The sequence below is a fragment of the Phalacrocorax carbo genome, chromosome 25 (assembly GCF_963921805.1).
Source record: "Phalacrocorax carbo chromosome 25, bPhaCar2.1, whole genome shotgun sequence".
In the NCBI taxonomy this organism is placed as follows: Eukaryota; Metazoa; Chordata; class Aves; order Suliformes; family Phalacrocoracidae; genus Phalacrocorax; species Phalacrocorax carbo.
Window position 1 is genome coordinate 6,631,041 of NC_087537.1, and position 67,585 is coordinate 6,698,625.

General features: G+C 56.2%; 9 protein-coding genes across 9 annotated transcripts; 5 read left to right on the forward strand and 4 right to left on the reverse strand.

Annotated features, from left to right (window-relative positions):
- Positions 1–1,415: 1,415 nt before the first annotated feature.
- Positions 1,416–1,721, reverse strand: LOC135317391 (feather keratin 1-like). The gene has a single exon (XM_064473692.1). It carries the CDS (start codon positions 1,719–1,721, stop codon positions 1,416–1,418), a length of 306 nt encoding a protein of 101 aa, XP_064329762.1.
- A 17,672-nt stretch (positions 1,722–19,393) lies between these two features.
- Positions 19,394–19,699, reverse strand: LOC135317392 (feather keratin 1-like). The gene has a single exon (XM_064473693.1). It carries the CDS (start codon positions 19,697–19,699, stop codon positions 19,394–19,396), a length of 306 nt encoding a protein of 101 aa, XP_064329763.1.
- Positions 19,700–23,429: 3,730 nt separating this feature from the next.
- LOC135317393 (feather keratin 1-like) lies at positions 23,430–23,735 on the forward strand. Its single transcript, XM_064473694.1, has one exon. It carries the CDS (start codon positions 23,430–23,432, stop codon positions 23,733–23,735), a length of 306 nt encoding a protein of 101 aa, XP_064329764.1.
- Positions 23,736–27,869: 4,134 nt separating this feature from the next.
- On the reverse strand, positions 27,870–28,175 carry LOC135317210 (feather keratin 1-like). The gene has a single exon (XM_064473085.1). It carries the CDS (start codon positions 28,173–28,175, stop codon positions 27,870–27,872), a length of 306 nt encoding a protein of 101 aa, XP_064329155.1.
- A 3,717-nt stretch (positions 28,176–31,892) lies between these two features.
- On the forward strand, positions 31,893–32,198 carry LOC135317394 (feather keratin 1-like). The gene has a single exon (XM_064473695.1). It carries the CDS (start codon positions 31,893–31,895, stop codon positions 32,196–32,198), a length of 306 nt encoding a protein of 101 aa, XP_064329765.1.
- Positions 32,199–36,464: 4,266 nt separating this feature from the next.
- Positions 36,465–36,770, reverse strand: LOC135317395 (feather keratin 1-like). The gene has a single exon (XM_064473696.1). The coding sequence runs from the start codon at positions 36,768–36,770 to the stop codon at positions 36,465–36,467; it is 306 nt and encodes a 101-aa protein (XP_064329766.1).
- Positions 36,771–40,491: 3,721 nt separating this feature from the next.
- LOC135317396 (feather keratin 1-like) lies at positions 40,492–40,797 on the forward strand. Its single transcript, XM_064473697.1, has one exon. The coding sequence runs from the start codon at positions 40,492–40,494 to the stop codon at positions 40,795–40,797; it is 306 nt and encodes a 101-aa protein (XP_064329767.1).
- A 15,755-nt stretch (positions 40,798–56,552) lies between these two features.
- On the forward strand, positions 56,553–56,858 carry LOC135317244 (feather keratin Cos1-1/Cos1-3/Cos2-1-like). The gene has a single exon (XM_064473158.1). The coding sequence runs from the start codon at positions 56,553–56,555 to the stop codon at positions 56,856–56,858; it is 306 nt and encodes a 101-aa protein (XP_064329228.1).
- A 6,910-nt stretch (positions 56,859–63,768) lies between these two features.
- LOC135317311 (feather keratin Cos1-1/Cos1-3/Cos2-1-like) lies at positions 63,769–64,074 on the forward strand. Its single transcript, XM_064473335.1, has one exon. The coding sequence runs from the start codon at positions 63,769–63,771 to the stop codon at positions 64,072–64,074; it is 306 nt and encodes a 101-aa protein (XP_064329405.1).
- The last annotated feature ends 3,511 nt before the right edge of the window (positions 64,075–67,585 follow it).

Genomic DNA, 67,585 nt, shown 5'->3' on the forward strand with positions numbered 1-67,585 from the left:
GCCCACTATTTCTTTTCCACTACTGGAGCAATTACTCGAGGTGGTGTTTGGGTCCCGATCTCAACCATGGATGTCTCAGACGTGCTTTGGGTCTCTGCCTCAACTACCGCGTTCTTAGATGTAGTTTGGATGCCCGGCTGAACCGTGACATTCTCAGAGAGGTTTGGGTCCCTCTCTTACACACTGTCCTCTGATAGTACTGAATCGTGGCTCGATAGGCACAGGTCAAGCTCCAACACAGTGCTAAAAGCAGCTGGTTTTCAGGCAGCTGCCGCCCACGGACCGGCCACCTCAGGGCATCTTTCACTGTCACCGCACCCAGAAATTGTCTCCTCGTACGCCAGCATGACACCACATTCCACAAACCCCACGTTAAGGCAACAGTGTTAGTTAGTAGTTTTAAACACCTCGCGTCAAGGAGAGGGAGGACCTCGGGAGCCTGTGTAACCAAACAACCCACATCAGTCCCGCATGGGAAGAGGGAGGTGTGTTCCCGCACCCTCTCCACAAGGCAGCTCTGCCCAGCACAGGAAGGGCATCCATGCCAGGGCAAAGCACATAGCCTTTGGTTCTAGGAACATGTGCCCAAGCTCAGGCAAGGAAAGAGATAAGCGGTGCACCAAGCGAACACCCTCCCTCCCCTGCGCAAACGCCTGCTAATTAGGAACTACTACAGCTAGAGCATGCTCAGATCAAAACTGCCAATGTCTTGAGACCCGTGTTGAACGCCAGAAAGGCTGCGGGGAGTTGGCCTCGTCTGGCCGCCAGCTGCCCACCAAGACACTCTATCCTTCCGTGTCCTCAGCGAGACACGGGGCAGAAAATAAGGAGAAAACTTTGTGGCTTGGCATAAAGGCGGTGTAATGAATAAAGGCAAGTCCCACGTGCATAAGCAAAGAAAAGCACTGCTCAGCAGAAGGCAAAACATTTCTGTGTTCCCAGGACCCTTCTAGCTACACCTACAAAGCACAGCGCTATGAAGGCTCTTATGGGGACAGTTAATTCCATCCCCGTCAGACGCAACACAATTGTGATAACAACCGTTGCACAAGCATCCCAAAGACCACCCTGCGAGAATGAGCAGGGAGCAACATCTCTCTCCCTGGGCATCATGGGAGAGATTCTACAGAGGAAAGGATGACACAGAGGCATGGACTGGGATGCAGCAGAACTTTAATGAGGCAGAAGAGGGAACTGAGGTCGTTCTGAGTGCTGGTCCCAGCGCAGGGAGCACCAGGCTCAGATCGGAGTCTTCGCCCCACGGCTGTGGCCGAGACCCTGCCAGGTGTCCATCTGCCTGACGGGCTGCCGGTGTGGCTCAGCCCTTCTGAAAGCAACCAGCCGACCCTCCATCCGCACTCCAGTGCCATCTTGTGGGTCCCTGGGGGCCTTCCCCAGGGCCATCGCCAGCAGCTTTAGCAGGGGAGGCACGTTCTCCCGCAGTAGCGGCTGCCCAAGCCGGAGAGGCCAAAGCCCCCGGAGGAGATGGGCACTCCCTGAGAGCTGAGGATGCTGCCAACGGCAGCGGAGGTGGAGGATCCCACGGCGGTGCTCTGTGGGAAGGAGCTGAGGATGGGGCCGGGCAGGGTCACCACCACGGGGGAGGGCTGGATGACGACGGTGGAGTCCTGGCACTGCCTGACACAGGGCTCATTGCAGCTGTTGGCCAGCGGGGTCGGGCCGCAGGGCGAGCAGGGCAGGCACGGGTTGTAGCAGGACATGTCTCGGGGCGGGAGGTGCACCTGTGAGAGTGGGCAGGGGGAAGCAGAGCATGAGGGGTGGGTGGGTGGGTGAGGAAACAGCCTGTCGCCCCAGGACGATGAGGAATACCATTTCCCTCAGCCCAAAAGAGCTCCAAGAAGAACGACTAAACCCACATAGCACCAGCCCAGCAGACACCTCAGCCCAGCCTCTCTCGAAGCCACACCATCCCTCTACGGTGGCATGGGGACTGAAGACACAGCAGGGGAAAAAGAGACAAGTGTGGGCTGAGAAATCCCACAGTAGGAAAAGGAGGAGGCAGCTGAGAAAGACAGGAAAGGGCTTCAGCTCACCTTGTTCCCAAGGAAATCGAGGCGAGAGGAGTGGGTGAGAGAGCGACGGGAAGGGCCTGCTTTTATACTGCTCCTGCACTGCCCCGGGCCCTCAGTCACTGCACGCGGGCAGTAATTTTCCAACAGACTCACCTCCAGAGAAAAATATCCTACCTGATGGCACAGGCTGTGTTTTGGTTTACGTCAAGCCTGCCATTTTATTTCCTCATTTCTGACATGACCATTAGGCCACGGAGGCTCTTTTGAAGGAAGGGGATGAGAGGCCCAAGGATTTCTTGCACAGAATCATGTCAACACAGGCAAAAGGTGTGTCCCCAAGAGCTGGAGAGGTCTGTGGAGAGGGAGGACATGGGTCTGGGGAAATCTGGTGAGATGTTTTCCACAGCCTGTGCAGGAAGACGGGCATATCTTCCCACCAATGCTGTCTTCTCCCTGGTGCCCGAAGGCTTCTGAGAATGGGGACACGCCGCCTCCTTCCTCCTCCTTGACTGCCCCCATGCTCGCTCCCGCAATCACTGACCGTTGCCTCTGTGGGCAGGTGGGCTGTGCTGTGGTTACAAATGTCTTCTCCCAAGGAAAGCTTCCCATTCCTGCAAACTTTGGCCAGGGTCTATGGTAAAGTCATCCCCTCTTGTGGCAGTCTCTGGGGGTCTCCTAACAATGACATCTGCAGGCTTGTGGAATGAGAACGTTGCCCTCCCAAAGCCCCAAAATAAGTTGGGCCCCTCCCTCCTCCCTACAAGGCGGGGGTGTTGTGGCTCTGGACAGAACCTTGTTCCTCCCACTCTCCTCACACCACCATGCAGTTTGGCTGCATGCTTAGGACCCTGACCAGCGGGACACACACTGGCCTGCCCTGGAGCTGTGTACTCGGGTGCAGCCAGTGCTCAAAGACGATTTTCCTGGGGCGGGGATGGAGCGGCCCTGTCCTCAGGGGAATTCAGCCCTGCGTGGGATACAAGCCTGCAGACAGCACGCACTCCTGGCTTGGCCTCACACATAAGGGCTGGCACACGGCCAATCCAACGTTAGAGTGTGACTCACCATGGGTAGGGAGAGTCTATCCCGGGAAGCTTGGCTTCTGAAGGCATTCCCTTGCCCTCCTGAGACACATCCCAGCTGCCTCCATGCCGGCAGGGCAGGGAAGTGCATCACCTCCTCAGTGCAGCCTCAGAGCTGCTTCTGTACCCAGGGCCCTGCTGAGCACGTCCCCTCGTCCCCTCAGCATCCCCAGGCACGTGGCACTGCAGGGTCCTGACAGACACCGCTCGCTGGGGAGGTGGGGGAAGTTTCCTTGCTTCCCCAACAGCGCTGGGTTATACTCCAAACTGAGGAGGCCTTTGGGGCATGGGAAAGGAGGCATGGTGAGGCACTACTGCCAGGAAAAGATGTAACGCTTGAGACCCAAGCAAGAGTCCCAACCTGTGGGGAGATATTTTCTGTGACCTTTTCTTTTCCTCCACGGAGCATTCAGGAGTGCCCCCTCCCACAGCCGGGTGTCTTGGGCCAGGAAGACGAGGCCTGTATGTCCATTGCCTTCCACCCTTCAAGCGCCTCTCCAAGGGTGACCCTGCCCCACGGCTCATGTCTACCCAGAGGAGGTTTCAGGTCTCTAAGAGCGTAGCCTGGTCCATTCCCCAGGCCATACTGATGTAAGAGGTTCTTCCTTTCCAGATGCAGCACTTGCCACGTGTCCTTCTTAACACCGTGAGGTTCCTTTGGCCCAGCGCTCCCGCTGGTCTAGGTCTTCCTTTACAGCAGCCCTGCCCTGTAGCACATCAGCTGGCTTGTACAGCTCAACTTTACTCAGGCTGGGAGGGATACCCCTCCTTCCTTCAACTCTTTCAAAGGGCAGAGCAGCCTGGGAGAACTTACAGGTGACCGCTGGGAGAGAGAAGGCCCTGACTCCCCACAGGCAGCCTGCTCTCTGTCCACTGTCAGGAAATCAGATGCTACTCAGTATCAGATGATACTCACTTTCCTCCCTGACAACAGCTCTTCAAACCTAGTGTTCCTGTGCTGTGGTAGCCAAGGCTGCCCTTGATTCCCATGTTCCCAACCACTTCTTCCTTTTTTGCAGCAGCCGTGCGTCACCTGTCTTTTGCCCATGACAGAATCGCAGGAGCCTTGAGGTTGGAGGGGACCTATGGACATCGTCTACCCCAACTGCCCCTGCTCAAAGCATGGCCAGCCTTTGGAGGATGCTCAGGGCTAAGTCCTGCCTGGCTCTGAACACCTACAAGGCCAGAGAAACCACAACTTGTCCGTGGTAACCCCAGATGGTAACCACCCTCATATTAACACACTCTTTTCTTACCTTTTCATGGAAATTCCTGTATTTCAGTATGTGCCTATTACCTGCTGCCCCTTCACTGGACAGGACTCAGGGCAGTCTGGCTCTGTGGTCCAGACTCCTTCCCATCAGCTCTTTTACCCATTGCTAAGAAGCGTGCATCGGGGCCTTCTCTCCTCCAGGGTGAACAACCCTATGTATCGCAGCGCCTCCTGCCTCACGGGCTCCAGCCACTTCATGGTCTCTGTGGCCCTTTGCTGAACTTGTGCTATTATGGCTGTGTCTCTCTTATACTGGGGAGCCATGAACGGGAAATCCTTCATAGCAGTTGTGGTGTCAGCTGTGCTGAGCCAAGAAGAGGGATCAACTTTACAAACTCAAGAAGAGGGCCCATGTGAACCTCATGAGGTTCAACAAGGCCCAGTGCAAGGTCCTGCACCTGTGTAGGTGCAATCCCCAGTATCAATACCAGCTAGGGGATGAGGGGATTCAGAGCAGTCCTGTGGAGAAGGGCTTGAGGATACTGGTGGATGAAAAGCTGGACGTGAGCCAGCAATATGTGCTCTCGGTCCAGAAAGTCAACTATATCCTGGGCTGCATCAAAAGATGCATGGCCAGCAGGTTGAGGGAGGTGATTCTGCCCCTCTGCTACGCTCTGGTGAGACCTGTTGAGGCGAGTCCTGACGACAGCTACAAAAATGGTCAGATGATGGAACACATCTATGAGGACAGGCTGAGGGAGATGGGGTTGTTTCAGCCTGGAGAAGAGTAGGCTCAGGGGAGATCTTACTGCTGCCTTTGGATACTTAAAGGGGATTATAAGGTAGATGGGGACAGACTCTTTAGTAGGTCCTGTAGTGATAGAGCAAGGTGTAATGGCTTTAAACTAGAAGAGGTCAGCTTCAGACTGGATATAAGGAAGAAATTTTTTACTATGAGGCTGAAACACTGGCACAGGTTGCCCAGCGAGGTGGTAGATGCCCCAGCCCTGGAAACATTCAAGGTCAGGTTGGACAAGACCCTGAAAAACCTGATCTAGGTGAATCAGTCGGCGAGGAGCTCAGCGGCGGCAAGGGCGAGTCCCGTGGCGCAGTGCTAGATCGGGGCAGGCAGAGCGGTTCCTCGTACCCAAGAAGCCTGGGGGTGAGCAGAGGGACCCGTCAGGAGCCGGCAGCTCTCGCGAGCAAGGCTGACGTGCAGCTGACGCAGCGTGGGGCATTGCCAGAAGCAACTGCGGGAGATTTAAACGGCCCCTAGGGAGTGCGAGCGACCAGGAGCGTGGCGAACAGGACGGGCAAACATGGCGTGGGGTGGCAGTTCGTGCAGGCAGGGCGAGCAGGGGGATGCCACAGCCCGCTTGTAGGTCTACAGCTCAGGCAAGTGCTTTGGCCTTGGGCAAAATGGTGGGCACTCGCCTCAGAGCTAAAACCACTGTTTGTTCAGCGAAAGCCCCTGAGATGTCAGACTCATCCACCCAGACGGGTCTGGTAAGACGGGACACATCAGTACAGGCAGTGGGTTGCGGCAAATGCCCGAACACCCCTCCTGATGAAAAGGTAAGTACCTGCACGAGGTGTGCGCAGGGTCAGGTGGCCAAACTGCAGGAAATGGTGAAGAGGCTGCGCAGTATTTGAGGAGCTGAGGCAGAGATAGACAGGTGGCTTCAGAATCATGTTCCTGTGGCAGACACCGCCAAGAATGAGGCACCGTGGACCCTGGTGACTCACAAGAGCAGGATTCCACATCAGCCTGCACCCTCCACCATCACAATTAGAAACAGATATGAAGCCTTAACGACTGAGGATACCCATCAGCAAAGTCTGCAAAGTCCCCTGCAAGGGGAAACTACCAGCAACACACAGTGGGTATCGTAAAAAGAAACGACGAGTGCTCGTGGTGGGTGGCTCTCTGTTGAAGGGTACTGAGGCACCCACCTGCCGGCCTGACAGGGAGTCACGAGAGGTGTGCTGCCTCCCAGGAGCCAAGGCCCGAGACGTTGCTGAGAGGGTGCCACGACTCATCAGGAAAACAGACTGCTATCCACTATTACTATTTCATGTAGGCACGAACGTCACTGAGAGCTGCAACCTGGGTAAAATCAAGGAATATTTTCGAGCCCTAGGGGAGCAAGTGAAAAGCATTGGCGCCCAAGTGATCTTCTCTTCCATTTTGCCAGTTCGAGGGAAGGGAGCAGCCAGAAACAGGCGCATAATGCATATCAACTCCTGGCTACGTGGTTGGTGCCGTCGTGAGGGGTTTGGCTTTTACGACAATGGGGTGTTCTTCAATGACGGCAACATGCAAGGGAGGGATGGAATCCATGTGTCTAAAAAGGGGTAAGGGAATCTTCAGCAGTAGGCTGGCTAATTTGGTGAGGCAGGCTTTAAACTGAAGGACCTGGGGGGTGGGATCCGTGGAGAAAACGCTCACACCAGCACATCCAATGGGGGAGTAAGTCAGGCCAAGCAGTGTGGTGACAAAGGTTCCTTAGCTGTCTCCCAAGAGGTGAAACACAGGAGTAAACCCCTCAAGTGTATGTACATGAATGCATGCAGTCTAGGTAACAAACAGGAGGAGCTGGAGCTCCATGCCCTCTCAGAAGGGTACGACATCATAGGAGTACCTGAAACACAGTGGGACACCTCAAATGACTGGGGGATCGCAATGGATGGTTACAAGCTCTTTCGTGAAGACAGGCAAGGTAGAAGAGGTGGAGGAGTTGCACTCTACATCAAGGAACACCTTGAATGTATCGAAGTCAACTATGGTGATTGCGACTGCTCTATCGAATGCCTCTGGATTAAAGTCAAAGGGGTCATCTCCAAGCAGGACCTCACAGTGGGCATCTGCTATCGACCTCCTAACCATGGTGACAAAGCCGGCGAAGCGATATTTGGGGCACTAAAGCAAGCTTCTGGCCAACAGAATCTGGTCCTGATGGGTGACTTCAACTACCCAGACATCTGCTGGAAGAACAATACGGCAGCTGGCGTGTCAAGTTCCTGGAATGCACAGAGGACTGTTTCCTGATACAAATGTTAGATGTGCCAACCAGGAAGGAGGCGCTGCTGGACTTGCTATTCCCAAACCGAGAAAGCCTGCTTTGTAATATCTAGGTTAGCGATAGCCTTGGCTGCAGTGACCACAACATTGTGGACTTCGGGATCCTGCTGAGTGTGCTGAAGGTCACCTCTAAGACAAGGATTCTTGATTTTAGAAGAGCAAACTTCAGTGCACTCAGGGCTCAGCTGGGACAGATTCGATGGGAGGCTTCCATGGAATACAAAGGAGCTAGTGAGAGCTGGGAATTCTTCAAGAACTCTCTATTGGAAGCACAAAGCCAACTTATCCCCTACAAAGGAAAAGGAAGTAAGCGGAGCAAGAGGCCCCCATGGCTCAACCATGACCTCCTGGGTCTACTCAGATCCAAAAGGGAAGCACACCAGAAATGGAGGAGTGGAGGATTGTCCACCGAGAACTACAAGGGCATAGCCAGCGAGTGCAGAGACGCAGTCAGAAAAGCAAAAGCCCAATTTGAATTGAAACTGGCTGTAGACATAAAAAATAACAAGAAAGGGTTCTTCAGACACGTCAACCACAAGCAGAAAAAGAAGGAAAACACAGGCCCACTGTTAAACAGAAAAGGTGAATCAATCACGAATTATGCAGAAACGGCAGAGGTCCTCAACACCTTCTTCACCTTGGTCTTTACCAGCACTGTAGGGTCCCAGGCTTTGGGAACAAAATTGCCCATCGAACCAAACACCAACCCACCATCGGAGAAGGAAGAGTTAGTATATGAACTACTACAGGAGCTTGGCCCCCACAGATCAATGGGCCCTGACACCATCCACCCGAGGGTGTTGAGAGAGCTGGCTGACATCATCGCAAGGCCGCTCTCCATAATCTTTGAGAAGTCATGGAGAATGGGGGATGTCCCAGAGGACTGGAGGAAGGCAAATGTTACCCCTATCTACAAGAAGGGCTCGAGGGAGGATCCGGGTAACTATAGCCCATCAGCCTTACTTCAATCCCTGGGAAAGTTATGGAATGAATCCTCCTGGGGGCCATCACAAGTCAATTGAAGCACGTGATTGGGAAAAAGCCAACATGGCTTCACTAAAGGCAGATCGTGCTTGACTAACCTGGTGGCCTTCTGTGACAAAGTGACTTGCCTGGTTGACATGGGGCAGGCGGTGGACATTGTTTACCTGGACTTCTCCAAGGCCTTTGATACAGTGCCCCATAGTCTCCTCCTGGAGAAACTGATGTGTTATGGCCTAGACAAGTGGTCTGTGCAGTGGGTGGGGAACTGGCTGACAGCCCGCACCCAAAGGGGGGGTGGTAAATAGCTCTTTCTCACACTGGCAACCTGTCACAAGTGGAGTCCCCCAGGGATTGATATTGGGCCCAATGTTATTCAACATCTTTATAAGTGATCTGGATAACGGCATCAAGTGTGGCCTGATGGAGTTTGCTGATGACACCAAGTTGAGTGGGGAAGTAGACACTCCGGAAGGGAGAGCTGCTCTGCAGGAAGATCTGGATAGGCTGGAGGAGTGGGCCAGCAAGAACCTTATGAAGTTCAACAAGGTCAAGTGTAAGGTCATGCACCTGAGAAACTGCACCAGGAGTGCAGTACAGACTGGGATCCACCTGGCAGGAGAGCAGCTCTGTGGAAAGGGACCTGGGGGTCCTGGTGGACAGAAAGCTCAACATGAGCGAACAGTGGCTGCTGCGGCCAAGAAGGCCAACAGGATGCTGGGCTGCACCAAAAAGGGCATCGCCAGCAGAGAGAAAGACATCATTAGCCCACTCTACTCAGCACTTGTCAGGCCACACCTGGAGCGCTGTGTGCAGTTCTGGTCCCCTCTGTACAAAAATTATGTGGACAGGCTGGAAGGGGTCCAGAGAAGGGCCACCAAGATGATCAAAGGACTGCGAAGCCTGCCATACGAGGATAGGCTGGGAGTGCTGGGTTTGTTCAGCCTTGAGAAAAGGGCGTTCAGAGGGGATCTCATCGCCGTGTACCAGTACTTAAGGGGTAGTTACAAAGAAGATGGAGACTCCCTTTTTACATGGAGTCCCATGGAGAGGACAAGGTGGAATGGACACAAGTTGCTCTTGGGAAGACTCCAATTGGACACCAGAGGGAAATTTTTCACAGTGAGGACAGTCAACCATTGGAATAATCTCCCCAGGGAAGTGGTTGACTCGGCCACGTTGGACACCTTCAGGAGTCGTCTGGACAGGGTGCTGGGCCATCTTGTTTAGCCTCTGCTCTTCCCGGAAAGGTTGGACTAGATGATCCCTGAGGTCCCTTCCAACCTGTGTGATTCTGTGAAGATATCCCTGTTCATTGCAGGGGTGTTGACTAGATGACCTTTAAAGGTCTCTTCCAGTCCAAACTATTCTGTGATTTGATGCCTCTAACTTTTGCAATCTGATAGTAAAGTCCTTCCTACCCCAGACCAGAATGATGTCGGATGCCATTTCTGCATGGGTGCGGGCTACCTCATGGTGTCCACAAGGACCCACGTTCCCTGCTGCAAAGCTCTTTCACAGCCCATTGGCCCCGGACTGTAGTGGTGCAGGAGGTTCTTCTTCCCCCACTGCAGGACTTTGCATATAGAGGTTAAAAACTATTGGCCCCAGCCTAGACCCCTACAACGCACCAGAAGGGAGTGGTTACCAGCTGTCCTTCATGCCACTCACCACAACATATGGAGACCAGCAGCCATGCCAGGTTTCAATCCCCTCCACTGCCCTCTTCCCCAGACTGTATTTTGTTAGTCAGTCTGTAAGGATTATTACAGCAGACAGCATCAAAAGCCTTGGTTAGATGAGATTAACAGCATTTGCTGCACTTCCCTCACCCACTGGAGCCAGGCACGTCATCAAAGAAGGCCATGAGGGTGGTCAGGTGGTCAGACCTGCTTTCCCCTCCAGGAAGCCATGCTGACCACTCACAATCACCTTCTTGCCCTTTCACCTTGGGAAAGGGCTTCCAGCACGATTTGCTCCATCACTTTTGCAGGGATCAAGATGAGGATGGCCGGCCTGCCGTTCCCCCCAGCTCCTCCTTTCTGCCCGTCCTGAAGACAGGAGGTCCATTGGCTTTCTTCCAGTCCTCAGCTGCATTCCCTGACTGGGGTCACTTTCCATGGGAGTGGAGCACAGCCTCGTAGTGACACCAAGCAACTCCCTTGGGTGCATGGCATCAGGTCGCTTGCACTCAGGTCAGTCCAACCTCTTTAAATGTTTTCCACACCTGATCCTCTTCTACTGCAGGTAAGTCTTCCCTGCTCCAGACTTTCCAAGGAATCACAGAATCGCAGAATGCTAGGGGTTGGAAGGGACCTCTGGAGACATTCCTGTCTTCTTGTCTTCAGCCCCCCTGCTCGAGCAAGTATACCCTAGAGCAGGGTGCACAGGACCACGTGATGGCAGGTTTTGAATGTCTCCAGGGAAGGAGGCTCTGCAACTGCTCTGGGCAGCCTGTTCCACTGCTCTGTCACCCTCACAGTAAAGAAGTTTTTCCTCATATTCAGGTGGAACTTCCTGTGTTCCAACTTGTGCCCATTGCCCCTTGTCCTGTCATTGGGCACCACTGAAAAGAGTCTGGGCCCATCCTCTTGATGCCCACCCTTCAGAGATATATAAGTATTGATAAGATCCCCCCTCAGTCTTCTCTTCTGCAGGCTGAACAAACCCTGGTCTCTCATCCTTTCCTCATAAGAGAAATGTTCCGGTCCCCTAATCACCTTGGTAGCTCTCCACTGGACTTGTTCAAGCTGCTCCCTGTCCTTAAACTGGAGGGCCCAGAATTGGACACAGTACTCCAAATTCGGTCTCACTAGGGCGCAGTAGAGGGGGAGGACAACCTCCCTCGCCCTGCTGGCCACACTCCTTTTAATGCAGCCCAGGATACCATTGGCCTTCTTGGCCCCAAGGGCACAGCGCTGGCTCAGTGTCACCTTGCTGTCCACCAGCACTCCCAGGGCCTTCTCAGCAGAGCTGCTTTCCTGCGGGTCAACCCTCCCCCAACCTGTACCAGTGGATGGGGTTGTTCCTCCCCAGGGGCAGGACCCTACACTTCCTTTTGTTGAATTTCATGAGGTTCCCCTCAGCCCAGCTCTCCATCTGTCCAGGACTCGCTGGATGGCAGCACAGCCTTCTGGTGTATCAGCCACTCCTCCCAGCTTGGTATCGTCAGCAAACTTGCTGCGGTTATGCTCTGTCCCTTCATCCAGGTCACTGATGAATATGTTGAACAGGACTGTACCCAGCACAGACCCCTGGGGAACACCGCTAGTGACAGGCCTCCAACCAGACTCTGCCCCATTGATCATGACCCTCTGAGTTCTGTTGTTGAGACAGTTCTCAATCCACCTCACTGTCCACTCATCCAACCCACGCTTCCTTAGCTTGTCTGTGAGGAGGCTGTGGGAGACAGTGTCAAATGCCTTACTGAAGTTGTGATAGGCAGCATCCACTGCCCTCCCTTCGTTGACCCAGCCAGTCACGCCATCGTAGAAGGCTACCTGGTTGGTCAGGCGTGATCTCCCCTTGTGAATCCATGTTGACTACTTCTGATAACCTTCTTGTCCTCTACGTGCCTGGAGATGACCTCCAGGATGAGCTGCTCCACCACCTTTCCAGGGATGGAGGTGAGGCTGACTGGCCTATCGATCCCCAGGTCCTCCTTCTCGCCCTTTTTGAAGATTGGAGTGACATTTGCTGTCCTCCAGTCCTTGGGCACCTCTCCTGTCCTCTACGACACTTCAGAGATGACGGAGAGTGGCTCAGCAAGAACATCCGCCAGCTCCCTCAGCACTCGTGGGTGCATCCCATCGGGGCCCATGGATTTGCGAGGATCCAGTTGGCATAGGTGATCTCTGACCCAGTCTTTCTCAACCGATAGTAAGTCTGCCTTTGTCCCAGTTTGTCCTCTCTTCTCTGGGGGCTGGGATGCCCGAGGGCCAGCCTTAGCAAGTAAAGACCGAGGCAAAGGAGGCATTCAGTAACTCCGCCTTCTCTGCATCCTGTGTCACCGTGGTCCCTTCCTTGTTCAGCAGCGGGCTCGCTGTATCCCCAGTCTTCCTTTTACTGCTGATGTATTTAAAGAAGCCCTTCTTGTTATCTTTGACATGCATTGCCAGATTGAATTCCAAGTGGGCCTTGGCCTTCCTCGTCACATCTCTGCACACCCTGAAAACATTCCTATATTCCTCCCAAGTGGCCAGTCCTTTTTTCCACATGCTGTGAACCTCCTTCTTCCTTTTGAGTTTCTCTAGAAGCTCTTTGGTCATCCATGCAGGTCTCCTGGCTCCTCTACCTGACTTCTTCCTCCTGGGGAAGCACTGATCTTGAGCTTGGAGGAATTGGTCCTTGAATACTGTCCAGCTCTCTTGGATCCGCCTGCCTTCCAGAGCCCTAGCCCGTGGGATTCCTCCTAGCAGGTCTTTGAAGAGGCCAAAGTTGGCTCTCTTGAAGTCCAAGGCTGTAACCCGACTTACAGCCCTGCTTCTGTCTCGCAGTATCCTAAACTCAACCATCTCATGGTCACTGCAGCCAAGGCTACCCGCAATTCTCACATCCTCAACCAGCCCTTCCTTGTTCGTTAGTATAAGGTCCAGCAGCACATCTTGCCTCATTGGCTCCTCTACTACCTGCACCAAAAAGTTATCCTCGTTGCTCTGCAGGAACCTCTTGGCTTGCGCGTGCCTTGCCATGTTGCTTTTCTAGCAAATATCAGGGTGGCTGACGTCCCCCACGAGGCCCAGGGCCTGCGATTGTGAGGCTGGAATTCCAGCTGTCTGTAGAATGCTTCATTGACTTCCTCTTCCTGATCAATGGTGGCCTGCAGCAAATGCCCACAACAGTGTCACCCATATTTGCCTGTCCCTTAATTTTTAACAGCAAGCTCGCAACATGTTCTCCTTCCACTCCAAGGCAGAGCTCAATGCATTCCAGTTGCTCTCTCACATAAAGAGCAACTCCTCCACCTCACCTTGCTGGCCTGTCTTTCCTAAAAAGCCTGTAGGCGTCCACAACCGCATTCCAGTCATGCGAGCTATCCCAGCATGTCTCTGTAATTTCAATCAGATTGTGGCCCTGTGACCACACACAGATCTCTAGTTCCTCCTGTTTATTCCCCATGCTGCGTGCGTTGGTGTACAGGCATTTCAGAAAGGTGCCTGAGCATGCAGGTTTCCCTGGGGGGGGTGCATGAGGATCCACTATAGCCATGCACGCCCTTGAGGTGGTTGGTGAATGTCAGGTGCCTGATGTATCGATAGCAAATCCTGCCAGTAAAGACCAAGGCCAACAGTCCTTGAAGTACCTCCACCTTTCCTGTACCACCTGTGCCCAGAGAAACTGTCCCATTCAGCCTTTGCCCAGGCCTTTCTTTTGCTGCTGACCTACCTGGGAGAAAACTTTCTTGTTACCCTCCACATGCTTTGCCTGACTGAACACCAGGTGGGCTCTGGCTTTCCTAACCACAACGCTGCATACTTAGCCTGGCAAATGTTCTCCCCAGAGCAAAGGGCATTGAGAGGAAGACAGGTGAAACTGTTGGTACAGCCTGGCTGCCTGGAGATGCCATTGCTAGTGACCATTGGAGAGAGCTGAGAGAGGAAAGAGGGAGAAGCATGTGGCACCTCCCTAAAAGGAGGAGCCTTTGAGAGCTCTGCTGGCATCTGTCGCGCAAAGCAGGGCTAGCCCTTTTCCAGCAACAGGAGTTGCAACTGATCACAATTCACTGCCTCAAACCAACACCCCCTGAACTTTGGAGGTATCTGCTGCCTGTACAGACATGACCTTATTCGGGATATCCATGAGCCTCTTATCCCAGCACATGAAAGGAGCCAGCATGGTAGAGCAGGCATGTCAGAAATGAGGAAATGAAATGACAGTGTTGAGAGAAACCAAAACACAGCCTGTGCCATCAGGTAGGATATTTTTCTTTGGAGGTGAATCTGTTGGAAAATTACTGCCCGCGTGCAGTGACTGAGGGCCTGGGGCAGTGCAGGAGCAGTATAAAAGCAGGCCCTTCCCGTCACTCTCCCATCCACTCCTCTCGCATCCATCTCCCTGGGAACGAGGTGAGTTTGAAGCCCTTTCTCCTAATCCTTCTCTTCCTTTGGGATATCTCAGAGCATACTTGCTGCTTTGTCCTACACTGGCTCATTGGGCTACTTATCATGGGAGAGGGAAGGTGCCAGAGCTGTGACACAGTGAGAGGCTGGGGCCTTGCTGAAGCGAGCTATGGGTAGAAGGGACCTCCATGGGCTTAGTTCCACTTAGCAGGGCTCTCCTGAACTGCTGGAAAAAAAACCCCAGTAGACCCCGTACAACAGCTCTAGATCTTGTCTCCAGCTGATGGTGGGGTGAGAGACTGCTCACCAAACACGCCTCAGGACCTGCTTCCCCCTGCCCACTCTCACAGGTGCACCTCCCGCCCCGAGACATGTCCTGCTACAACCCGTGCCTGCCCTGCTCGCCCTGCGGCCCGACCCCGCTGGCCAACAGCTGCAATGAGCCCTGTGTCAGGCAGTGCCAGGACTCCACCGTCGTCATCCAGCCCTCCCCCGTGGTGGTGACCCTGCCCGGCCCCATCCTCAGCTCCTTCCCACAGAGCACCGCCGTGGGATCCTCCACCTCCGCTGCCGTTGGCAGCATCCTCAGCTCTCAGGGAGTGCCCATCTCCTCCGGGGGCTTTGGCCTCTCCGGCTTGGGCAGCGGCTACTGCGGCAGGAGCTGCCTCCCCTGCTAAAGCTGCTGGCGATGGCCCTGGGGAAGGCCCCCAGGGACCCACAAGATGGCACTGGAGTGCGGATGGAGGGTCGGCTGGTTGCTTTCAGAAGGGCTGAGCCACACCGGCAGCCCGTCAGGCAGATGGACACCTGGCAGGGTCTCGGCCACAGCCGTGGGGCGAAGACTCCGATCTGAGCCTGGTGCTCCCTGCGCTGGGACCAGCACTCAGAACGACCTCAGTTCCCTCTTCTGCCTCATTAAAGTTCTGCTGCATCCCAGTCCATGCCTCTGTGTCATCCTTTCCTCTGTAGAATCTCTCCCATGATGCCCAGGGAGAGAGATGTTGCTCCCTGCTCATTCTCGCAGGGTGGTCTTTGGGATGCTTGTGCAACGGTTGTTATCACAATTGTGTTGCGTCTGACGGGGATGGAATTAACTTTCCCCATAAGAGCCTTCATAGTGCTGTGCTTTGTAGGTGTAGCTAGAAGGGTCCTGGGAACACAGAAATGTTTTGCCTTCTGCTGAGCAGTGCTTTTCTTTGCTTATGCACGTGGGACTTGCCTTTATTCATTACACCGCCTTTATGCCAAGCCACAAAGTTTTCTCCTTATTTTCTGCCCCGTGTCTCGCTGAGGACACGGAAGGATAGAGTGTCTTGGTGGGCAGCTGGTGGCCAGACGAGGCCAACTCCCCGCAGCCTTTCTGGCGTTCAACACGGGTCTCAAGACATTGGCAGTTTTGATCTGAGCATGCTCTAGCTGTAGTAGTTCCTAATTAGCAGGCGTTTGCGCAGGGGAGGGAGGGTGTTCGCTTGGTGCACCGCTTCTCTCTTTCCTTGCCTGAGCTTGGGCACATGTTCCTAGAACCAAAGGCTATGTGCTTTGCCCTGGCATGGATGCCCTTCCTGTGCTGGGCAGAGCTGCCTTGTGGAGAGGGTGCGGGAACACACCTCCCTCTTCCCATGCGGGACTGATGTGGGTTGTTTGGTTACACAGGCTCCCGAGGTCCTCCCTCTCCTTGACGCGAGGTGTTTAAAACTACTAACTAACACTGTTGCCTTAACGTGGGGTTTGTGGAATGTGGTGTCATGCTGGCGTACGAGGAGACAATTTCTGGGTGCGGTGACAGTGAAAGATGCCCTGAGGTGGCCGGGCCGTGGGCGGCAGCTGCCTGAAAACCAGCTGCTTTTAGCACTGTGTTGGAGCTTGACCTGTGCCTATCGAGCCACGATTCAGTACTATCAGAGGACAGTGTGTAAGAGAGGGACCCAAACCTCTCTGAGAATGTCACGGTTCAGCCGGGCATCCAAACTACATCTAAGAACGCGGTAGTTGAGGCAGAGACCCAAAGCACATCTGAGACATCCATGGTTGAGATCGGGACCCAAACACCACCTCGAGTAATTGCTCCAGTAGTGGAAAAGAAATAGTGGGCAGGGAGGTGAACCGGACCATATCGTCCATTAGTAAGGGAGTGAGGGGGACAAAGAGTCTGATGGGTAAGCTGGTCCTTCAGCAAAGAAGTGGGAGGGAGAAGTGAGAGAAATCACTCAAGAGACGGGAAGTACCCGGTCCCTGACCTCAAGGGAACTTTGGGAGATGTGGAAAGATTACAGGCAGCAGCCAGGAAAGCGGATCACTGCCTGGCAACTCTGATGCTGGAAGAGCAGGGCCAACAGTCAGGAACTGGAAGGTAAGGAAGCCCAACAGGCTGAGCGCCTCGCTAGGGAGTGGGGGGTTGACAGCAGAATTGGAAAAGAGGCGGTGAATTGCAGTGCCCGGGGGCGTCTCCTGTCAAGTACGAGGACAGGATTTCCGCTGAGGGAAGATCTTGTGCTTTGGCCAGGAAGGTGGACTACCACTTTGGATGGCATCCAATACCCGAGAGAATTAGCGGTGCTGGTCATCGTCTACGGTGACCTGGATGACAAGGAGGTCTCCAAAGGTCTGGAGAATGCCCCGTGTATACGGGCCATGTGAAAAAGGTGGTCCGCAATGCACCAGTGGCATATTCTAACAGCTTGGCAACACTGCACTGCCCCGGTTTGGATACACCAACTGTGGAGAGAGCAGCTTGCTGCCTCTGAAATGTTGAAGAAAATCTCTCTCCCTCCTTGTCCCCACAGGCCGGCACCTCAGCTGTGAGGGGTGCCCCACAGAGCCAGTCTGCTCCTGCTGTGGTCAGGGGGGAAAGGAAGACCCCGCGCCGGGTCACGTGGCCCTCTCTGGATCTTCCTGCATGACCAGGGGAAGTGGGATGCTGAGCCCACCTTTGAGCCGGAAACCTGCGTGCGCACACAGCGGGGAAGGCCGCTGCTAATAAGGGGCCGTGCAAGAAGGCTGTCAGTTGAGCTGCAGCTCAGTTACCCCATTATCTGGGGGCAAGAAAGCAGAAGAAGGGTTAGGGAAGGGCAAAAGAATAATGCTGATTCTTCTTAGAGGTGGATTGGCCATGAAACGAAGCAAGGGCAACGGACCTGCCCAGGAGAGGTGTTTGTTGGGAGTACGATGGCAGGGTGGCTGTCATCACATCTTTATGGATGTGATTAATGAGGTAACACCTGTATCCCCGTCACCTGGCAGCCAGACAAGGTCAACCCGCCACAAGAACGATTGCTAACTGCCGCAGCGTGGTCCTCCCGTCTACGGACACCGCAGCACCAAGGGTGAGGAGAGCGTTGCGCTGGAGGTGCGTAGGGCAGATGGGGAGCCTTTGCTCTTTGCAAAAGGCGGGGAGGGTGGGACCCAGGGCAGCGGGCCCCTTCGGGCCACCGTCACTGTCATGGAGAGGAAGTCATCCATGAGTCCTCCAGAGCCCCTGGCCATCAGGCCCTGCTTTGCTGGACCTCTGCGCAGCCGTGCCTTCTGGGCCTCAGTGCACTTGCTGAGGAAGGGACGCGTGGCCACTGCTGATGTCGCTTGAGGAGCCTGGGCTGCGGGAAGCCCTGGGAGGGCAGCAGCCCCACAAGCTGCTGGGAAGTGGCCAGGTGGGGAGGGGAGGAGTCAGGTGGGAAGGGGTAGCAATCGCTCGTGCCCTGGCTGCTGCTGTGCTGGGGGAGGAGGCTCAAGCAGGAAATGACCCCCAAACGGCTGACCAGAATTGACAAAAGAGCTGTGGCATGCTGTATGACATCATGGCCAACAATAGCACTGTGGGTAGAGCCGCGATCAGCATCTGTCTTGGTAGTAACCAGCCATGTCACCTCACATCTCCTTCGCCCTCTGACAAGCAACAGCCCAAGAGCAGGGCCAGGAAGAGGTGCTTTTTTGGTAACCCCATTAAAACAGGTGAAACTCAACTCTCAGGACTGTTCCCAGACATGAAGGGCGGCTGACATCAACATCCTGGACTGCGTGAGTAGGCGTGTAGCCAGGAGATCGTTAGGAGTGATGACCCCACTCGGCTCAGCACCAGCCCGACAGTATCTAGAACATTAGTTCAAGTTTTGGGCTGCAAGATAAGAAGGACGTGACCAAACGGAATGGGTTCAGCGGAGGGTGGGCAGGAGAGTGAGAGGGTTGGAGCCCTTGCTTGGGGATGAGAGGCAGAGGGTGTGGGGTTTGCTGAGCGTGGAGAAGAGAATGCTTTGGTGAGAGACCTAAGATCGTCTCTGAAGCAGCTACGGTCATTAAAGTGTGTCAGGTAACTCTTCCCGCCCCAGATAGGCGGAGAAGTTTAGAAAGCAGAGGGTCACCCTACGTGTGCCAAACAATACTCAAAGCAAGCCTGTGTTAGCAATCACTGCATTACCATCCCCAACAACCCCCTCCCAGAACCAGCCCCGAGCAACATATCTGCCCTTGGGCATCTTGGGAGAGCATCTGCAGGGAGAAGAATGACACAGAGACAAAGGCGGGGATGCAGCAGAACTTTAATGAGGCAGGAGAGGGAACTGAGGTCGTTCTGAGTGCTGGTCCTGGTGCAGGGAGCACCAGGGGCAGATGGCAGCCTGCGCCCCACAGCTGCAGCAGAGATCCTGCCAGGAGTCCATCTGCCTGCCCCACGGAGGGAGCAGAGCCAGCAGGAATTCCCTAGGCTGGCTTTGTGGGGCTCAGAGCCACGGGGAGCACGGGAGATCAAGGACCCGGGAGGGAAAAGAGAGAGTGGAAGAGGGGAAAGGCAGGCATGCACTATGCTTTCCGAGAGCCCATGCTGACCCTGTACTTCTGCAAGGGGTGTTGGCATGGCTCAGCCCCTCTGAAAGCAAGAAGCGGGTGCTCCGTTGCCAGTCCGGTCCCATCTTGTGGGTCCCTGGGGACCTTCCCCAGGGCCATCGCCAGCAGCTTTAGCAGGGGAGGCACGTTCTCCCACAGTAGCGGCTGCCCAAGCCGGAGAGGCCAAAGCCCCCGGAGGAGATGGGCACTCCCTGAGAGCTGAGGATGCTGCCAACGGCAGCGGAGGTGGAGGATCCCACGGCGGTGCTCTGTGGGAAGGAGCTGAGGATGGGGCCGGGCAGGGTCACCACCACGGGGGAGGGCTGGATGACGACGGTGGAGTCCTGGCACTGCCTGACACAGGGCTCATTGCAGCTGTTGGCCAGCGGGGTCGGGCCGCAGGGCGAGCAGGGCAGGCACGGGTTGTAGCAGGACATGTCTCGGGGCGGGAGGTGCACCTGTGAGAGTGGGCAGGGGGAAGCAGAGCATGAGGGGTGGGTGGGTGGGTGAGGTGCAGCCTGTCACCCCAGGACGAGGGAAAGAGCCACGAGCTGGAGCCAAGAGGTGGAGGCACTGTAGGCAGACCTAGTGGTTCTCCTTCCCCTCTGCCCAAAAGAGCCCTGAAAAGAGCACCCAGACCCAGGGAGGTCCCTTCCTGGCCCATAGCTCAGCAGACACCTCAGCCAAGCCCAGCTTCTGCCCACGACACACCTTCCGTCCCCTCCATCTCCCATGACAAGCAGTTCCAAGACCCAACAAAAGCAGAAAAAGACAATTTTGTGCTGAGAAATCCTAGAGGAGGATGAGGCAAAGGAGGACGAGCAGGCAGAGGAGAAAGGGCTTCAGAGTTACCTTGTTCTCAAGGAGACGGAGGCGAGAGGAGTGGTTGAGAGAGTGAGGAGAAGGGCCCGCTTTTATAGTGCTCCTGCACTGCCCCAGGCCCTCAGTCACTGCACGCGGGCAGTAATTTTCCAACAGACTCACCTCCAGAGCAAACTATCCTCCCTACTGGCACAGGTTGTGTTTTGGTTTCCCCTCAACGCTGCCGCTTCATTTCCTCGTTTCCATCATGCTTGATTTGCCATGCAGTCTCCTTTCATGTGCTGGGATGAAAGGCCCAAGGATATCCCGAATAAAGTCATGTCTGCACAGTCAGCAGATACCTCCAGATACCCAGCGCTTGGGTTAGGAAAGCTGAAGCCCACCTGGTGTGGGCTTGCCACACCTCCTTCCCCTCCTTTCCACACCTCCTTTCCCTCCTGGGTCCTTGTTCTCCTGCACTCCCCTGGGCTGTGAGCACCACAAAGACCTTTCCAACCTCAAGGCTCCTGCGATTCTGTCATGGGCAAAAGGCAGGTGACGCACGGCCGCTGCGAAGAAGGAAGAAGTGGTTGGGAACATTGGAATCAAGGGCAGCCTTGGCTACCACAGCACAGGAACACTAGGTTTGAAGAGCTGTTGTCAGGGAGGGAAGTGAGTAGCAGGGTACAGCCCCTGGACTTCAGGCAGGCCAACTCTGGCCTAGTCAGGCAGCGGGTAGGCACCTCATGGTCCAAGAGCAAGAAGGGTCCAGCCAATAGTGAGGAAAACAATCAGAAATCTCAGCAGCCTGGCTTTGGCTGAGCGGCGTAGCCACGGCGGAGCACCAACGTCAAAAGGCAGCATCCTGGAGTTGGAAGGAGGAATGAGCTGCAGAGAAGGAATGTGGGAATAATCCCTGGGCACGTTGGGATGCTGTTAGGAAAGCCAAAGCTCAGCCTGCCTTGAGTCTTGCAAGGGGCCTCAAGAGCAACAGGCAACAAGCATCAAGAGCAACATCCAACCCCTACAGGGGTAGCCAAAGAGTGATGGGAGAAAAATGTGGGCCCTCTGCTGACTGGGGCGCCTCGTTTCCTGACAGTGGACAGAGAGCAGGCTGCCTGTGGGGAGTCAGGGCCTTCTCTCTCCCAGCGGTCACCTGTAAGTTCTCCCAGGCTGCTCTGCCCTTTGAAAGAGTTGAAGGAAGGAGGGGTATCCCTCCCAGCCTGAGTAAAGTTGAGCTGTACAAGCCAGCTGATGTGCTACAGGGCAGGGCTGCTGTAAAGGAAGACCTAGACCAGCGGGAGCGCTGGGCCAAAGGAACCTCACGGTGTTAAGAAGGACACGTGGCAAGTGCTGCATCTGGAAAGGAAGAACCTCTTACATCAGTATGGCCTGGGGAATGGACCAGGCTACGCTCTTAGAGACCTGAAACCTCCTCTGGGTAGACGTGAGCCGTGGGGCAGGGTCACCCTTGGAGAGGCGCTTGAAGGGTGGAAGGCAATGGACATACAGGCCTCGTCTTCCTGGCCCAAGACACCCGGCTGTGGGAGGGGGCACTCCTGAATGCTCCGTGGAGGAAAAGAAAAGGTCACAGAAAATATCTCCCCACAGGTTGGGACTCTTGCTTGGGTCTCAAGCGTTACATCTTTTCCTGGCAGTAGTGCCTCACCATGCCTCCTTTCCCATGCCCCAAAGGCCTCCTCAGTTTGGAGTATAACCCAGCGCTGTTGGGGAAGCAAGGAAACTTCCCCCACCTCCCCAGCGAGCGGTGTCTGTCAGGACCCTGCAGTGCCACGTGCCTGGGGATGCTGAGGGGACGAGGGGACGTGCTCAGCAGGGCCCTGGGTACAGAAGCAGCTCTGAGGCTGCACTGAGGAGGTGATGCACTTCCCTGCCCTGCAGGCATGGAGGCAGCTGGGATGTGTCTCAGGAGGGCAAGGGAATGCCTTCAGAAGCCAAGCTTCCCGGGATAGACTCTCCCTACCCATGGTGAATCACACTCTAACGTTGGATTGGCCGTGTGCCAGCCTTTATGTGTGAGGCCAAGCCAGGAGTGCGTGCTGTCTGCAGGCTTGTATCCCACGCAGGGCTGAATTCCCCTGAGGACAGGGCCGCTCCATCCCCGCCCCAGGAAAATCGTCTTTGAGCACTGGCTGCACCCGAGTACACAGCTCCAGGGCAGGCCATTGTGTGTCCCGCTGGTCAGGGTCCTAAGCATGCAGCCAAGCTGCATGGTGGTGTGAGGAGAGTGGGAGGAACAAGGTTCTGTCCAGAGCCACAACACCCCCGCCTTGTAGGGAGGACGGAGGGGCCCAACTTATTTTGGGGCTTTGGGAGGGCAACGTTCTCATTCCACAAGCCTGCAGATGTCATTGTTAGGAGACCCCCAGAGACTGCCACAAGAGGGGATGACTTTACCATAGACCCTGGCCAAAGTTTGCAGGAATGGGAAGCTTTCCTTGGGAGAAGACATTTGTAACCACAGCACAGCCCACCTGCCCACAGAGGCAACGGTCAGTGATTGCGGGAGCGAGCATGGGGGCAGTCAAGGAGGAGGAAGGAGGCGGCGTGTCCCCATTCTCAGAAGCCTTCGGGCACCAGGGAGAAGACAGCATTGGTGGGAAGATATGCCCGTCTTCCTGCACAGGCTGTGGAAAACATCTCACCAGATTTCCCCAGACCCATGTCCTCCCTCTCCACAGACCTCTCCAGCTCTTGGGGACACACCTTTTGCCTGTGTTGACATGATTCTGTGCAAGAAATCCTTGGGCCTCTCATCCCCTTCCTTCAAAAGAGCCTCCGTGGCCTAATGGTCATGTCAGAAATGAGGAAATAAAATGGCAGGCTTGACGTAAACCAAAACACAGCCTGTGCCATCAGGTAGGATATTTTTCTCTGGAGGTGAGTCTGTTGGAAAATTACTGCCCGCGTGCAGTGACTGAGGGCCCGGGGCAGTGCAGGAGCAGTATAAAAGCAGGCCCTTCCCGTCGCTCTCTCACCCACTCCTCTCGCCTCGATTTCCTTGGGAACAAGGTGAGCTGAAGCCCTTTCCTGTCTTTCTCAGCTGCCTCCTCCTTTTCCTACTGTGGGATTTCTCAGCCCACACTTGTCTCTTTTTCCCCTGCTGTGTCTTCAGTCCCCATGCCACCGTAGAGGGATGGTGTGGCTTCGAGAGAGGCTGGGCTGAGGTGTCTGCTGGGCTGGTGCTATGTGGGTTTAGTCGTTCTTCTTGGAGCTCTTTTGGGCTGAGGGAAATGGTATTCCTCATCGTCCTGGGGCGACAGGCTGTTTCCTCACCCACCCACCCACCCCTCATGCTCTGCTTCCCCCTGCCCACTCTCACAGGTGCACCTCCCGCCCCGAGACATGTCCTGCTACAACCCGTGCCTGCCCTGCTCGCCCTGCGGCCCGACCCCGCTGGCCAACAGCTGCAATGAGCCCTGTGTCAGGCAGTGCCAGGACTCCACCGTCGTCATCCAGCCCTCCCCCGTGGTGGTGACCCTGCCCGGCCCCATCCTCAGCTCCTTCCCACAGAGCACCGCCGTGGGATCCTCCACCTCCGCTGCCGTTGGCAGCATCCTCAGCTCTCAGGGAGTGCCCATCTCCTCCGGGGGCTTTGGCCTCTCTGGCTTGGGCAGCGGCTACTGCGGCAGGAGCTGCCTCCCCTGCTAAAGCTGCTGGCGATGGCCCTGGGGAAGGCCCCCAGGGACCCACAAGATGGCACTGGAGTGCGGATGGAGGGTCGGCTGGTTGCTTTCAGAAGGGCTGAGCCACACCGGCAGCCCGTCAGGCAGATGGACACCTGGCAGGGTCTCGGCCACAGCCGTGGGGCGAAGACTCCGATCTGAGCCTGGTGCTCCCTGCGCTGGGACCAGCACTCAGAACGACCTCAGTTCCCTCTTCTGCCTCATTAAAGTTCTGCTGCATCCCAGTCCATGCCTCTGTGTCATCCTTTCCTCTGTAGAATCTCTCCCATGATGCCCAGGGAGAGAGATGTTGCTCCCTGCTCATTCTCGCAGGGTGGTCTTTGGGATGCTTGTGCAACGGTTGTTATCACAATTGTGTTGCGTCTGACGGGGATGGAATTAACTGTCCCCATAAGAGCCTTCATAGCGCTGTGCTTTGTAGGTGTAGCTAGAAGGGTCCTGGGAACACAGAAATGTTTTGCCTTCTGCTGAGCAGTGCTTTTCTTTGCTTATGCACATGGGACTTGCCTTTATTCATTACACTGCCTTTATGCCAAGCCACAAAGTTTTCTCCTTATTTTCTGCCCCGTGTCTCGCTGAGGACACGGAAGGATAGAGTGTCTTGGTGGGCAGCTGGCGGCCAGACGAGGCCAACTCCCCGCAGCCTTTCTGGCGTTCAACACGGGTCTCAAGACATTGGCAGTTTTGATCTGAGCATGCTCTAGCTGTAGTAGTTCCTAATTAGCAGGCGTTTGCGCAGGGGAGGGAGGGTGTTCGCTTGGTGCACCGCTTATCTCTTTCCTTGCCTGAGCTTGGGCACATGTTCCTAGAACCAAAGGCTATGTGCTTTGCCCTGGCATGGATGCCCTTCCTGTGCTGGGCAGAGCTGCCTTGTGGAGAGGGTGCGGGAACACACCTCCCTCTTCCCATGCGGGACTGATGTGGGTTGTTTGGTTACACAGGCTCCCGAGGTCCTCCCTCTCCTTGACGCGAGGTGTTTAAAACTACTAACTAACACTGTTGCCTTAACGTGGGGTTTGTGGAATGTGGTGTCATGCTGGCGTACGAGGAGACAATTTCTGGGTGCGGTGACAGTGAAAGATGCCCTGAGGTGGCCGGTCCGTGGGCGGCAGCTGCCTGAAAACCAGCTGCTTTTAGCACTGTGTTGGAGCTTGACCTGTGCCTATCGAGCCACGATTCAGTACTATCAGAGGACAGTGTGTAAGAGAGGGACCCAAACCTCTCTGAGAATGTCACGGTTCAGCCGGGCATCCAAACTACATCTAAGAACGCGGTAGTTGAGGCAGAGACCCAAAGCACGTCTGAGACATCCATGGTTGAGATCGGGACCCAAACACCACCTCGAGTAATTGCTCCAGTAGTGGAAAAGAAATAGTGGGCAGGGAGGTGAACCGGACCATATCGTCCATTAGGAAGGGAGTGAGGGGGACAAAGAGTCTGATGGGTAAGCTGGTCCTTCAGCAAAGAAGTGGGAGGGAGAAGTGAGAGAAATCACTCAAGAGACGGGAAGTACCCGGTCCCTGACCTCAAGGGAACTTTGGGAGATGTGGAAAGATTACAGGCAGCAGCCAGGAAAGCGGATCACTGCCTGGCAACTCCGATGCTGGAAGAGCAGGGCCAACAGTCAGGAACTGGAAGGTAAGGAAGCCCAACAGGCTGAGCGCCTCGCTAGGGAGTGGGGGGTTGACAGCGGAATTGGAAAAGAGGCGGTGCTGGTCATCGTCTACGGTGACCTGGATGACAAGGAGGTCTCCAAAGGTCTGGAGAATGCCCCGTGTATACGGGCCATGTGAAAAAGGTGGTCCGCAATGCACCAGTGGCATATTCTAACAGCTTGGCAACACTGCACTGCCCCGGTTTGGATACACCAACTGTGGAGAGAGCAGCTTGCTGCCTCTGAAATGTTGAAGAAAATCTCTCTCCCTCCTTGTCCCCACAGGCCGGCACCTCAGCTGTGAGGGGTGCCCCACAGAGCCAGTCTGCTCCTGCTGTGGTCAGGGGGGAAAGGAAGACCCCGCACCGGGTCACGTGGCCCTCTCTGGATCTTCCTGCATGACCAGGGGAAGTGGGATGCTGAGCCCACCTTTGAGCCGGAAACCTGCGTGCGCACACAGCGGGGAAGGCCGCCGCTAATAACGGGCCGTGCAAGAAGGCTGTCAGTTGAGCTGCAGCTCAGTTACCCCATTATCCGGGGGCAAGAAAGCAGAAGAAGGGTTAGGGAAGGGCAAAAGAATAATGCTGATTCTTCTTAGAGGTGGATTGGCCATGAAACGAAGCAAGGGCAACGGACCTGCCCAGGAGAGGTGTTTGTTGGGAGTACGATGGCAGGGTGGCTGTCATCACATCTTTATGGATGTGATTAATGAGGTAACACCTGTATCCCCGTCACCTGGCAGCCAGACAAGGTCAACCCGCCACAAGAACGATTGCTAACTGCCGCAGCGTGGTCCTCCCGTCTACGGACACCGCAGCACCAAGGGTGAGGAGAGCGTTGCGCTGGAGGTGCGTAGGGCAGATGGGGAGCCTTTGCTCTTTGCAAAAGGCGGGGAGGGTGGGACCCAGGGCAGCGGGCCCCTTCGGGCCACCGTCACTGTCATGGAGAGGAAGTCATCCATGAGTCCTCCAGAGCCCCTGGCCATCAGGCCCTGCTTTGCTGGACCTCTGCGCAGCCGTGCCTTCTGGGCCTCAGTGCACTTGCTGAGGAAGGGACGCGTGGCCACTGCTGATGTCGCTTGAGGAGCCTGGGCTGCGGGAAGCCCTGGGAGGGCAGCAGCCCCACAAGCTGCTGGGAAGTGGCCAGGTGGGGAGGGGAGGAGTCAGGTGGGAAGGGGTAGCAATCGCTCGTGCCCTGGCTGCTGCTGTGCTGGGGGAGGAGGCTCAAGCAGGAAATGACCCCCAAACGGCTGACCAGAATTGACAAAAGAGCTGTGGCATGCTGTATGACATCATGGCCAACAATAGCACTGTGGGTAGAGCCGCGATCAGCATCTGTCTTGGTAGTAACCAGCCATGTCACCTCACATCTCCTTCGCCCTCTGACAAGCAACAGCCCAAGAGCAGGGCCAGGAAGAGGTGCTTTTTTGGTAACCCCATTAAAACAGGTGAAACTCAACTCTCAGGACTGTTCCCAGACATGAAGGGCGGCTGACATCAACATCCTGGACTGCGTGAGTAGGCGTGTAGCCAGGAGATCGTTAGGAGTGATGACCCCACTCGGCTCAGCACCAGCCCGACAGTATCTAGAACATTAGTTCAAGTTTTGGGCTGCAAGATAAGAAGGACGTGACTAAACGGAATGGGTTCAGCGGAGGGTGGGCAGGAGAGTGAGAGGGTTGGAGCCCTTGCTTGGGGATGAGAGGCAGAGGGTGTGGGGTTTGCTGAGCGTGGAGAAGAGAATGCTTTGGTGAGAGACCTAAGATCGTCTCTGAAGCAGCTACGGTCCTTAAAGTGTGTCAGGTAACTCTTCCCGCCCCAGATAGGCGGAGAAGTTTAGAAAGCAGAGGGTCACCCTACGTGTGCCAAACAATACTCAAAGCAAGCCTGTGTTAGCAATCACTGCATTACCATCCCCAACAACCCCCTCCCAGAACCAGCCCCGAGCAACATATCTGCCCTTGGGCATCTTGGGAGAGCATCTGCAGGGGGAAGAATGACACAGAGACAAAGGCAGGGATGCAGCAGAACTTTAATGAGGCAGGAGAGGGAACTGAGGTCGTTCTGAGTGCTGGTCCTGGTGCAGGGAGCACCAGGGGCAGATGGCAGCCTGCGCCCCACAGCTGCAGCAGAGATCCTGCCAGGAGTCCATCTGCCTGCCCCACGGAGGGAGCAGAGCCAGCAGGAATTCCCTAGGCTGGCTTTGTGGGGCTCAGAGCCACGGGGAGCACGGGAGATCAAGGACCCGGGAGGGAAAGGAGAGAGTGGAAGAGAGGAAAGGCAGGCATGCACTATGCTTTCCGAGAGCCCATGCTGACCCTGAACTTCTGCAAGGGGTGTTGGCATGGCTCAGCCCCTCTGAAAGCAAGAAGCGGGTGCTCCGTTGCCAGTCCGGTCCCATCTTGTGGGTCCCTGGGGGCCTTCCCCAGGGCCATCGCCAGCAGCTTTAGCAGGGGAGGCACGTTCTCCCACAGTAGCGGCTGCCAAAGCCGGAGAGGCCAAAGCCCCCGGAGGAGATGGGCACTCCCTGAGAGCTGAGGATGCTGCCAACGGCAGCGGAGGTGGAGGATCCCACGGCGGTGTTCTGTGGGAAGGAGCTGAGGATGGGGCCGGGCAGGGTCACCACCACGGGGGAGGGCTGGATGACGACGGTGGAGTCCTGGCACTGCCTGACACAGGGCTCATTGCAGCTGTTGGCCAGCGGGGTCGGGCCGCAGGGCGAGCAGGGCAGGCACGGGTTGTAGCAGGACATGTCTCGGGGCGGGAGGTGCACCTGTGAGAGTGGGCAGGGGGAAGCAGAGCATGAGGGGTGGGTGGGTGAGGTGCAGCCTGTCACCCCAGCACGAGGGAAAGAGCCACGAGCTGGAGCCAAGAGGTGGAGGCACTGTAGGCAGACCTAGTGGTTCTCCTTCCCCTCTGCCCAAAAGAGCCCTGAAAAGAGCACCCAGACCCAGGGAGGTCCCTTCCTGGCCCATAGCTCAGCAGACACCTCAGCCAAGCCCAGCTTCTGCCCACGACACACCTTCCGTCCCCTCCATCTCCCATGACAAGCAGTTCCAAGACCCAACAAAAGCAGAAAAAGACAATTTTGTGCTGAGAAATCCTAGAGGAGGATGAGGCAAAGGAGGACGAGCAGGCAGAGGAGAAAGGGCTTCAGAGTTACCTTGTTCTCAAGGAGATGGAGGCGAGAGGAGTGGTTGAGAGAGTGAGGAGAAGGGCCCGCTTTTATAGTGCTCCTGCACTGCCCCAGGCCCTCAGTCACTGCACGCGGGCAGTAATTTTCCAACAGACTCACCTCCAGAGCAAACTATCCTCCCTACTGGCACAGGTTGTGTTTTGGTTTCCCTCAACGCTGCCGCTTCATTTCCTCGTTTCCATCATGCTTGATTTGCCATGCAGTCTCCTTTCATGTGCTGGGATGAAAGGCCCAAGGATATCCCGAATAAGGTCATGTCTGCACAGGCAGCAGATACCTCCAGATACCCAGCGCTTGGGTTAGGAAAGCTGAAGCCCACCTGGTGTGGGCTTTCCACACCTCCTTCCCCTCCTTTCCACACCTCCTTTCCCTCCTGGGTCCTTGTTCTCCTGCACTCCCCTGGGCTGTGAGCACCACAAAGACCTTTCCAACCTCAAGGCTCCTGCGATTCTGTCATGGGCAAAAGGCAGGTGACGCACGGCCGCTGCGAAGAAGGAAGAAGTGGTTGGGAACATTGGAATCAAGGGCAGCCTTGGCTACCACAGCACAGGAACACTAGGTTTGAAGAGCTGTTGTCAGGGAGGGAAGTGAGTAGCAGGGTACAGCCCCTGGACTTCAGGCAGGCCAACTCTGGCCTAGTCAGGCAGCGGGTAGGCACCTCATGGTCCAAGAGCAAGAAGGGTCCAGCCAATAGTGAGGAAAACAATCAGAAATCTCAGCAGCCTGGCTTTGGCTGAGCGGCGTAGCCACGGCGGAGCACCAACGTCAAAAGGCAGCATCCTGGAGTTGGAAGGAGGAATGAGCTGCAGAGAAGGAATGTGGGAATAATCCCTGGGCATGTTGGGATGCTGTTAGGAAAGCCAAAGCTCAGCCTGCCTTGAGTCTTGCAAGGGGCCTCAAGAGCAACAGGCAACAAGCATCAAGAGCAACATCCAACCCCTACAGGGGTAGCCAAAGAGTGATGGGAGAAAAATGTGGGCCCTCTGCTGACTGGGGCGCCTCGTTTCCTGACAGTGGACAGAGAGCAGGCTGCCTGTGGGGAGTCAGGGCCTTCTCTCTCCCAGCGGTCACCTGTAAGTTCTCCCAGGCTGCTCTGCCCTTTGAAAGAGTTGAAGGAAGGAGGGGTATCCCTCCCAGCCTGAGTAAAGTTGAGCTGTACAAGCCAGCTGATGTGCTACAGGGCAGGGCTGCTGTAAAGGAAGACCTAGACCAGCGGGAGCGCTGGGCCAAAGGAACCTCACGGTGTTAAGAAGGACACGTGGCAAGTGCTGCATCTGGAAAGGAAGAACCTCTTACATCAGTATGGCCTGGGGAATGGACCAGGCTACGCTCTTAGAGACCTGAAACCTCCTCTGGGTAGACGTGAGCCGTGGGGCAGGGTCACCCTTGGAGAGGCGCTTGAAGGGTGGAAGGCAATGGACATACAGGCCTCGTCTTCCTGGCCCAAGACACCCGGCTGTGGGAGGGGGCACTCCTGAATGCTCCGTGGAGGAAAAGAAAAGGTCACAGAAGATATCTCCCCACAGGTTGGGACTCTTGCTTGGGTCTCAAGCGTTACATCTTTTCCTGGCAGTAGTGCCTCACCATGCCTCCTTTCCCATGCCCCAAAGGCCTCCTCAGTTTGGAGTATAACCCAGCGCTGTTGGGGAAGCAAGGAAACTTCCCCCACCTCCCCAGCGAGCGGTGTCTGTCAGGACCCTGCAGTGCCACGTGCCTGGGGATGCTGAGGGGACGAGGGGACGTGCTCAGCAGGGCCCTGGGTACAGAAGCAGCTCTGAGGCTGCACTGAGGAGGTGATGCACTTCCCTGCCCTGCAGGCATGGAGGCAGCTGGGATGTGTCTCAGGAGGGCAAGGGAATGCCTTCAGAAGCCAAGCTTCCCGGGATAGACTCTCCCTACCCATGGTGAGTCACACTCTAACGTTGGATTGGCCGTGTGCCAGCCCTTATGTGTGAGGCCAAGCCAGGAGTGCGTGCTGTCTGCAGGCTTGTATCCCACGCAGGGCTGAATTCCCCTGAGGACAGGGCCGCTCCATCCCTGCCCCAGGAAAATCGTCTTTGAGCACTGGCTGCACCCGAGTACACAGCTCCAGGGCAGGCCATTGTGTGTCCTGCTGGTCAGGGTCCTAAGCATGCAGCCAAACTGCATGGTGGTGTGAGGAGAGTGGGAGGAACAAGGTTCTGTCCAGAGCCACAACACCCCCGCCTTGTAGGGAGGACGGAGGGGCCCAACTTATTTTGGGGCTTTGGGAGGGCAACGTTCTCATTCCACAAGCCTGCAGATGTCATTGTTAGGAGACCCCCAGAGACTGCCACAAGAGGGGATGACTTTACCATAGACCCTGGCCAAAGTTTGCAGGAATGGGAAGCTTTCCTTGGGAGAAGACATTTGTAACCACAGCACAGCCCACCTGCCCACAGAGGCAACGGTCAGTGATTGCGGGAGCGAGCATGGGGGCAGTCAAGGAGGAGGAAGGAGGCGGCGTGTCCCCATTCTCAGAAGCCTTCGGGCACCAGGGAGAAGACAGCATTGGTGGGAAGATATGCCCGTCTTCCTGCACAGGCTGTGGAAAACATCTCACCAGATTTCCCCAGACCCATGTCCTCCCTCTCCACAGACCTCTCCAGCTCTTGGGGACACACCTTTTGCCTGTGTTGACATGATTCTGTGCAAGAAATCCTTGGGCCTCTCATCCCCTTCCTTCAAAAGAGCCTCCGTGGCCTAATGGTCATGTCAGAAATGAGGAAATAAAATGGCAGGCTTGACGTAAACCAAAACACAGCCTGTGCCATCAGGTAGGATATTTTTCTCTGGAGGTGAGTCTGTTGGAAAATTACTGCCCGCGTGCAGTGACTGAGGGCCCGGGGCAGTGCAGGAGCAGTATAAAAGCAGGCCCTTCCCGTCGCTCTCTCACCCACTCCTCTCGCCTCGATTTCCTTGGGAACAAGGTGAGCTGAAGCCCTTTCCTGTCTTTCTCAGCTGCCTCCTCCTTTTCCTACTGTGGGATTTCTCAGCCCACACTTGTCTCTTTTTCCCCTGCTGTGTCTTCAGTCCCCATGCCACCGTAGAGGGATGGTGTGGCTTCGAGAGAGGCTGGGCTGAGGTGTCTGCTGGGCTGGTGCTATGTGGGTTTAGTCGTTCTTCTTGGAGCTCTTTTGGGCTGAGGGAAATGGTATTCCTCATCGTCCTGGGGCGACAGGCTGTTTCCTCACCCACCCCTCATGCTCTGCTTCCCCCTGCCCACTCTCACAGGTGCACCTCCCGCCCCGAGACATGTCCTGCTACAACCCGTGCCTGCCCTGCTCGCCCTGCGGCCCGACCCCGCTGGCCAACAGCTGCAATGAGCCCTGTGTCAGGCAGTGCCAGGACTCCACCGTCGTCATCCAGCCCTCCCCCGTGGTGGTGACCCTGCCCGGCCCCATCCTCAGCTCCTTCCCACAGAGCACCGCCGTGGGATCCTCCACCTCCGCTGCCGTTGGCAGCATCCTCAGCTCTCAGGGAGTGCCCATCTCCTCCGGGGGCTTTGGCCTCTCCGGCTTGGGCAGCGGCTACTGCGGCAGGAGCTGCCTCCCCTGCTAAAGCTGCTGGCGATGGCCCTGGGGAAGGCCCCCAGGGACCCACAAGATGGCACTGGAGTGCGGATGGAGGGTCGGCTGGTTGCTTTCAGAAGGGCTGAGCCACACCGGCAGCCCGTCAGGCAGATGGACACCTGGCAGGGTCTCGGCCACAGCCATGGGGCGAAGACTCCGATCTGAGCCTGGTGCTCCCTGCGCTGGGACCAGCACTCAGAACGACCTCAGTTCCCTCTTCTGCCTCATTAAAGTTCTGCTGCATCCCAGTCCATGCCTCTGTGTCATCCTTTCCTCTGTAGAATCTCTCCCATGATGCCCAGGGAGAGAGATGTTGCTCCCTGCTCATTCTCGCAGGGTGGTCTTTGGGATGCTTGTGCAACGGTTGTTATCACAATTGTGTTGCGTCTGACGGGGATGGAATTAACTTTCCCCATAAGAGCCTTCATAGTGCTGTGCTTTGTAGGTGTAGCTAGAAGGGTCCTGGGAACACAGAAATGTTTTGCCTTCTGCTGAGCAGTGCTTTTCTTTGCTTATGCACGTGGGACTCGCCTTTATTCATTACACCGCCTTTATGCCAAGCCACAAAGTTTTCTCCTTATTTTCTGCCCCGTGTCTCGCTGAGGACACGGAAGGATAGAGTGTCTTGGTGGGCAGCTGGCAGCCAGACGAGGCCAACTCCCCGCAGCCTTTCTGGCGTTCAACACGGGTCTCAAGACATTGGCAGTTTTGATCTGAGCATGCTCTAGCTGTAGTAGTTCCTAATTAGCAGGCGTTTGCGCAGGGGAGGGAGGGTGTTCGCTTGGTGCACCGCTTATCTCTTTCCTTGCCTGAGCTTGGGCACATGTTCCTAGAACCAAAGGCTATGTGCTTTGCCCTGGCATGGATGCCCTTCCTGTGCTGGGCAGAGCTGCCTTGTGGAGAGGGTGCGGGAACACACCTCCCTCTTCCCATGCGGGACTGATGTGGGTTGTTTGGTTACACAGGCTCCCGAGGTCCTCCCTCTCCTTGACGCGAGGTGTTTAAAACTACTAACTAACACTGTTGCCTTAACGTGGGGTTTGTGGAATGTGGTGTCATGCTGGCGTACGAGGAGACAATTTCTGGGTGCGGTGACAGTGAAAGATGCCCTGAGGTGGCCGGTCCGTGGGCGGCAGCTGCCTGAAAACCAGCTGCTTTTAGCACTGTGTTGGAGCTTGACCTGTGCCTATCGAGCCACGATTCAGTACTATCAGAGGACAGTGTTTAAGAGAGGGACCCAAACCTCTCTGAGAATGTCACGGTTCAGCCGGGCATCCAAACTACATCTAAGAACGTGGTAGTTGAGGCAGAGACCCAAAGCACATCTGAGACATCCATGGTTGAGATCGGGACCCAAACACCACCTCGAGTAATTGCTCCAGTAGTGGAAAAGAAATAGTGGGCAGGGAGGTGAACCGGACCATATCGTCCATTAGGAAGGGAGTGAGGGGGACAAAGAGTCTGATGGGTAAGCTGGTCCTTCAGCAGAGAAGTGGGAGGGAGAAGTGAGAGAAATCACTCAAGAGACGGGAAGTACCCGGTCCCTGACCTCAAGGGAACTTTGGGAGATGTGGAAAGATTACAGGCAGCAGCCAGGAAAGCGGATCACTGCCTGGCAACTCTGATGCTGGAAGAGCAGGGCCAACAGTCAGGAACTGGAAGGTAAGGAAGCCCAACAGGCTGAGCGCCTCGCTAGGGAGTGGGGGGTTGACAGCAGAATTGGAAAAGAGGCGGTGAATTGCAGTGCCCGGGGGCGTCTCCTGTCAAGTACGAGGACAGGATTTCCGCTGAGGGAAGATCTTGTGCTTTGGCCAGGAAGGTGGACTACCACTTTGGATGGCATCCAATACCCGAGAGAATTAGCGGTGCTGGTCATCGTCTACGGTGACCTGGATGACAAGGAGGTCTCCAAAGGTCTGGAGAATGCCCCGTGTATACGGGCCATGTGAAAAAGGTGGTCCGCAATGCACCAGTGGCATATTCTAACAGCTTGGCAACACTGCACTGCCCCGGTTTGGATACACCAACTGTGGAGAGAGCAGCTTGCTGCCTCTGAAATGTTGAAGAAAATCTCTCTCCCTCCTTGTCCCCACAGGCCGGCACCTCAGCTGTGAGGGGTGCCCCACAGAGCCAGTCTGCTCCTGCTGTGGTCAGGGGGGAAAGGAAGACCCCGCGCCGGGTCACGTGGCCCTCTCTGGATCTTCCTGCATGACCAGGGGAAGTGGGATGCTGAGCCCACCTTTGAGCCGGAAACCTGCGTGCGCACACAGCGGGGAAGGCCGCCGCTAATAACGGGCCGTGCAAGAAGGCTGTCAGTTGAGCTGCAGCTCAGTTACCCCATTATCTGGGGGCAAGAAAGCAGAAGAAGGGTTAGGGAAGGGCAAAAGAATAATGCTGATTCTTCTTAGAGGTGGATTGGCCTTGAAACGAAGCAAGGGCAACGGACCTGCCCAGGAGAGGTGTTTGTTGGGAGTACGATGGCAGGGTGGCTGTCATCACATCTTTATGGATGTGATTAATGAGGTAACACCTGTATCCCCGTCACCTGGCAGCCAGACAAGGTCAACCCGCCACAAGAACGATTGCTAACTGCCGCAGCGTGGTCCTCCCGTCTACGGACACCGCAGCACCAAGGGTGAGGAGAGCGTTGCGCTGGAGGTGCGTAGGGCAGATGGGGAGCCTTTGCTCTTTGCAAAAGGCGGGGAGGGTGGGACCCAGGGCAGCGGGCCCCTTCGGGCCACCGTCACTGTCATGGAGAGGAAGTCATCCATGAGTCCTCCAGAGCCCCTGGCCATCAGGCCCTGCTTTGCTGGACCTCTGCGCAGCCGTGCCTTCTGGGCCTCAGTGCACTTGCTGAGGAAGGGACGCGTGGCCACTGCTGATGTCGCTTGAGGAGCCTGGGCTGCGGGAAGCCCTGGGAGGGCAGCAGCCCCACAAGCTGCTGGGAAGTGGCCAGGTGGGGAGGGGAGGAGTCAGGTGGGAAGGGGTAGCAATCGCTCGTGCCCTGGCTGCTGCTGTGCTGGGGGAGGAGGCTCAAGCAGGAAATGACCCCCAAACGGCTGACCAGAATTGACAAAAGAGCTGTGGCATGCTGTATGACATCATGGCCAACAATAGCACTGTGGGTAGAGCCGCGATCAGCATCTGTCTTGGTAGTAACCAGCCATGTCACCTCACATCTCCTTCGCCCTCTGACAAGCAACAGCCCAAGAGCAGGGCCAGGAAGAGGTGCTTTTTTGGTAACCCCATTAAAACAGGTGAAACTCAACTCTCAGGACTGTTCCCAGACATGAAGGGCGGCTGACATCAACATCCTGGACTGCGTGAGTAGGCGTGTAGCCAGGAGATCGTTAGGAGTGATGACCCCACTCGGCTCAGCACCAGCCCGACAGTATCTAGAACATTAGTTCAAGTTTTGGGCTGCAAGATAAGAAGGACGTGACCAAACGGAATGGGTTCAGCGGAGGGTGGGCAGGAGAGTGAGAGGGTTGGAGCCCTTGCTTGGGGATGAGAGGCAGAGGGTGTGGGGTTTGCTGAGCGTGGAGAAGAGAATGCTTTGGTGAGAGACCTAAGATCGTCTCTGAAGCAGCTACGGTCATTAAAGTGTGTCAGGTAACTCTTCCCGCCCCAGATAGGCGGAGAAGTTCAGAAAGCAGAGGGTCACCCTACGTGTGCCAAACAATACTCAAAGCAAGCCTGTGTTAGCAATCACTGAATTACCATCCCCAACAACCCCCTCCCAGAACCAGCCCCGAGCAACATATCTGCCCTTGGGCATCTTGGGAGAGCATCTGCAGGGGGAAGAATGACACAGAGACAAAGGCGGGGATGCAGCAGAACTTTAATGAGGCAGGAGAGGGAACTGAGGTCGTTCTGAGTGCTGGTCCTGGTGCAGGGAGCACCAGGGGCAGATGGCAGCCTGCGCCCCACAGCTGCAGCAGAGATCCTGCCAGGTGTCCATCTGCCTGCCCCACGGAGGGAGCAGAGCCAGCAGGAATTCCCTAGGCTGGCTTTGTGGGGCTCAGAGCCACGGGGAGCACGGGAGATCAAGGACCCGGGAGGGAAAGGAGAGAGTGGAAGAGAGGAAAGGCAGGCATGCACTATGCTTTCCGAGAGCCCATGCTGACCCTGTACTTCTGCAAGGGGTGTTGGCATGGCTCAGCCCCTCTGAAAGCAAGAAGCGGGTGCTCCGTTGCCAGTCCGGTCCCATCTTGTGGGTCCCTGGGGGCCTTCCCCAGGGCCATCGCCAGCAGCTTTAGCAGGGGAGGCACGTTCTCCCACAGTAGCGGCTGCCCAAGCCGGAGAGGCCAAAGCCCCCGGAGGAGATGGGCACTCCCTGAGAGCTGAGGATGCTGCCAACGGCAGCGGAGGTGGAGGATCCCACGGCGGTGCTCTGTGGGAAGGAGCTGAGGATGGGGCCGGGCAGGGTCACCACCACGGGGGAGGGCTGGATGACGACGGTGGAGTCCTGGCACTGCCTGACACAGGGCTCATTGCAGCTGTTGGCCAGCGGGGTCGGGCCGCAGGGCGAGCAGGGCAGGCACGGGTTGTAGCAGGACATGTCTCGGGGCGGGAGGTGCACCTGTGAGAGTGGGCAGGGGGAAGCAGAGCATGAGGGGTGGGTGGGTGAGGTGCAGCCTGTCACCCCAGGACGAGGGAAAGAGCCACGAGCTGGAGCCAAGAGGTGGAGGCACTGTAGGCAGACCTAGTGGTTCTCCTTCCCCTCTGCCCAAAAGAGCCCTGAAAAGAGCACCCAGACCCAGGGAGGTCCCTTCCTGGCCCATAGCTCAGCAGACACCTCAGCCAAGCCCAGCTTCTGCCCACGACACACCTTCCGTCCCCTCCATCTCCCATGACAAGCAGTTCCAAGACCCAACAAAAGCAGAAAAAGACAATTTTGTGCTGAGAAATCCTAGAGGAGGATGAGGCAAAGGAGGACGAGCAGGCAGAGGAGAAAGGGCTTCAGAGTTACCTTGTTCTCAAGGAGATGGAGGCGAGAGGAGTGGTTGAGAGAGTGAGGAGAAGGGCCCGCTTTTATAGTGCTCCTGCACTGCCCCAGGCCCTCAGTCACTGCACGCGGGCAGTAATTTTCCAACAGACTCACCTCCAGAGCAAACTATCCTCCCTACCTGATGGCACAGGCTGTGTTTTGGTTTCCCTCAACGCTGCCGCTTCATTTCCTCGTTTCCATCATGCTTGATTTGCCATGCAGTCTCCTTTCATGTGCTGGGATGAAAGGCCCAAGGATATCCCGAATAAGGTCATGTCTGCACAGGCAGCAGATACCTCCAGATACCCAGCGCTTGGGTTAGGAAAGCTGAAGCCCACCTGGTGTGGGCTTGCCACACCTCCTTCCCCTCCTTTCCACACCTCCTTTCCCTCCTGGGTCCTTGTTCTCCTGCACTCCCCTGGGCTGTGAGCACCACAAAGACCTTTCCAACCTCAAGGCTCCTGCGATTCTGTCATGGGCAAAAGGCAGGTGACGCACGGCTGCTGCGAAGAAGGAAGAAGTGGTTGGGAACATTGGAATCAAGGGCAGCCTTGGCTACCACAGCACAGGAACACTAGGTTTGAAGAGCTGTTGTCAGGGAGGGAAGTGAGTAGCAGGGTACAGCCCCTGGACTTCAGGCAGGCCAACTCTGGCCTAGTCAGGCAGCGGGTAGGCACCTCATGGTCCAAGAGCAAGAAGGGTCCAGCCAATAGTGAGGAAAACAATCAGAAATCTCAGCAGCCTGGCTTTGGCTGAGCGGCGTAGCCACGGCGGAGCACCAACGTCAAAAGGCAGCATCCTGGAGTTGGAAGGAGGAATGAGCTGCAGAGAAGGAATGTGGGAATAATCCCTGGGCATGTTGGGATGCTGTTAGGAAAGCCAAAGCTCAGCCTGCCTTGAGTCTTGCAAGGGGCCTCAAGAGCAACAGGCAACAAGCATCAAGAGCAACATCCAACCCCTACAGGGGTAGCCAAAGAGTGATGGGAGAAAAATGTGGGCCCTCTGCTGACTGGGGCGCCTCGTTTCCTGACAGTGGACAGAGAGCAGGCTGCCTGTGGGGAGTCAGGGCCTTCTCTCTCCCAGCGGTCACCTGTAAGTTCTCCCAGGCTGCTCTGCCCTTTGAAAGAGTTGAAGGAAGGAGGGGTATCCCTCCCAGCCTGAGTAAAGTTGAGCTGTACAAGCCAGCTGATGTACTACAGGGCAGGGCTGCTGTAAAGGAAGACCTAGACCAGCGGGAGCGCTGGGCCAAAGGAACCTCACGGTGTTAAGAAGGACACGTGGCAAGTGCTGCATCTGGAAAGGAAGAACCTCTTACATCAGTATGGCCTGGGGAATGGACCAGGCTACGCTCTTAGAGACCTGAAACCTCCTCTGGGTAGACGTGAGCCGTGGGGCAGGGTCACCCTTGGAGAGGCGCTTGAAGGGTGGAAGGCAATGGACATACAGGCCTCGTCTTCCTGGCCCAAGACACCCGGCTGTGGGAGGGGGCACTCCTGAATGCTCCGTGGAGGAAAAGAAAAGGTCACAGAAGATATCTCCCCACAGGTTGGGACTCTTGCTTGGGTCTCAAGCGTTACATCTTTTCCTGGCAGTAGTGCCTCACCATGCCTCCTTTCCCATGCCCCAAAGGCCTCCTCAGTTTGGAGTATAACCCAGCGCTGTTGGGGAAGCAAGGAAACTTCCCCCACCTCCCCAGCGAGCGGTGTCTGTCAGGACCCTGCAGTGCCACGTGCCTGGGGATGCTGAGGGGACGAGGGGACGTGCTCAGCAGGGCCCTGGGTACAGAAGCAGCTCTGAGGCTGCACTGAGGAGGTGATGCACTTCCCTGCCCTGCAGGCATGGAGGCAGCTGGGATGTGTCTCAGGAGGGCAAGGGAATGCCTTCAGAAGCCAAGCTTCCCGGGATAGACTCTCCCTACCCATGGTGAGTCACACTCTAACGTTGGATTGGCCGTGTGCCAGCCCTTATGTGTGAGGCCAAGCCAGGAGTGCGTGCTGTCTGCAGGCTTGTATCCCACGCAGGGCTGAATTCCCCTGAGGACAGGGCCGCTCCATCCCCGCCCCAGGAAAATCGTCTTTGAGCACTGGCTGCACCCGAGTACACAGCTCCAGGGCAGGCCATTGTGTGTCCTGCTGGTCAGGGTCCTAAGCATGCAGCCAAACTGCATGGTGGTGTGAGGAGAGTGGGAGGAACAAGGTTCTGTCCAGAGCCACAACACCCCCGCCTTGTAGGGAGGACGGAGGGGCCCAACTTATTTTGGGGCTTTGGGAGGGCAACGTTCTCATTCCACAAGCCTGCAGATGTCATTGTTAGGAGACCCCCAGAGACTGCCACAAGAGGGGATGACTTTACCATAGACCCTGGCCAAAGTTTGCAGGAATGGGAAGCTTTCCTTGGGAGAAGACATTTGTAACCACAGCACAGCCCACCTGCCCACAGAGGCAACGGTCAGTGATTGCGGGAGCGAGCATGGGGGCAGTCAAGGAGGAGGAAGGAGGCGGCGTGTCCCCATTCTCAGAAGCCTTCGGGCACCAGGGAGAAGACAGCATTGGTGGGAAGATATGCCCGTCTTCCTGCACAGGCTGTGGAAAACATCTCACCAGATTTCCCCAGACCCATGTCCTCCCTCTCCACAGACCTCTCCAGCTCTTGGGGACACACCTTTTGCCTGTGTTGACATGATTCTGTGCAAGAAATCCTTGGGCCTCTCATCCCCTTCCTTCAAAAGAGCCTCCGTGGCCTAATGGTCATGTCAGAAATGAGGAAATAAAATGGCAGGCTTGACGTAAACCAAAACACAGCCTGTGCCATCAGGTAGGATATTTTTCTCTGGAGGTGAGTCTGTTGGAAAATTACTGCCCGCGTGCAGTGACTGAGGGCCCGGGGCAGTGCAGGAGCAGTATAAAAGCAGGCCCTTCCCGTCGCTCTCTCACCCACTCCTCTCGCCTCGATTTCCTTGGGAACAAGGTGAGCTGAAGCCCTTTCCTGTCTTTCTCAGCTGCCTCCTCCTTTTCCTACTGTGGGATTTCTCAGCCCACACTTGTCTCTTTTTCCCCTGCTGTGTCTTCAGTCCCCATGCCACCGTAGAGGGATGGTGTGGCTTCGAGAGAGGCTGGGCTGAGGTGTCTGCTGGGCTGGTGCTATGTGGGTTTAGTCGTTCTTCTTGGAGCTCTTTTGGGCTGAGGGAAATGGTATTCCTCATCGTCCTGGGGCGACAGGCTGTTTCCTCACCCACCCCTCATGCTCTGCTTCCCCCTGCCCACTCTCACAGGTGCACCTCCCGCCCCGAGACATGTCCTGCTACAACCCGTGCCTGCCCTGCTCGCCCTGCGGCCCGACCCCGCTGGCCAACAGCTGCAATGAGCCCTGTGTCAGGCAGTGCCAGGACTCCACCGTCGTCATCCAGCCCTCCCCCGTGGTGGTGACCCTGCCCGGCCCCATCCTCAGCTCCTTCCCACAGAGCACCGCCGTGGGATCCTCCACCTCCGCTGCCGTTGGCAGCATCCTCAGCTCTCAGGGAGTGCCCATCTCCTCCGGGGGCTTTGGCCTCTCTGGCTTGGGCAGCGGCTACTGCGGCAGGAGCTGCCTCCCCTGCTAAAGCTGCTGGCGATGGCCCTGGGGAAGGCCCCCAGGGACCCACAAGATGGCACTGGAGTGCGGATGGAGGGTCGGCTGGTTGCTTTCAGAAGGGCTGAGCCACACCGGCAGCCCGTCAGGCAGATGGACACCTGGCAGGGTCTCGGCCACAGCCGTGGGGCGAAGACTCCGATCTGAGCCTGGTGCTCCCTGCGCTGGGACCAGCACTCAGAACGACCTCAGTTCCCTCTTCTGCCTCATTAAAGTTCTGCTGCATCCCAGTCCATGCCTCTGTGTCATCCTTTCCTCTGTAGAATCTCTCCCATGATGCCCAGGGAGAGAGATGTCGCTCCCTGCTCATTCTCGCAGGGTGGTCTTTGGGATGCTTGTGCAACGGTTGTTATCACAATTGTGTTGCGTCTGACGGGGATGGAATTAACTGTCCCCATAAGAGCCTTCATAGTGCTGTGCTTTGTAGGTGTAGCTAGAAGGGTCCTGGGAACACAGAAATGTTTTGCCTTCTGCTGAGCAGTGCTTTTCTTTGCTTATGCACGTGGGACTCGCCTTTATTCATTACACTGCCTTTATGCCAAGCCACAAAGTTTTCTCCTTATTTTCTGCCCCGTGTCTCGCTGAGGACACGGAAGGATAGAGTGTCTTGGTGGGCAGCTGGCGGCCAGACGAGGCCAACTCCCCGCAGCCTTTCTGGCGTTCAACACGGGTCTCAAGACATTGGCAGTTTTGATCTGAGCATGCTCTAGCTGTAGTAGTTCCTAATTAGCAGGCGTTTGCGCAGGGGAGGGAGGGTGTTCGCTTGGTGCACCGCTTATCTCTTTCCTTGCCTGAGCTTGGGCACATGTTCCTAGAACCAAAGGCTATGTGCTTTGCCCTGGCATGGATGCCCTTCCTGTGCTGGGCAGAGCTGCCTTGTGGAGAGGGTGCGGGAACACACCTCCCTCTTCCCATGCGGGACTGATGTGGGTTGTTTGGTTACACAGGCTCCCGAGGTCCTCCCTCTCCTTGACGCGAGGTGTTTAAAACTACTAACTAACACTGTTGCCTTAACGTGGGGTTTGTGGAATGTGGTGTCATGCTGGCGTACGAGGAGACAATTTCTGGGTGCGGTGACAGTGAAAGATGCCCTGAGGTGGCCGGTCCGTGGGCGGCAGCTGCCTGAAAACCAGCTGCTTTTAGCACTGTGTTGGAGCTTGACCTGTGCCTATCGAGCCACGATTCAGTACTATCAGAGGACAGGGTTTAAGAGAGGGACCCAAACCTCTCTGAGAATGTCACGGTTCAGCCGGGCATCCAAACTACATCTAAGAACGCGGTAGTTGAGGCAGAGACCCAAAGCACATCTGAGACATCCATGGTTGAGATCGGGACCCAAACACCACCTCGAGTAATTGCTCCAGTAGTGGAAAAGAAATAGTGGGCAGGGAGGTGAACCGGACCATATCGTCCATTAGGAAGGGAGTGAGGGGGACAAAGAGTCTGATGGGTAAGCTGGTCCTTCAGCAAAGAAGTGGGAGGGAGAAGTGAGAGAAATCACTCAAGAGACGGGAAGTACCCGGTCCCTGACCTCAAGGGAACTTTGGGAGATGTGGAAAGATTACAGGCAGCAGCCAGGAAAGCGGATCACTGCCTGGCAACTCCGATGCTGGAAGAGCAGGGCCAACAGTCAGGAACTGGAAGGTAAGGAAGCCCAACAGGCTGAGCGCCTCGCTAGGGAGTGGGGGGTTGACAGTGGAATTGGAAAAGAGGCAGTGCTGGTCATCGTCTACGGTGACCTGGATGACAAGGAGGTCTCCAAAGGTCTGGAGAATGCCCCGTGTATACGGGCCATGTGAAAAAGGTGGTCCGCAATGCACCAGTGGCATATTCTAACAGCTTGGCAACACTGCACTGCCCCGGTTTGGATACACCAACTGTGGAGAGAGCAGCTTGCTGCCTCTGAAATGTTGAAGAAAATCTCTCTCCCTCCTTGTCCCCACAGGCCAGCACCTCAGCTGTGAGGGGTGCCCCACAGAGCCAGTCTGCTCCTGCTGTGGTCAGGGGGGAAAGGAAGACCCCGCGCCGGGTCACGTGGCCCTCTCTGGATCTTCCTGCATGACCAGGGGAAGTGGGATGCTGAGCCCACCTTTGAGCCGGAAACCTGCGTGCGCACACAGCGGGGAAGGCCGCTGCTAATAAGGGGCCGTGCAAGAAGGCTGTCAGTTGAGCTGCAGCTCAGTTACCCCATTATCTGGGGGCAAGAAAGCAGAAGAAGGGTTAGGGAAGGGCAAAAGAATAATGCTGATTCTTCTTAGAGGTGGATTGGCCATGAAACGAAGCAAGGGCAACGGACCTGCCCAGGAGAGGTGTTTGTTGGGAGTACGATGGCAGGGTGGCTGTCATCACATCTTTATGGATGTGATTAATGAGGTAACACCTGTATCCCCGTCACCTGGCAGCCAGACAAGGTCAACCCGCCACAAGAACGATTGCTAACTGCCGCAGCGTGGTCCTCCCGTCTACGGACACCGCAGCACCAAGGGTGAGGAGAGCGTTGCGCTGGAGGTGCGTAGGGCAGATGGGGAGCCTTTGCTCTTTGCAAAAGGCGGGGAGGGTGGGACCCAGGGCAGCGGGCCCCTTCGGGCCACCGTCACTGTCATGGAGAGGAAGTCATCCATGAGTCCTCCAGAGCCCCTGGCCATCAGGCCCTGCTTTGCTGGACCTCTGCGCAGCCGTGCCTTCTGGGCCTCAGTGCACTTGCTGAGGAAGGGACGCGTGGCCACTGCTGATGTCGCTTGAGGAGCCTGGGCTGCGGGAAGCCCTGGGAGGGCAGCAGCCCCACAAGCTGCTGGGAAGTGGCCAGGTGGGGAGGGGAGGAGTCAGGTGGGAAGGGGTAGCAATCGCTCGTGCCCTGGCTGCTGCTGTGCTGGGGGAGGAGGCTCAAGCAGGAAATGACCCCCAAACGGCTGACCAGAATTGACAAAAGAGCTGTGGCATGCTGTATGACATCATGGCCAACAATAGCACTGTGGGTAGAGCCGCGATCAGCATCTGTCTTGGTAGTAACCAGCCATGTCACCTCACATCTCCTTCGCCCTCTGACAAGCAACAGCCCAAGAGCAGGGCCAGGAAGAGGTGCTTTTTTGGTAACCCCATTAAAACAGGTGAAACTCAACTCTCAGGACTGTTCCCAGACATGAAGGGCGGCTGACATCAACATCCTGGACTGCGTGAGTAGGCGTGTAGCCAGGAGATCGTTAGGAGTGATGACCCCACTCGGCTCAGCACCAGCCCGACAGTATCTAGAACATTAGTTCAAGTTTTGGGCTGCAAGATAAGAAGGACGTGACCAAACGGAATGGGTTCAGCGGAGGGTGGGCAGGAGAGTGAGAGGGTTGGAGCCCTTGCTTGGGGATGAGAGGCAGAGGGTGTGGGGTTTGCTGAGCGTGGAGAAGAGAATGCTTTGGTGAGAGACCTAAGATCGTCCCTGAAGCAGCTACGGTCATTAAAGTGTGTCAGGTAACTCTTCCCGCCCCAGATAGGCGGAGAAGTTCAGAAAGCAGAGGGTCACCCTACGTGTGCCAAACAATACTCAAAGCAAGCCTGTGTTAGCAATCACTGAATTACCATCCCCAACAACCCCCTCCCAGAACCAGCCCCGAGCAACATATCTGCCCTTGGGCATCTTGGGAGAGCATCTGCAGGGGGAAGAATGACACAGAGACAAAGGCGGGGATGCAGCAGAACTTTAATGAGGCAGGAGAGGGAAACAAGGTGGATCTGAGTGGAGTTCCAGAGAGGGGAGCACCAGCGGCAGTCATGAGTCTGTGTCCCATGGCTGTGGCAGAGAACCCGCCAGGAGTCCATCTGCCTGCCCCACGGAGGGAGCAGAGCCAGCAGGAATTCCCTAGGCTGGCTTTGTGGGGCTCAGAGCCACGGGGAGCACGGGAGAACAATGACCCAGGAACAGAAGGAGATAGTGAAAAAGGGAAAATTAGGTAGAATATTTTATTTTGGAGGTGAATCTGTTGGAAAATTACTGCCTGCGTGCAGTGACTGAGTGTGTGGGGCAGTGCAGGAGCAGTATAAATGCAGGTCCTTCCCATCATTCTCTCATCCACTCCTCTTGCCTCAATCTCCTTGTGAACAAGGAGGGCTGAAATCCTTTCTTGTCTTTCTCAGCTTCCTTTTCCTTTTCCTACTGTGGGATTTCTCAGCCCATAATTGTCTCTTTTTCCCCTGCTGTGTCTTCAGTCCCCATTCCACGGTAGAGGGATGGTGTGGCTTCGAGAGAGGCTGAGGTTGCGCTGAGGTGTCTGCTGAGCTAGATGCTGTATGGGGACCTCTTTGGGTTTAGTCGTTCTTGTTGGAGCTCTTTTGGGCTGAGGTATTTATTATCCGTCATCCTGGGGTGACAGGCTGCACCCCAGCCACCCACCCCTCATGCTCTGCTTCCCCCTGCCCACTCTCACAGGTGCACCTCCCGCCCCCGAGACATGTCCTGCTACAGCCTTTTTGTGCCCTGCCTGCCCTGCCAGTTCTGCAACCTGTCTCACTGCTGTATTCTCCATGGGATGCAGGGGAACTGGTTCTCCTGCGCCTGGAGCAACTTCTTCCCCTCCTTTTTCTGTGACCTGCATTTACTGCAGAGCTGTTTCACTAACATTTTGTTACTGCTCTGTCACAGTTGTTGTACAGCCTTTTTACCATTCCTTGAATATGTATCACAGAGTTGCTACCAGTTTCACCGATTAGCTCAACTTTGGCCAGCAGAAGGTCCTTCTTGGAGCCGGCTGAAACTACGTACGTCTAACACAGGGGCAGCTTCGGTGTTTTCTCACAGAATCCACCTCTGCAGCACCACCCTGCTACCTAAACCTTCCTACACCAACCCAGTGCAGTTGTGCACCCCTTTTCTCTTCCCACAATAAGCTGAACACTGTGAAACAAGGAGTCAGAAGGAGGAGAGGTGAATGAATGTGTTAGGCAAGATCTTCCCAGAGAGCCCAGGAGAACCTGTCTGTCGTGGTTCAGCCTCAGCTGGCAACTGAACACCACGCAGTCGCTCGCTCACCCCCCCCCCCCACCCCTGTGGGATGGGGAAGAGAATCGGACGAGCAAAAGAACTTGTGGGTTGAGATAAGCACAGTTTAATAACTACAATAGAATGATGATGATAAATGATTATGATAATAATGACAGTAATGTTAATATAATAAAAGGGGGAAGGAAGGAAAGGGAAAACAGGGAACAAAAACGCAGAAACACGAACGATACAACCGCTCACCACCCGCCGACCGACGCTGCCCGTCCCCGAGCCGCGATTGCTCCCTCCCTCTCCCGGCCAGCCCCTCCCAGGTAGCATACTGGGCATGACGTTACATGATATGGAATATCCCTTTGGTCAGTTTGAATCCACTCTCTTAGCTGTGCCCCCTCCCCTCCCGGCTTCTTGTGCACCCAGCAGAGCATGGGAGGCTAGACATGTCCTTGACTAGTATAAGCGCTGCCCAGCAACAGCCTAAACATCTGTGTGTTATCTCAACAGGTTTTTTTCCATGCTAATTTCAAAGCATAGCACTATACCAGCTAGAGTGAAGAAAATTAACTCTATCGCAGCTGAAACCATGACAGTATCCACCCCTTATTCCATATCATTGACATCATGCTCAGGTCCCATACTATTCAGTACAACTTCAATAATCCTTATCCATCTTCTTATCCTTTAACAATGTATATATATATATATATACAGATTTTCATTTATCATTCCACTAGTTTATGGAACACCCCTGTAGAATGCCTGTGAAATGTCCATTGAGTTCATTTAGTCCATGACTTTGGATTTCATCTCTTGTAAGGGTCCTTCGGTGCGGCGGTGTGCGTGGGGTCAGGTTGTTGCATGTCAGTCTTTGTTCCATCACCGCTGCACTGGTAGTTCGTGTTCTCTCACTGCTGCACTTTGCTCGGTTCCATTGAAAGTTCATTTGCTATTATCATTAATTGGGAGATTCCCACCATGATAACATTCCACTGATGCAACCATAGTAGTGGTGACATACAACATCATATTACAATTAACAGCATATTATTCAGTTCATTGGCTGTTTTCACCCAAAAATTAAATCCCCCTGGGGTACACACCGAACTCCTCCATCCTCCCGCATCACCCACCAAGTGCACCCAGGTCCTCGAGCAAACGCAATCCCACGAGTGGGTTTGCCTCTGCTGGAAGCAGGAATAACCCAGACTGTCTTGCCCAGCATATTTTTTATGTGCACTACAGGGACTCTATCCCCTTCCACAGTACGTAAGGGTTCTGATTGGGCCGGGCCAGCTCGCCTGGCAGATCCCCTTGTGTTGACTAACCAGGTGGCTTTTGCTAAATGTGTATCCCAGTGTTTAAATGTTCCACCCCCCATTGCTCTCAGTGTCATCTTTAATAGTCCATTGTATCTTTCGATTTTCCCAGAGGCTGGTGCGTGATAGGGGATGTGATACACCCACTCAATGCCATGCTCTTTGGCCCAGGTGTCTATAAGGTTATTTCGGAAATGAGTCCCATTATCTGACTCAATTCTCTCTGGGGTGCCATGTCGCCACAGGACTTGTTTTTCGAGACCCAGGATAGTGTTCCGGGCAGTGGCGTGGGGGACAGGATATGTTTCCAGCCAGCCGGTGGTTGCTTCTACCATGGTGAGAACATGGCGCTTGCCTTGGCGGGTCTGTGGGAGTGTGATATAGTCAATTTGCCAGGCCTCCCCATATTTATATTTCAGCCATCGTCCCCCATACCACAGAGGCTTTACCCGCTTCGCTTGCTTGATTGCAGCGCATGTTTCACATTCGTGGATAACCTGCGCAATAACGTCCATGGTCAAGTCCACCCCTCGATCCCGAGCCCACCTGTATGTTGCATCTCTCCCTTGATGGCCTGAGGTGTCATGGGCCCACCGAGCTAGAAATAGTTCACCCTTATGTTGCCAGTCCAGATCCACCTCAGCCACTTCAATCTTGGCAGCCTGATCTACCTGCTGGTTGTTCCGATGTTCTTCAGTGGCCCGACTCTTGGGGACGTGAGCATCCACATGCCGTACCTTTACAACCAGGTTCTCTACCCGGGCAGCAATATCTTGCCACAATGTGGCAGCCCAGATGGGTTTGCCTCTGCGCTGCCAGTTGCTTTGCTTCCACTGCTGTAGCCAGCCCCACAGGGCATTTGCCACCATCCAGGAGTCAGTATAGAGATAGAGCACTGGCCACTTTTCCCGTTCAGCGATGTCTAAGGCCAGCTGGATGGCCTTTACTTCTGCCAACTGGCTCGATTCACCTTCTCCTTCAGCAGGTTCTGCTACTTGTCGTGTAGGACTCCATACAGCAGCCTTCCGTCTCCGGTGCTTTCCCACAAGGCGACAGGACCCATCAGTGAACAGGGCATATTGCTTCTCATCTTCTGGCAGTTTGTTATACAGTGGGGCTTCTTCAGCACGTGTCACCTCCTCCTCTGGTGATATTCCAAAGTCTTTGCCTTCTGGCCAGTCCATAATCACTTCCAAGACTCCTGGGCCACTGGGGTTTCCTACTCGAGCCCGCTGGGTGATCAGTGCAACCCATTTACTCCACGTAGCATCAGTTGCATGGTGTGTAGAGGGGACGTTTCCTTTGAACATCCAGCCCAGCACTGGCAGTCGGGGTGCCAGGAGCAACTGTGCTTCAGTACCAACCACTTCTGAAGCAGCTCGGACCCCTTCATATGCTGCCAATATCTCTTTTTCAGTTGGAGTATAGCGGGCTTCGGACCCTCTGTATCCCCGACTCCAAAACCCTAGGGGTCGACCCCGGGTCTCCCCGTGTGCTTTCTGCCAGAGGCTCCAGGTAGGGCCATTCTCCCCAGCTGCGGTGTAGAGCACATTTTTAATATCTTGTCCTGCCCGGACTGGCCCAAGAGCTACTGCATGAACTATTTCCCGTTTAATCTGTTCAAAGGCTTGTTGTTGTTCAGGGCCCCATTTGAAATCATTCTTTTTCCGGGTTACTTGATGGAGGGGGCTTACGATCAGGCTGTAGTGTGGAATATGCATTCTCCAAAAACCCACAACGCCCAAGAAAGCTTGTGTTTCCTTTTTGCTGGTTGGTGGAGACATGGCTGTTATTTTGTTGATCACATCCATGGGGATCTGACGACGACCATCTTGCCATTTGATTCCTAAGAACTGGATTTCTCGTGCAGGTCCCTTAACTTTACTTTGTTTTATGGCGAAACCAGCTTTCAGGAGGATTTGAACTATTTCCTTCCCTTTCTCAAAAACTTCTTCTGCTGTATTGCCCCACACGATAATGTCATCAATGTATTGTAGGTGTTCGGGAGCTCCACCTTGTTCCAAAGCATTATGGATCAGTCCATGGCAAATGGTAGGGCTGTGTTTCCACCCCTGGGGCAGTCGATTCCAGGTGTACTGGACCCCCCTCCAAGTAAAAGCAAACTGTGGCCTGCACTCTGCTGCCAGAGGGATTGAGAAGAATGCATTAGCAATATCAATTGTGGCATACCACTTGGCTGCCTTGGACTCCAGTTCATATTGAAGTTCTAGCATGTCTGGCACGGCAGCACTCAACGGTGGAGTGACTTCATTCAGGCCACGATAGTCTACCGTTAGCCTCCACTCTCCATTAGACTTCCGGACTGGCCATATGGGACTGTTAAAGGGTGAGTGGGTTTTACTGATGACTCCTTGGCTCTCCAGTCGACGAATGAGCCCGTGGATAGGGATCAGAGAGTCTCTGTTGGTGCGATATTGCCGTCGGTGCACTGTTGTGGTGGCGATCGGCACCTGTTGTTCTTTGACCTTCAGCAACCCCACAACAGAAGGGTCCTTCGAGAGGCCAGGCAAAGTAGCCAGCTGTTTAATTTCCGCCGTCTCCAAGGCGGCTACACCAAAAGCCCACTTGTAACCTTTTGGGTCCTTGAAATACCCTCTCCTGAGGCAGTCTATGCCAAGGATGCACGGAGCCTCGGGGCCAGTCACAATGGGGTGCTTCTGCCACTCATTGCCAGTTAGGCTCACTTCAGCCTCCAATACAGTTAGCTCTTGGGATCCCCCCGTCACTCCAGCAATGCTGATGGGTTCTGCCCCTATATAGTTTGATGGCATTAAGGTACACTGTGCACCGGTGTCCACTAAAGCTCTATATTCCTGTGGGTTAGATGTGCCAGGCCATCGGATCCACACAGTCCAGTAAACCCGGTTATCCCTTTCCTCCACCTGGCTGGAGGCAGGGCCCCCCTAGTCCTGATCATAGTATTCATCACTCACTTCCGGTAGATATGAATCACGGGTGTCTCTGTTAAGATCAGTCAGGCCATCAGCACTTCTGCTCCTCTGTCTGGAGAATTGCTTCCGGGAAACTGGGGCAGCAGCTCTCCTGGAGAAACTTCCCTGAGTAATTGTTCTCCCTTGCAGCTCACGTACCCGCGCCTCTAAGGCTGAGGTAGGTTTTCCATCCCACTTCTTCATGTCCTCTCCGTGATCACGCAGGTAAAACCATAGGGTGCCCCGTCGTGTGTATCCCTTCTCTTGAGCCAAGGGACGATTACTCCTAATGGCTGAGATACTGGTCCGTACTGGTGGGGAGTAGGACATATCTTCTTTGAGTTGCTGGAACTCTCGGGACAGTTTCTCAACAGCAGAGACGAGCGAGGAAGAGAGATTCGCTTCATATTCCCGGAGTCTATCAATCAACTCAGCCACCGTTGGTGTCTCGTCATCTTTCCAGGACATCACTGCCAATGAGTTTGCATACGAGGATGGTGCGCTCCGTACAAACTTCCGCCACATGGGTCGTGTGCACTCGGCTTCATCTGGATCTTTGGAGGACCGTTGATCGTCCAGGTCACCATAAACCACCTCAAGCACGGCTAATTCCCTTAGATGCTGAACGCCTTTCTCCATGGTCGTCCATTTTCCTAGGCGAAATACAATATCTTCTTTGAAGGGATACCTCTCTCTCACCGCGGCCAGGAGCCGCCTCCAGAGGCTGAGGGCTTGTGTTCCTTTTCCAATTGCTTTATCAATGCCCCCTTCCCTAGAGAGGGATCCCAGTTGTTTGGCTTCCTTCCCCTCTAATTCCAAACTACTGGCCCCATTATCCCAGAATCGGAGCAGCCAGGTGATAACGTGCTCACCTGAATGACGCCCGAAATCTTTCCGTATATCCCGCAACTCACTCAAGGATAGAGATCGGGTAGTTTCCGTTTCTTGTACACATGGTTCCTCCTCCTCCTCCTCTTCTCGTGATGGCCCTGGTTCATCGTAATCTCTTTCTAGACGAGTTGACTTTCTCTTCCATGATTTCTTCTTGTGTATAGGGGCGACTGATACTGGCACAGGTTGGTCCTCTGGTTCAGCTGCAACGCTTGGCACTGGGGTTTGAGTAGCTGCAGTGCCTGTCATGGGGGTTTGAGTGGCCGCCGTGCTCATCACCGGGGTTGGAGCAGCTGCAGTATCTGTCGCAATGGGTTGGGTGGCCGCCGTGCTCATCACCGGGGTTGGAGCAGCTGCAGTATCTGTCGCAACGGGTTGGGTGGCCGCAGTGCTTGTCACCGGGGTTGGAGTAGCTGCAGTCTCTGTCGCGGCGGGTTGGGTGGCCGCCGTGCTCATCACCGGGGTTGGAGTAGCTGCAGTATCTGTCGCAATGGGTTGGGTGGCCGCAGTGCTTGTCACCGGGGTTGGAGTAGCTGCAGTCTCTGTCGCGGCGGGTTGGGTGGCCGCCGTGCTCATCACCGGGGTTGGAGTAGCTGCAGTCTCTGTCACGGCGGGTTGGGTGGCCGCAGTGCTCATCACTGGGGTTGGAGTAGCTGCGGTATCTGTCGCGGCGGGTTGGGTGGCCGCAGTGTTTGTCACCGGGGTTGGAGTAGCTGCAGTCTCTGTCGCGGTGGTTTGGGTGGCCGCAGTGTTTGTCACCGGGGTTGGAGTAGCTGCATTCCCTGTCACGGCGGGTTGGGTGGCCGCAGTGTTTGTCACCGGGGTTGGAGTAGCTGCAGTCTCTGTCGCGGCGGGTTGGGTGGCCGCAGTGTTTGTCACCGGGGTTGGAGTAGCTGCAGTCTCTGTCGCGGCGGGTTGGGTGGCCGCAGTGCTCATCACCGGGGTTGGAGTAACTGCAGTCTCTGTCGCGGCGGGTTGGGTGGCCGCAGTGCTTATCACCGGGGTTGGAGTGGCTGCAGTCTCTGTCACGGCGGTTTGGGTGGCCGCAGTGCTTGTCGCTGGGGTTGGAGTAGTTCCCTTCTCTTTCCCTTGGGGGTACTGAATAGTGTTAAATAGGGCTCGATAGGCATAAGCCAGACCCCAGCACATGGCAGTGATCTGTATGTCTCTGGAATTGCCAGGGTGACAACATATTTCCTCCAAATGTTCTACTAATTTTTCAGGATTCTGCACTTGTTCAGGGGTGAAGTCCCACACCACAGGGGGTGCCCACCGTCTTAGGCATTTGCCCATACTTTCCCACATACCCTGCCACGCATAGCTATCAAGCCTTGGGACAGATCTCTGGATTATATTCTTAACTTGCTTACTAACCTTGGACAGATCTGATACCACTTGCCAAAGCAATATCAACAGATGTATCTTAACTACACAAGGATGTTCAAGATACTGAAAAGTTGTTGTAATGAGGGAGGAGACATTACATAAGATATTAGCTACGGTGCCATTCTGTATTTCCTCCATAAAAAACTCCTCAGAGGAGGAGGTATAATTGCTAATTGCCTCCATGAGGTGGTAGCTGTAGTACAGTAACGGCTTCCATGCAAAACCTAAATAACTGATAACAGTCAAGGCCAGTGTTTTAATAACAAGTCTCCTAGGCAAAATATCTCTAATCACTGCAGAGCACAGCCAGCTGACAGAACCAACAGCAAGTTTTAACATGTACTTTACAATCAGCATGGTAAAGACTGGACAAGCTAATACTGCGAGCAGATTAATCAATGCTGTGACCAGCAACTGTTATTATCTCAAACCCTTCTCGCCCCACGTTGGGCGCCAAAAATAGACTGTCGTGGTTCAGCCTCAGCTGGCAACTGAACACCACGCAGTCGCTCGCTCACCCCCCCCCCCCACCCCCGTGGGATGGGGAAGAGAATCGGACGAGCAAAAGAACTTGTGGGTTGAGATAAGCACAGTTTAATAACTACAATAGAATGATGATGATAAATGATTATGATAATAATGACAGTAAGGTTAATATAATAAAAGGGGGAAGGAAGGAAAGGGAAAACAGGGAACAAAAACGCAGAAACACGAACGATACAACCGCTCACCACCCGCCGACCGACGCTGCCCGTCCCCGAGCCGCGATTGCTCCCTCCCTCTCCCGGCCAGCCCCTCCCAGGTAGCATACTGGGCATGACGTTACATGATATGGAATATCCCTTTGGTCAGTTTGAATCCACTCTCTTAGCTGTGCCCCCTCCCCTCCCGGCTTCTTGTGCACCCAGCAGAGCATGGGAGGCTAGACATGTCCTTGACTAGTATCAGCGCTGCCCAGCAACAGCCTAAACATCTGTGTGTTATCTCAACAGGTTTTTTTCCATGCTAATTTCAAAGCACAGCACTATACCAGCTAGAGTGAAGAAAATTAACTCTATCGCAGCTGAAACCATGACACTGTCGTAAGCACAGCATTGAGGTTTAGAGTTGCAGGGTGAGAAGACCAGGTGGAAAACAGAAGCATGAGAACAGTAAGGGAAAATACTGCTACAGCATCATTGGGAAAACGTTGTCCCAAGACTGGGGTCCACACGTCTTGTGGTCTTCCAGCTGGTGCAGCAGTGCTTTTTACAATCATTTGTTTCCTTCCACAGAGCATTCAAGAGGGTTCCTACATGCTGCCTGTCTCCTCGGCCGGGAAGCCGAGCCCCTCATCCTCATTGCTGGCCCTATCTCCAGTGGGCAGAGGCAGAAAAAGGTGGTCCTGGGACCATAGGACCATAGCATAATCAAGTTGGGAAGGATTTCCAGACGTCATCAGCCCAACCCTTGCTCGTAGCTCAGTCAGACATGAGAGTCCAATGAGGGTGACTGGACAAGACCCCCAGGCAACCTCTTTCACTGCTTGACTCTCGTCACCATCCTAGCCACCCTCTGCTGAACTTCCTCAACTTGGTCAAGGTCTTTTGTGCATTACAGACCAAAACTCAATACAGTGTTCTAGATGCAATCAGTATAATCATCAATCCCCTTGATCTCCTGACTACACGCTTGCTCTGAGACCCCAGGATGTTGATGGCAGTCCTTGATGTTCAGGAACAGTTCTGGGGGTTTCACATCTTTTGATGGGGTTACAGGCTGGCCCTTAATGTCTCTATTCTCAGAGAGGTGATGGAGCAAATCATGATGGAAGGCCTTTCCGAAGGCAAAAGGGCAAGAGACTTGAAAATTCAAGACAGTTACCTTAAATCTCTAATATATTAGAGTTGCTTTCCTTCACATTAGAGTCGCTTCGTATTTGTTCTGCGTAAATCTCTAAGGCATCGGAGTCGCCCTGTAAATAGCCATTGCACAGAGTCGCCTCATATTCGTTTAGCATACTTGTAGCCCAGCAGCGTACTCGTATCTTTGGTATTTATGTGTGTCTTGTAACCAGCAATCTTATCACCGGTACTCCAAAGAACCTGTGTATCTGTTGCTTTGATAAATTGCACTACTCATTCACCTAGCCGTGATCGTTCTCACTGAACGCGACCGGCTTGGGCAGCTGCCAAGTTAGTTACTAACAACAAATACTCTGATGGGTGGTTACATCTACCATCCTTGGAAAATAAAGCATTGACCAAGCCTGAGACGAAGACTGGACTTAGCCGCAGCTAGGGTCCTCTCTGAGAAGGACTCCAGAAAGCAAGGGGGTCCTGTCTGAACCTCGTGACTCAACAGCAGGGTCTCCCCCTAGTCACTCCTCAGACTCCAACTATTAACGCAAGAGTCACCCCACAGGGCCCCAGCGAGGCCAGGCTGCACACCAGGGAATCAGTGCCGCCTTTGGAGACAAGGAGCACACCGGTCCAGCAGCTCTCAGCACAGGCCAGCGTGGGCGCTGCCTCGCAGAAGCAGCAGCCGATGCCGTTGGGGCTGCGCTGGGGCAAAGAGAGGGTGAGTGCCACGGCTGCCAACAAGGGGAGAGTGGCCCCAGCCCTCAGGCCTGCCACCGCAGTGGCACAGACCTTCCCTCGCATGTCACCGGGGACCCCTGGGGCTGCCACCTAGCAACAGATCGGTCGTAGGCCGTGACTGTGAGCGGGAAGAGCTGGGCCACGCAGCTGCGCAAGCGGCTTGTGCTTTCCACAGTTAGGGAGTGCAGCGGCATCTTGAGCCTCGTGACTCATGAGCGGCAGATCACCGAGGCCCTCAGTCCCAGAACCGTTGAGGTTGGAAGGCGCCTCTGGAGATGGTCAGGTCCAACCCTCCTGCTCGCAGCTGGCTCAACGAGAGCCGTTTGATCAGGACACTGCCCCGTGTGGTCCTGAATAGCTCCAAGAATGGAGACCCCACAAGCTGCCTGGGCAGTATCTCCTGGGCTTGGCCACCCTCACAGTAAAAGGGTTTTTCCTCATGCTTTTGTGGAATTGCCTCGCACACTGCTCCAGTGCGTACGCGAGGGCAAGGCAGGCAAGCAGCCCTGCCTACACATGGGCAACCGTGGACTCGGCCGAGGACACACGGGGAAGCCCCTTGGCAGGGCTGGGCTGGAGCACCCTGGGGCAGGACAAGGCTCCAGGCACGCTGATGGCGTTGGCGTTGGCGTTGGCAGGGGGTGCCCAGAGGGAGCCCAGAGAGCGAAGGAGGAGGCCCAAGAGGTGCACAAAGGCCTCCCCAGAGCAGCATTAGGAGGAAGAGAGTCCAAAGCAGCAGTGCTGAGCACCCGCCTGCCGAGACAACGGCCATCAGCCATCAGAGAGAGCTTGGAGGGTGGGAGAAAGGGGACGTGGCACATCGCCCGGCTCGGGAGCCCTTTGGCCTTCTGGGCGAGGATTGCAGGGCTGGGAGTGGCAGGACCCTTCCTGCCAATGGGGCTGCAAAGAAGCCCACACGAGCGCCCCAGGCCAATGACGCCAGCCTGCACGCGACCCCTCCGGCGCTTGGGACTCCTCTTCTGCGGGCACTGGTGTGCGCCTGTCCCAGGAATCCCTGGGGCTCCCAGTCCCGCGCTTGAAAAGGAGCCATCACCTTCAAGGGGGAGTGGGTGCGGCCAAACAAGGAAATGAAAGGGCAGCCATGCAGAAAACCAAAACAGCCCGTATCATTAGCTGGGATGTTTTGCATTTCAGATCAGCTTCCTGGAAAATTACTACTTCCGCAGAAGCTTCCTCTGGACCTGGGCCAGTGCAGGACCGGTATAAAAGCCATCGCAGCCGTTCACTCTCTCATCCGCTTCACTCCCCTTCTTCTCCTTTGGAAGCAAGTGAGTTGGAAGCTCTGTCCGACACCGGGGCTTGGGGCTGCCACCCCTGGGAGGGGAAGCGGGGAGAAGGTCTGGCGTGGAGAGGGGCTGAGTTTGGGCTGAGGGGCCACCTGGGCTCTTGTTGAGGGAAGAGCTTCTGTGGGCCTGGCTCTCTTTGCATGGTGCCCGGGAGGACAGGCAACGAGGCGCGTGGACATCCCTGCAAAGCCTCCGGCTCCGCGCCCAGCACGTGCCCTGTCTCCCGCGAGGTGGGCGGGCAGGCTGCTGCTCACGCGCCCCCGTGCTCCTTCTTGCTCTCTCTCCCAGGTGCACCTCCCGCCCCGAGACATGTCCTGCTGCAACCCCTGTGTACCCTGCCAGCCCTGCGGCCCGACCCCGCTGGCCAACAGCTGCAACGAGCCCTGCGTCAGGCAGTGCCAGAACTCCACCGTCGTCATCGAGCCCTCCCCCGTGGTGGTGACCCTGCCCGGCCCCATCCTCAGCTCCTTCCCACAGAACACCGTGGTGGGATCCTCCACCTCCGCTGCCGTTGGCAGCATCCTCAGCTCTCAGGGAGTGCCCATCTCCTCCGGGGGCTTTGACCTCTCTGGCATTTGCAGCCGCTACTGTGGCAGAACATGCCTCCCCTGCTAAAGCTGCCGCAGGCGGCCCCGCAGAAGGACCCCCAGGAACCCAGAAGACGGTAATGGACTGAGCACAGAGATCCTGGCCTTTGCTTTCAGGGGGGGCCGAGCATCCGCGGCTCCGCCTGCAAAGGAAGGCAGGAAGAGACGCGCCAGGGCTCTCTGAAAACATGGCCCTCGTCCAACCTGCCTGTTTCTCACTCTCGTTTCCCTCTCTCTTCTCTCTGTTGTCTTCTGCTAAGCCCCTGGGCTGTGAGCACCTGCTAAGCCCCACGCGAGGATGGACCCGCTGCCCCTCTCCCTCTCAGGAGCAGGCAGGCAGATGCCCGGTGCAAACGCCGCCCTGGGCAAGGGGCAAAGGCTCCTAGCTACCCCTGGTGCTCTCTGCACCGTGGCCCCCACTCAGAGGACCCCCTTTCCCTCTTTGACCTCATTAAAGTTCTGCTGCATCCCAGCGTGGGACTCTGCGTGGTCCTTCTCCCCGCCGTCCAGAGACAGAGGTGTCGCTCTGGGGAGATCTTGCGGGCACGAAGGAGAGCCATCGGCATTCCCGGAGGAAGGGGAGGGTGAGCCATAGGCAGTGGGCTCCTTTCAGGACACTGTCCCTTGCAGCTGGGCAAGAAGTCCCTGGCTCCTGTAGGGCCAGCAGCCGTCAGGGCTGCCTTGCTGCATCCCTGCCCACAGATGGCCTCCTCAGCCTTCGAGCACGCCCTGCAGATGACGGGGAGCCCAACCACTGCCCGAGCGAGGTGTCCATCTCCCCAGCCGCACTGCCTGCTGCTGCTGGTGGCCCTGGGAGCTGGTTCTGCATCCAGCAGCACCTGTGAGGCCTCCCTGGCTGGCGGCTCTTGCTTCAGGAGGGCCCCTCTCCCTGCGGCAGTTGCGGTAGCGGTGGCGGCGGCTGTGTGACAGGTTGCTCCTCACGTGCTCCTCCCTGCCGTCTCTCCCCAGTGCACCTCCGACCACAAGACACCTCCACCTACAGCCTCTCTCCCCCTCAGCCGAGGAAGCGAGGTGGGCTATTCCTCGCCCACCTCCCTTTGTGGCTTCCAACTACAAGCCGGTGCTTCTGCAGCATTTCAGCTCTCCTTGCATTGACTTAGCCTTCCTTGTAGGTCTGGCAGGGATCTCGTCCATCCCCAGTCAGCCCCAGCCAGCATCTTCTCCAGCACAGCTAGAAGAGGCGGCGTTTCAAAGTGCAGGTGTGGTCCTGCTTCCAGACAGCTCACGCTCTGTCTCTCTAGGCAGGCATGCAGAAACAGTACGTAGGAGGGTCTGCGTCACCTGCAAAAGGGGCGTGTAGACTCTTGCGCCCCCTTTCACGCCCCTTGCTCACATCACGTCTCCCACCCTTTGCCACGTGCCATCTGCAGCCTCCCCTCTCCCAAAAGGACAGCTCCCGTCCTCGCCAGAGGGTCAGGACTCCCCTCTTCCCCCTCCAGCGTTGACAGTCCCGCTGACCCACTGCCCTGCTCCTCCCTAGCCTGACAGCCGCGTCTCACCAGCCTCTGCCAGTCCCACCAAGGCTGCCGCGTAAACCTGCACCGCGTCAGGCTCCACGCTCCTCAGGCTGCCCAGGGAGCTCCCAGGAAGGGGGCCAGCTCCTGTGTTCTCCTCCCTCCGCCAGCTCAAAGCCGCCTCCAAACCTCCGCCCAAAGGGCGGAGCAAAACGCTCCGGGGGGCTGCCTGGGCTCTCACACCTCTGCCCCAGGGAGCTTTCCTACTCGCATCGCCTCGAGGCTGAAGCGCTTGCTTGGCCAAATAAGGGAATCGAGGTGCCACCTGTGCTGGGCCCCAGGCTCCCCGGTGCCAGGACCAGGTTTCCAGTGCTGGGAGCTTCCTCCTGGTGCAGCCAGGCCACAGCTCGACCTTTCCAAATCCTCTCGGCCACAAGGGCCCTGAACATCCTCGCAGGCGCTCATACCCGCTTGCAAAACTGCTGCCCCTTGTAAAACTCCGGGCCAGGCTGCCCAAGGGGAGCTGCGCAGCTTTAAGACAGGCAGGCAGGAGCCTGCTGACAGTTCCCAGAACCGGAACCGCAGTGCTCAGGCAGAAGGAGACAAAGGAGGCGGCCACGGACACAACCCTCACAGCCATCTCCAGCAGGGCAAAAGGCTCCCTGGCCGGCTTCTCTGGCCGCCCAGCGCACAGCCAGAGGCAGGGCAGCGGCTCTGCCAGAGCACCATGCCGAGCAGTGCTGCTTTTCTCCTGCTTGATGACACCAATGCCAATCTCTACCTCGCCCGCTCCATCCAGCACTTCTCGGGACATTCATCTCTGCGTGCGTCTTCCCAGGGCTTTCTGCACACACGGTGAGTCTGCCTTTCTTACCTGAGAGAAGGCCACTGGGCTGAAGCCGCCACCCATGACGCCGGTTGTATTTTGTATGGAGGAGGGGAAGGCAGCACACTGGGAATGGTGGAAAGGTTGTCAACGGGATCCCAAGGGAACAGCTGTCCGTACTGCATAATCGATCAGCCGTGGACTGTAGCGGCGATCCACCAACAGGACAGCTCCTCCTCTTCTTGACTTCTCCATGTCTTCTTCCATCATAACTACCTAGGTGCCGTCCCCACAAAGTGGAGGGGCTGCCAGGGAAAACTCAGAGCAAACGCCAGCGATTTCACCCAGAGCGCCCTGTCTCCTTAGAGCAGCTGGCAAACGTCTTCACAGAGCTCTCCCCCTCTGAGCAGTCGTTTGCACTGGGATGGACTTTGCTCACCAGTTGGTCCCACTGACTGTAGCACGAGGTGCGCACAGAGCCCTACCACTGACAACCAAGTCCCAAGCGAGCATGAGCTGGGCTGCACCGCCTCGCACCCCCAGAGTGCACCTCCAGTCGTTCCCCACAGAAGCCATGTACACTGTGATCAAGGCAGTCGCACATACTGCCTGCAAATGGCTTGTTTTGCCAGAGTAATTCTGCGTGTGGCTCTTCCACAGGGGCATTGTGTCAAGAAAAGCCAAGGGATCCCTGCGGATGGAGACAACGCGTGTAAGACTCCAGTCAAGACAGATCTACACCCTGCATTGCCTCGCCTCGCATTGCCCTGCGTTTCGTCACCTCGCCTCGCCTTCCCTCGCTTTGCCTTGCCTTGCCTTCCCTCGCTTTGCCTTGCCTCGCCTTCCCTCGCTTTGCCTTGCCTCGCCTTCCCTCGCTTTGTCTCCTCCACATGTTTCCCATCCAGCATGTGGATCCTTCTCCACTGTTGTTGCAAGCCCTCCTTCTCCACCCCACCTCCCCTGCTCCAGAGAGAAACTGTCCCCAATCGGATGCTCCCAGCCCTTCCACCATCCTTGCACGTGCTGGCCAGTACCACTCTGTTCCCGACTTTCTAAGCACTTCCCTCACCTTGTGTTTCTTTGGTCTCTAGACCAGTGGCTGGAGGAGAGGCAGCACCAGCACTGTTGAAGACAGACACTCCTCTGTCCCGGGACAGGCTGCTAGGGAGGGCGGGTGGGGATCAGGGGCCATGGCCCGAAGAGCGGCACAACCACAGCTAAAGAGCGGCACAGCCACAGCCAAGTGGCAGCTGCCTTGCATCCTCCTTCTCATACCTGGTGCCCTGGTGGAGAGCTGAATCACTGTGGAATAATCGCTATAGGTGACTTAGAAATTAAACTTATGTTTTTAGAAAGGTTGCAGCATGGAAGACGCTTTCAGGGTAGGGTGCAGTTGCCGGGTCAGGAATCCATTCCATGGAATTTCCCTAGGTTCGTAACCTTAGATGTCGGCAATGCCAGGAGAACTTGGTGTACCAAATCTAAGAGGATTTGTCCGGAGGGTGGAGTGGTGCGGAGACACCGTGGCCAGGCTCTGTGGCCATGGGGCTGGTACACTGCAAATCTGGCCGGGCTCTGTGACCATGGGGCTGGTACACTGCAAATCTGGCCGGGCTCTGTGACCATGGGGCTGGTACACTGCAAATCTGGCCGGGCTCTGTGACCATGGGGCTGGTACACTGCAAATCTGGCCGGGCTCTGTGACCATGGGGCTGGTACACTGCAAATCTGGCCGGGCTCTGTGACCATGGGGCTGGTACACTGCAAATCTGGCCGGGCTCTGTGACCATGGGGCTGGTACACTGCAAATCTGGCCAGGCTCTGTGGCCATGGGGCTGGTACACTGCAAATCCGGCCGGGCTCTGTGATAAATTGGAACGCGAGGTACCACGGAACTGGTACACCGCACATCTGCTACCCTGAGCCGACAGTCTGCCTTGCTTTTGACAAAATGCTGTCTTTTTCGTGAACTTTGCTCAATATAATATCATTACAAGAGCAAAACACACCTCCATCCCAAAAGCTACCCGCCTCTAAGGTGCAACCACCCCTCACTGGGCATGCGCTTTGAAGTTTTCTAGTCTACACCTTTAAAAGCAAAGAGAGGAAATTCTACACCAATCATAACAAAGGTATGTATGACTGGAGTTCGTCAAGATCCACCTGAAAGGTTGAAAACCAGTATAGAATAGGTTAAGAGAAAAAGGCTGTTAGGGAAGATACCATCGCGTGCCACTCTGACTTCTGGGATCGGCCGACGGGCTGAGCCTCTCTTCCCCGCCATTGGGACGCCTTTGGGTAAGACTGGAAACCTCTACACAGTCACTTTCAACCTCTAACGCATTAGAGGTGCTTCGTATTTGTTCTGCGTAAATCTCTAAGGCATCGGAGTCGCCCTGTAAATAGCCATTGCACAGAGTCGCCTCATATTCGTTTAGCATACTTGTAGCCCAGCAGCGTACTCGTATCTTTGGTATTTATGCGTGTCTTGTAACCAGCAATCTTATCACCGGTACTCCAAAGATCCTGTGTATCTGTTGCTTTAATAAATTGCACTACTCATTCACCTAGCCGTGATCGTTCTCACTGAACGCGACCGGCTTGGGCAGCTGCCAAGTTAGTTACTAACAACAAATACTCTGATGGGTGGTTACATCTACCATCCTTGGAAAATAAAGCGTTGACCAAGCCTGAGACGAAGACTGGACTTAGCCGCAGCTAGGGTCCTCTCTGAGAAGGACTCCAGAAAGCAAGGGGGTCCTGTCTGAACCTCGTGACTCAACAGCAGGGTCTCCCCCTAGCCACTCCTCAGACTCCAACTATTAACGCAAGAGTCACCCCACAGGGCCCCAGCGAGGCCAGGCTGCACACCAGGGAATCAGTGCCGCCTTTGGAGACAAGGAGCACACCGGTCCAGCAGCTCTCAGCACAGGCCAGCGTGGGCGCTGCCTCACAGAAGCAGCAGCCGATGCCGTTGGGGCTGCGCTTGGGCAAAGAGAGGGTGAGTGCCACGGCTGCCAACAAGGGGAGAGTGGCCCCAGCCCTCAGGCCTGCCACCGCAGTGGCACAGACCTTCCCTCGCATGTCACCGGGGACCCCTGGGGCTGCCACCTAGCAACAGATCGGTCGTAGGCCGTGACTGTGAGCGGGAAGAGCTGGGCCACGCAGCTGCGCAAGCGGCTTGTGCTTTCCACAGTTAGGGAGTGCAGCGGCATCTTGAGCCTCGTGACTCATGAGCGGCAGATCACCGAGGCCCTCAGTCCCAGAACCGTTGAGGTTGGAAGGCGCCTCTGGAGATGGTCAGGTCCAACCCTCCTGCTCGCAGCTGGCTCAACGAGAGCCGTTTGATCAGGACACTGCCCCGTGTGGTCCTGAATAGCTCCAAGAATGGAGACCCCACAAGCTGCCTGGGCAGTATCTCCTGGGCTTGGCCACCCTCACAGTAAAAGGGTTTTTCCTCATGCTTTTGTGGAATTGCCTCGCACACTGCTCCAGTGCGTACACGAGGGCAAGGCAGGCAAGCAGCCCTGCCTACACATGGGCAACCGTGGACTCGGCCGAGGACACACGGGGAAGCCCCTTGGCAGGGCTGGGCTGGAGCACCCTGGGGCAGGACAAGGCTCCAGGCACGCTGATGGCGTTGGCGTTGGCGTTGGCAGGGGGTGCCCAGAGGGAGCCCAGAGAGCGAAGGAGGAGGCCCAAGAGGTGCACAAAGGCCTCCCCAGAGCAGCATTAGGAGGAAGAGAGTCCAAAGCAGCAGTGCTGAGCACCCGCCTGCCGAGACAACGGCCATCAGCCATCAGAGAGAGCTTGGAGGGTGGGAGAAAGGGGACGTGGCACATCGCCCGGCTCGGGAGCCCTTTGGCCTTCTGGGCGAGGATTGCAGGGCTGGGAGTGGCAGGACCCTTCCTGCCAATGGGGCTGCAAAGAAGCCCACACGAGCGCCCCAGGCCAATGACGCCAGCCTGCACGCGACCCCTCCGGCGCTTGGGACTCCTCTTCTGCGGGCACTGGTGTGCGCCTGTCCCAGGAATCCCTGGGGCTCCCAGTCCCGCGCTTGAAAAGGAGCCATCACCTTCAAGGGGGAGTGGGTGCGGCCAAACAAGGAAATGAAAGGGCAGCCATGCAGAAAACCAAAACAGCCCGTATCATTAGCTGGGATGTTTTGCATTTCAGATCAGCTTCCTGGAAAATTACTACTTCCGCAGAAGCTTCCTCTGGACCTGGGCCAGTGCAGGACCAGTATAAAAGCCATCGCAGCCGTTCACTCTCTCATCCGCTTCACTCCCCTTCTTCTCCTTCGGAAGCAAGTGAGTTGGAAGCTCTGTCCGACACCGGGGCTTGGGGCTGCCACCCCTGGGAGGGGAAGCGGGGAGAAGGTCTGGCGTGGAGAGGGGCTGAGTTTGGGCTGAGGGGCCACCTGGGCTCTTGTTGAGGGAAGAGCTTCTGTGGGCCTGGCTCTCTTTGCATGGTGCCCGGGAGGACAGGCAACGAGGCGCGTGGGCATCCCTGCAAAGCCTCCGGCTCCGCGCCCAGCACGTGCCCTGTCTCCCGCGAGGTGGGCGGGCAGGCTGCTGCTCACGCGCCCCCGTGCTCCTTCTTGCTCTCTCTCCCAGGTGCACCTCCCACCCCGAGACATGTCCTGCTGCAACCCCTGTGTACCCTGCCAGCCCTGCGGCCCGACCCCGCTGGCCAACAGCTGCAACGAGCCCTGCGTCAGGCAGTGCCAGAACTCCACCGTCGTCATCGAGCCCTCCCCCGTGGTGGTGACCCTGCCCGGCCCCATCCTCAGCTCCTTCCCACAGAGCACCGTTGTGGGATCCTCCACCTCCGCTGCCGTTGGCAGCATCCTCAGCTCTCAGGGAGTGCCCATCTCCTCCGGGGGCTTTGACCTCTCTGGCATTTGCAGCCGCTACTGTGGCAGAACATGCCTCCCCTGCTAAAGCTGCCGCAGGCGGCCCCGCAGAAGGACCCCCAGGAACCCAGAAGACGGTAATGGACTGAGCACAGAGATCCTGGCCTTCGCTTTCAGGGGGGGCCGAGCATCCGCGGCTCCGCCTGCAAAGGAAGGCAGGAAGAGGCGCGCCAGGGCTCTCTGAAAACATGGCCCTCGTCCAACCTGCCTGTTTCTCACTCTCGTTTCCCTCTCTCTTCTCTCTGTTGTCTTCTGCTAAGCCCCTGGGCTGTGAGCACCTGCTAAGCCCCACGCGAGGATGGACCCGCTGCCCCTCTCCCTCTCAGGAGCAGGCAGGCAGATGCCCGGTGCAAACGCCGCCCTGGGCAAGGGGCAAAGGCTCCTAGCTACCCCTGGTGCTCTCTGCACCGTGGCCCCCACTCAGAGGACCCCCTTTCCCTCTTTGACCTCATTAAAGTTCTGCTGCATCCCAGCGTGGGACTCTGCGTGGTCCTTCTCCCCGCCGTCCAGAGACAGAGGTGTCGCTCTGGGGAGATCTTGCGGGCACGAAGGAGAGCCATCGGCGTTCCCGGAGGAAGGGGAGGGTGAGCCATAGGCAGTGGGCTCCTTTCAGGACACTGTCCCTTGCAGCTGGGCAAGAAGTCCCTGGCTCCTGTAGGGCCAGCAGCCGTCAGGGCTGCCTTGCTGCATCCCTGCCCACAGATGGCCTCCTCAGCCTTCGAGCACGCCCTGCAGATGACGGGGAGCCCAACCACTGCCCGAGCGAGGTGTCCATCTCCCCAGCCGCACTGCCTGCTGCTGCTGGTGGCCCTGGGAGCTGGTTCTGCATCCAGCAGCACCTGTGAGGCCTCCCTGGCTGGCGGCTCTTGCTTCAGGAGGGCCCCTCTCCCTGCGGCAGTTGCGGTAGCGGTGGCGGCGGCTGTGTGACAGGTTGCTCCTCACGTGCTCCTCCCTGCCGTCTCTCCCCAGTGCACCTCCGACCACAAGACACCTCCACCTACAGCCTCTCTCCCCCTCAGCCGAGGAAGCGAGGTGGGCTATTCCTCGCCCACCTCCCTTTGTGGCTTCCAACTACAAGCCGGTGCTTCTGCAGCATTTCAGCTCTCCTTGCATTGACTTAGCCTTCCTTGTAGGTCTGGCAGGGATCTCGTCCATCCCCAGTCAGCCCCAGCCAGCATCTTCTCCAGCACAGCTAGAAGAGGCGGCGTTTCAAAGTGCAGGTGTGGTCCTGCTTCCAGACAGCTCACGCTCTGTCTCTCTAGGCAGGCATGCAGAAACAGTACGTAGGAGGGTCTGCGTCACCTGCAAAAGGGGCGTGTAGACTCTTGCGCCCCCTTTCACGCCCCTTGCTCACATCACGTCTCCCACCCTTTGCCACGTGCCATCTGCAGCCTCCCCTCTCCCAAAAGGACAGCTCCCGTCCTCGCCAGAGGGTCAGGACTCCCCTCTTCCCCCTCCAGCGTTGACAGTCCCGCCGACCCACTGCCCTGCTCCTCCCTAGCCTGACAGCCGCGTCTCACCAGCCTCTGCCAGTCCCACCAAGGCTGCCGCGTAAACCTGCACCGCGTCAGGCTCCACGCTCCTCAGGCTGCCCAGGGAGCTCCCAGGAAGGGGGCCAGCTCCTGTGTTCTCCTCCCTCCGCCAGCTCAAAGCCGCCTCCAAACCTCCGCCCAAAGGGCGGAGCAAAACGCTCCGGGGGGCTGCCTGGGCTCTCACACCTCTGCCCCAGGGAGCTTTCCTACTCGCATCGCCTCGAGGCTGAAGCGCTTGCTTGGCCAAATAAGGGAATCGAGGTGCCACCTGTGCTGGGCCCCAGGCTCCCCGGTGCCAGGACCAGGTTTCCAGTGCTGGGAGCTTCCTCCTGGTGCAGCCAGGCCACAGCTCGACCTTTCCAAATCCTCTCGGCCACAAGGGCCCTGAACATCCTCGCAGGCGCTCATACCCGCTTGCAAAACTGCTGCCCCTTGTAAAACTCCGGGCCAGGCTGCCCAAGGGGAGCTGCGCAGCTTTAAGACAGGCAGGCAGGAGCCTGCTGACAGTTCCCAGAACCGGAACCGCAGTGCTCAGGCAGAAGGAGACAAAGGAGGCGGCCACGGACACAACCCTCACAGCCATCTCCAGCAGGGCAAAAGGCTCCCTGGCCGGCTTCTCTGGCCGCCCAGCGCACAGCCAGAGGCAGGGCAGCGGCTCTGCCAGAGCACCATGCCGAGCAGTGCTGCTTTTCTCCTGCTTGATGACACCAATGCCAATCTCTACCTCGCCCGCTCCATCCAGCACTTCTCGGGACATTCATCTCTGCGTGCGTCTTCCCAGGGCTTTCTGCACACACGGTGAGTCTGCCTTTCTTACCTGAGAGAAGGCCACTGGGCTGAAGCCGCCACCCATGACGCCGGTTGTATTTTGTATGGAGGAGGGGAAGGCAGCACACTGGGAATGGTGGAAAGGTTGTCAACGGGATCCCAAGGGAACAGCTGTCCGTACTGCATAATCGATCAGCCGTGGACTGTAGCGGCGATCCACCAACAGGACAGCTCCTCCTCTTCTTGACTTCTCCATGTCTTCTTCCATCATAACTACCTAGGTGCCGTCCCCACAAAGTGGAGGGGCTGCCAGGGAAAACTCAGAGCAAACGCCAGCGATTTCACCCAGAGCGCCCTGTCTCCTTAGAGCAGCTGGCAAACGTCTTCACAGAGCTCTCCCCCTCTGAGCAGTCGTTTGCACTGGGATGGACTTTGCTCACCAGTTGGTCCCACTGACTGTAGCACGAGGTGCGCACAGAGCCCTACCACTGACAACCAAGTCCCAAGCGAGCATGAGCTGGGCTGCACCGCCTCGCACCCCCAGAGTGCACCTCCAGTCGTTCCCCACAGAAGCCATGTACACTGTGATCAAGGCAGTCGCACATACTGCCTGCAAATGGCTTGTTTTGCCAGAGTAATTCTGCGTGTGGCTCTTCCACAGGGGCATTGTGTCAAGAAAAGCCAAGGGATCCCTGCGGATGGAGACAACGCGTGTAAGACTCCAGTCAAGACAGATCTACACCCTGCATTGCCTCGCCTCGCATTGCCCTGCGTTTCGTCACCTCGCCTCGCCTTCCCTCGCTTTGCCTTGCCTTGCCTTCCCTCGCTTTGCCTTGCCTCGCCTTCCCTCGCTTTGCCTTGCCTCGCCTTCCCTCGCTTTGTCTCCTCCACATGTTTCCCATCCAGCATGTGGATCCTTCTCCACTGTTGTTGCAAGCCCTCCTTCTCCACCCCACCTCCCCTGCTCCAGAGAGAAACTGTCCCCAATCGGATGCTCCCAGCCCTTCCACCATCCTTGCACGTGCTGGCCAGTACCACTCTGTTCCCGACTTTCTAAGCACTTCCCTCACCTTGTGTTTCTTTGGTCTCTAGACCAGTGGCTGGAGGAGAGGCAGCACCAGCACTGTTGAAGACAGACACTCCTCTGTCCCGGGACAGGCTGCTAGGGAGGGCGGGTGGGGATCAGGGGCCATGGCCCGAAGAGCGGCACAACCACAGCTAAAGAGCGGCACAGCCACA

What these genes read in the sequence shown, in the direction of transcription:
- LOC135317392 (XM_064473693.1), bottom strand. Translation starts at nt 19,699, where the DNA reads ATGTCCTGCTACAACCCGTGCCTGCCCTGCTCGCCCTGCGGCCCGACC.
- LOC135317395 (XM_064473696.1), bottom strand. Translation starts at nt 36,770, where the DNA reads ATGTCCTGCTACAACCCGTGCCTGCCCTGCTCGCCCTGCGGCCCGACC.
- LOC135317393 (XM_064473694.1), top strand. Translation starts at nt 23,430, where the DNA reads ATGTCCTGCTACAACCCGTGCCTGCCCTGCTCGCCCTGCGGCCCGACC.
- LOC135317391 (XM_064473692.1), bottom strand. Translation starts at nt 1,721, where the DNA reads ATGTCCTGCTACAACCCGTGCCTGCCCTGCTCGCCCTGCGGCCCGACC.
- LOC135317210 (XM_064473085.1), bottom strand. Translation starts at nt 28,175, where the DNA reads ATGTCCTGCTACAACCCGTGCCTGCCCTGCTCGCCCTGCGGCCCGACC.
- LOC135317396 (XM_064473697.1), top strand. Translation starts at nt 40,492, where the DNA reads ATGTCCTGCTACAACCCGTGCCTGCCCTGCTCGCCCTGCGGCCCGACC.
- LOC135317394 (XM_064473695.1), top strand. Translation starts at nt 31,893, where the DNA reads ATGTCCTGCTACAACCCGTGCCTGCCCTGCTCGCCCTGCGGCCCGACC.
- LOC135317244 (XM_064473158.1), top strand. Translation starts at nt 56,553, where the DNA reads ATGTCCTGCTGCAACCCCTGTGTACCCTGCCAGCCCTGCGGCCCGACC.
- LOC135317311 (XM_064473335.1), top strand. Translation starts at nt 63,769, where the DNA reads ATGTCCTGCTGCAACCCCTGTGTACCCTGCCAGCCCTGCGGCCCGACC.